The sequence below is a fragment of the Trichosurus vulpecula genome, chromosome 2, assembly GCF_011100635.1.
Source record: "Trichosurus vulpecula isolate mTriVul1 chromosome 2, mTriVul1.pri, whole genome shotgun sequence".
NCBI lineage: Eukaryota > Metazoa > Chordata > Mammalia > Diprotodontia > Phalangeridae > Trichosurus > Trichosurus vulpecula.
Window position 1 is genome coordinate 129,071,545 of NC_050574.1, and position 70,263 is coordinate 129,141,807.

The 70,263-nt window shown below is 43.9% G+C and overlaps 1 long non-coding RNA gene across 2 annotated transcripts; it reads left to right on the top strand.

Moving 5' to 3' along the window:
* Positions 1-20,648: 20,648 nt before the first annotated feature.
* LOC118840420 lies at positions 20,649-56,642 on the top strand. Of its 2 annotated transcripts, none has more exons than XR_005009660.1 (4): positions 20,649-20,810; positions 21,000-21,095; positions 21,373-21,538; positions 56,094-56,642. It is a non-coding gene; the product is annotated as an uncharacterized LOC118840420 (long non-coding RNA). The 2 variants fall into 2 exon arrangements; XR_005009661.1 differs by lacking the exon at positions 56,094-56,642 and adding an exon at positions 34,411-34,599.
* The last annotated feature ends 13,621 nt before the right edge of the window (positions 56,643-70,263 follow it).

Sequence of the window (70,263 nt, forward strand, 5' to 3'; positions counted from 1 at the left end):
GGAGAGAGGCTGCATGGATGCATCTCTCCCTAGCCCAGTGGTTCTCACACTTTTCCCTGCTGTGGCCTCTCCTGTTCTCCCACCCCTCCCCCATCATTCCTCTACTTAAAAAGGACCTCACAGTTCCTTCTGTGGGTGACATCAGAAAACAGTCACTCTCAAATCTTTGCTGTGGTTTTCATCTTATCACTGACAAGGGATTTTAAGAGACTAAGAGGAAAACTAGAAGTCAATGAGTAGGAGGAGAGGTGCTTTGCTAGACCAGTGGAGGATACAAGAGAAGCATAAAACAGGGTCATGGACCTCCAGAAGCATACAATCTATCAGAGTTGATAGAGTTTCTCTCTCTCTCTCTCACTCACACTCTCTCTCTCTCTCTCTCTCTCCCCCTCTCTCCCTCTTCCTCCTTCCCTCTCTCTGCCTCCTTCTCTCTCCCTCCCTCTCTGTCTCCGTCTCTATGTCTCTCTTCCCCCCTACACACACACACACACACACACACACACACACACACATCTCTGTCTGTCTCTCTCTCTTTCTGTCTCTGTCTCTGTGTCTCTCTATTCCCTCCCTACACACACACACACACACACACACACACACACAACACATACACACACATTTACCTTTCCTGTTTAATTCTTACTAAACCTTGAAAACCCAACTTAAAGACCACCATTGTCTCTCTCCATCTCCCTCTCTGTTTCCTTTCCCCTCTCCATCTCCCTCTCTCTCTCCTCTCTGTCTCTCTCTCTCTTCCACTTTTTCTTTTCTCTCTCCTCCTCCCTATCTTTTCCTTTCCCCCTCTCTCTTTCTCTGCTTCTTCTCCCCTTTTTCTTCTCTCTCTTCTCTACCATCTCTCTCTTTCCCTTTCCCTCTCCATCTCTCTCTGCCTCTGTCTCTGTCTCTCTGTCTCTCTCTGTCACACACACACAGACACACACAGACACAGACACACACAGCTGGGTTCAAATACTGACTCTGCTTACTTACCACCTGAAAACTTGGAGAAACTCAATTCATAATTTTCCCCACCAAGGACAGTAAAACTGCCACACCTGGGCTCTAGCATTACAGTCCAAGATAAGCTTATAGAAAAGGTAAAAATGGCACTAAAGAGAATAAAAATGGGAAAAGCAGCCAGGTTGTCCAAGTGAGGACAACACAATTGTGAGGGCACTGAAGGATGGATTTCTCAAGGTATCTGAAAGCAAGGAAAACCTCAAGAAAACATCTCAGACTTTATTAATGCAAATTTTTTAAAAAGTGATTGAGAAAACAGCAGCAACTATTAAACTATATGCCTACTTTCTCATTTTTATAAAAATTCTTATGAGAAACACCTACATATAAAAACCAAGGGTTTCCTCAGGGAGTGTATTCATTCTCTCAATAAAAGAACAGATTTTTGCAAATAGACCACATTTTTACTACCATACAATTGGCTGGATCTTGTAGAGACTAAAAGACCTTGCTATGCTTATTGTTTGTTGATTTTTTTTTAATCATTTGAATTACTAGAGCAAAACATTGCCTTAAAGGCTATCTTCCAACAAGGTGTTTCCCATCCATACATCAATTTCCTTCAAGATTCCTTGAAGGATAAAACAACAGAGAAAACTTTGTTCGATGACCCTCTGACCATAAAAATCAATCCAGGCATAAAAAAGGGAGCCATATGCTCACCTAAATATTTAATTAGCACTTTGATGAAAGAGAGCCAGTGCATAATCCAAGCAGAACAGGGATTCCATAGGCATAGTGAGGTCTTTTAGATACTCTTGTTTATAGGTGAAATTGTACTGGTTGCATCAAACCCCAGAACATTGCAAAGCCATCTGGAAGAAGAGTTTAAGTCAAAGAAGTTTGACATAACTATCCACACAGGAAAAACTAAGTGGAAGAAAAATGTGTATTGGCAAGATTATGGCAAGTGGATAGATGGACTACCTACACAGCTGTATATATTAAAGAAATAATTGGTTAGACTCAAAATGAAATAGGAGGAGAACAGACTGGCTTGTGTTAGGGAGATTGCAAAGCTCCTGTAATGACCTCGATTTTCTGGAAATGAAGGCATATTTTTAAGACCTGCATCCTATGGGTTGTGCAATATGGCTGCAAAACAGTGAACACGACAGTCTCCAAAAACCCAAAGATTATTGTCATACATGTCTAAAACGCATGACATAAACAATCACATAGAATGGACAGGCATGGATGAGTTGTTCAAGGGCACATCCAAATTAATGAGCACATGGGTCCACTGTTGCATTTGAATATTTGAGTACTAATCTGTAGTAAAATGTAAGTTGGGGAACACAGTTATTCAAGGGCCATCAGTTGAAGACTATATGGAGGAGGGGGACCTTGAGAAAGGAGCGCTTATGGGGATAAGGACAGAAGTGAAGGGGATCAGGAAGAATTGAAATAGTTGGCTCTCCTTATCCAGGCTGCCAGTAGTGTCGCACAATCAGTCAACGAATATTTACTTATTTATTAAGAAATATTATATATTAAATATATAAATAATCCATTAAATAAATATAATAAATATTAAGTGCCTGCTGTGTGCCCAGCACTGTACATATGCCATTAGAGAACCGAAGAAGACTAAGAGGTAGTCCCTGTTCTCAGGGAGCTTACCCTCTAAATCCTACAATCCTGCAGTTTAGAAATGGTAGGTCATATACTTCCTCTCACCACTTTGGTTCTTAAAGACACTGTGTCTTCCACGATCCCTGTGTCTCTCTGACCTGCATTGCTCCTGAATAGACATGAAGTCCTAATTAATTAACTGACTTTCATGGACTACAGCAGCAATCTCCAAAGTGGGGGCCATGGCCTGACTCTGAGGAGTGTGTAATCAACCAATCAGAGGGTGAGAAAGTGGGTCACATCCCATCACACTTCCCCTCCCCCATAGCGCCATCTACCCTAAGTCCCCAGGGTCCTTACAGCCTGGTACCTACATTTGTGGAGGAGCCACACAGCTGCAATGATCCTTCATTCTAACACCACTCTGATTTGTACCTTCCCTTCCCTTCCCTATTCAAGTTCCCACCTTTTCTTTTTTTGAGACAGGAGTTAGCCCCTAGGGGCTACTACAACCTAATCACTATTGAGATACTCATAGCATTTGGAAAATTCTCCCTATCCCCTCTTCTAATAAACCCATCCTCCCCCACCTCCCACCCCCAGGTCCCCTCTCCCACATATCTAATCAGTTGCTGAATCATGTCATTTCTTCCTCCATAACGTCTCTCGTGTCTTTCCCTTTCTCTTTCACTCATGCAGCCACCACCCTAGTTCAGTCCCTCATCCCCTCTCATCTGCACTATTGAAATAGCCCCTAATTAGTCTCTCTGCCTCAATTTTCTCCCCACCCCAATCCATCTACCATACGGCTGTCAAAATGATTTTCCTAAAGCACAGGTCTGACCTTGTTACTTCTTTGCTCAATAAAATCCTGTGGCTTCCCATTGACTCTGGGATCAAATATTATTTCATCTTTATATCATCCTTTAAAAATGTCTATTTTTATATAAGTTTTATAATGTATATAATTATTACTACAATAGGACATGTAGATAATTTACAAATAAGTAAATATATGTATGTATTGGGGGCTTGTGCTCAAAAGTTATTTGATGGATAGGGGACATGATCAAAAAAAGTTTGGAGACTACTGGTCCAGATGATCTTTGAGGTCCCTTCTAGTTCAAATGCTCTTTGATCTATAACATTGGTAGAATAATGACTGACTTCTAAAGGCCTCTTTGCCAAGACCAGAACATGTTCCTTTTAACTCGGTGTCTTCCTCCATAATTGGCTTTCTCCCCTAGGCCTGGATTACAAATCCTCATTGAGCAGTGAATCCTGAGATAGGAGAAAATAGAGTGGGATAGAGAGGAAGCAGACAGCCAAAATACCAGGCAACTTTGCCCATACTGAGACCACCAGGGGCCAGAGGGTCCCCAAGAATTTTGAGTTTCTGATATCTGAGACCTGCCAGTTAATCCTAGATTCCTCTTCCTCCTTGTCTTTTTTTTCCTTTTAATCAAATACTTCAAAGTGTCACCCAGAGTTGGGAGCTGTAAATTCCCTGCTCGCTGGTTTTCATGAGAAGAAACTAAAAAACGTTTCTTTTTGAGACTGCATCTACTTATCCTAACCGATTTTCTTAGCTGAGGTGGCTTGAAGCTCAAAGGAGGGCTCAGGGCCTGATGAAATTCAGATGTGAGGCTGCAGACAGACTTCAGCACCAACAGGAGAATGTGAAGAGGGTGGCTTGGCAAGTCTAGGTCCTGGGTAACAGGAGAAGGAAAAAGATCAAGGCCAAATGAGGAAAAGAGAAGAGCGAGGGTAAGAGGAAAATTGAAAAACAAAAGTGAAGAGAGAGAGAGAGAGAGAGAGAGAAGCAGAGAGAAGCAGAGAGGGAATTTTTATTTTTTAAAGTAGAAAAAATAAACAGACTTTTTTAACTGACTGGAAAGTTTCTACCACTGAAGGCAGATGATGAAAGAGACAGTGAGGAATTATTAGGACAGAAGATAAGGAAGCAACAGAGATAGGAAATAATTATTTTGTATCTGTCTTTATAAATGAAAATGAAGGGCATTAACTTAAATAGGATTTAGATTTTCAGGGACTGAAGGGAATGAATTAGGAAATGTTCTGATAACGTAGGAAATGGTTATTAAAAGGTCAGGGGGCTCTTGAAACTGACAAGGCTTCCTGGACCAGATAAAAGGCTTCCAAGCTATATAAGGAGCCCGGGGAGGGATGGGCCCTGGGGGCTCTGATGGGTACCACTTGTGTAGGATAATTCAGTTTAGGATTGAGGGCTCCATGACCAAAACTGATTGACCTCCTGGCCTAACTTGGAAAGCAGTAACAGAACTAGGCGGGTGTGGGCAACACAGCTGAACCCAGCCTAACATTGCAAGGCATATAGAGGCAGTTTTCAGCTCAGTTCCACCCCCTCACCATGATCATACCCCCTCAACTATTTGGTGAGAATGTGGGAGGTGTTAATAAAAGGACACTTTCTTTATTGCTGGTGGAAATTGGATGTTATCACCATGTGTGTGATGCCAGAGCTGGATTGGGGTGGGGGGGGGATTATAAAAATATAAGAAGTTTAGCATTTACAGTTTCTTAGGAAGGCAGCATCACCTGGGTCCATAGAGAAGTGAGGAGAGAGGTCTTGGCACTCAGGAGCACTCTGATGCTGGAACTGGGTGGGAAAAATAAGAAGATGTGTCCACTTTCAAAAGAGAAGGAATATGGGGTTGCAAGCTCTGGTAGGTCAGAATATTCACATGCACATGCGCACGCGCCTACGCCCCTCTTCCTTCTCTATCCTTAGGATGAGCTTTCTCTAAAAGGAGACATAGCTGACCCTGGGATCTAATTGGCCCCAGCTTCCCCTATGTGGTCTCCTGATCACCTCAAATCCCAGCCGAGAGGTTTCTGGGCCCTTCAGACTTGGTGAATTTCTGAATATCATGTGAGTTCTCATCATTTATCCTGCTCCCATGAGCAGACCCATTTCTATGTGGAGACAAAGTGGATGGATCTAAAGAAACCAAGTGTCACCATGTCCATGATGCGTATTCCGGCTGTGTTAGGGTAACGTGAGCCTCTCTTTGTTAACTGTTCGATGACTTTTGAGTGCTTTGCTTTCAGTGTGGAACTTGACCTAAGAAGGCTGGTGTTGGAGCTGCCTCTGCAGAAGGCAGGGACTTTATGAGTGTCTCTGGAGGCAATATGGTGGTTAGCTCCATGATAAGGCTTGGCCTGGTTAAATGGCGATGAAATAATTAATGAATGAACAAATGGAAAAAGCATGTATTAAGTACTTGCTACGTACCAAACACTCTGCTGAGAGCTGGGGATACAGACAGAAAAACCAAGAGCTGCTCCCCATTCTCAAGGAACTCACACTTTATTTGAAAGACAACATATTGAAAAAAAATTTGACTGTAGGATAAATAGAAAAGCCCAGAAGTCATAATATAGCAATGGTGAGATGGAAAGAGAAAGCCCAAAGGTTCTCAAGTGACATAAGTAGTTAAGAAGCAGGGGTGGGGCGGGCGAGGGGAGGTAGTGGTGTCAGAGGGGCAGTGGTGTTAAACTCTAATAGAAATGTCACCATTAAACCATGTAGAAGGATCCCTGAGGGCTGTATGTATGCATATTGACTTGGTTTTAAAATGTGTTATCTATATTTTATTATATTTTCATTTATTTTGTTAAATATTTCACAGTTACATTTTAATCAGATTCTAGCTGCATTCAAGAGTGTTGGGACAGCATGCCTGGGCCACATCTTTGACACCTCTACTGTAGGACCTAGTGGCAGACCTGGAAGACCTTAGGATGCAACAGCAGGGCAGGTGGTAAGGCCTCGTGGTCATTCATCTCAGCAGAAGGAATAGTATTGTTGACTCCCATCTCATCCAAGACATATGAGCAGTCAAGCAGCCAGAGACAAGGGGGAAGAAAAAGGGCTAGTGGGATGGCTGTGACATTTCCTTTTAGGGTAATATTTCCCTCTAGGATAGTATTTCCAGGCTGATGACTTGTCTACTAGCACGGCAAGTTAGCACAGTGCCTGGCACACAGTAGGTACTTAATGTTTGGTTGGTTGTTGTCTTTCATTATCAAAGAGGATCAAAATGACCTCACTGTGTTAGAGTCCGTGGCCAATCAGACCAATGTGAGCTCGGAAGACCGTACCACAGGTTGGGCAGAGAGTCCACACGAATATTTGGATGGGAGATGTCTCTAAATGCGTGCACCTCACATTTCTTTTGAGCTACTGTGATTCTGCTTTGCTCACAGAGCACACATTCTCTAATGTGGGCACGCCATGTTGGGCGGTCTTGTGCCAGTGTCTCCCATGTCACACAATCAATGCCAAAGTTCTTCAGAGAGATGTTGAGAGTGTCTCTGTATCGCTTCTTCTGACCGCCATGTGAACACTCACCTTGTAAAAGAGTATTTTAGGCAAACATGTTTGGCATTCAAATGCTGTGGCCAGCCCATCAGAGTTGTGCTGTCTGAAGCAGAGTTTGAATGCTTGGAAGTTTAGTTCGAGTAAGAACCTCAATGTCCGGTACCTTATCCTGCCAGGTGATCTTTAGAATCTTCCTAAGACAATTCAAATGGAAGTGATTCAGTTTCCTGGCACGGCGCTGGCACACTGTCCAGGTTTCACAGGCATACAACAGTGAGGTCAGCAGACCTTCAGTAAACCTTCAGTTTGGTAGGCAGTCTAATACCTCTTCTCTCCCACACTACTTCAGAGCCTCCCAAACACTGAGCTAGCTCTGGCAATGCGGGTGTCAACCTCATTATTTATGTGTATAGCCCTGGAAAGTATTAATTAATGTTTATTGACTAATTGATCGTGCAATGCCATGCACACAATAGGAGCATAATAGATGCAGAAAACTGAGAATTGTTGTTTCTATAGTCTGTAAATTTATTCTGTCTTATTTTATATTCTTTCTCTCAGTTGCCTTGGTTGCCAATTAAGTCATCAGAGCATCATTCTCTCCTTTGATACTGCTGCCACTCTAGTGCAGGCCCTCATCACCTCAAACATGAATTATTACAATAGCCTGCTGGAGGGTCTGTCTTCCTCAAGTCTCTCCTCATTTCAATTCATCCTCCATTCAGCCACTAAAGCGATTTTACTAAAATGCAGGTCTGATCATGTCCCCCACTCCCACCCCCACCCCACTAAATAAACTCCAGTGGCTCCCTATTGCCTCCAGGAGCAAATACAAAACGCTCAGTTTGGCCTTCAAAGCCCTTCGTAATCTAGCCCCTTCCTACCTTTCTGGTCTTTTTACACCTTACTCTCCAACACAAATTCTTTGATCCAGTAACTTTGGCCTCCTGGCTATTCCACAAACAAGATACTCCATCTCTTGGCTCCAGGCATTTTCTCTGGCTATTCCCCATGCCTGGAATGCTCTCTTTCCCTCGTTACAATTACTGACTTCCCTGGCTTTCTTTAAGTCACAACTAAAATCTCACCTACAGGAAGCCTTCCCTAACCCTTCTTAATTCTAGTGCCTTCCCTCTGTTAATTATTTCCTATTTGTCTTGTATGTAGCTTGCTGTGTATATCTTTGTTTGTATGTGGTCTCCCCCATTAGATTATAGGCTCCTTGAGGGCAGGGACTGTCTTTTGCCTCCTTTTGCATCCCAAGCACTTAGCACAGTACCTGGCACACAAATGTTTACTGATTTATTGACCATAGAATCATAGGCTCTGGAGTTTGAAGGGATTGTAGTGTCCAGTTACCTCTGAAGATGAGTAGTCTGGGCCCCATAGCCATCAAGTAATTTGCCCAAGGTCACCCCAGTACTAAATAACAGAGATATTTTCAAACTCACGTGTTCTGACTCCAAATCCAGTGCTCTTCCCTTCCTTTGGGGAAAAAAATCCAACCTCTATTTTGAGGATGAAACAGGGTGTTTATAGCAAGGCTGGATTCTCAGGGGAAGTGTAGGAGTTTCCAAGAGGTCAAGAAAGGACTAGTAGCAGCTATAAGGAGACAGAAGACACTATCCCGGTACCCAGTGGGGTACAACCCATTCATTAGTCTTGCAAGGCCTCTGAATCTGGAGTCCACAAAGTTAAAAGATATATACATTTTAATCATTGTATTTGAATATAATTGGTTTCCTTTGTAATCCTATATATTTTATTTTCTGCATGTAAAAATATTAATGGTAAAAGGGGTCTATCACACACATGCACACATACACACACATACACACACACACACACACACACACACACACACACACACAGGTTAAGAACCCTTGCAGTAGAAAAAACAATGAAAAAAATCTCCTTCACTCCTCAGTTTCAAGTATTCCTATAAAGCCTGTTCTCTTCTTGCTGGAAGTCATTTCTTTGCAGGAGGGGAGATGGCATTCTGGCCATCTGAGCTGGCGGTTCCCAAGGTGGAATGGACATAACAACCGGATTGTTCTCAAGATGTGTAATGACCATTTACACCTCTACTGGGATAAAGACACACTACCTTTAACAACACTGTCTTCCCAAACACAGCCCAAAGCCCTAAACAGAATCAAAATTATATACTTGACAGGCCCTTCTTTAAGATCATCTTGTCTCCTTTCCTGATTCCCAGCAGGATTGCACCAAATGTAGATCAGAGGGCTAGGAGTCTCTCCTTTTTAAAGTCTCCAGGGAATAGTCTTCTTGACCTTCCTTGGTAATGTACTATGGGATTTCACATCCCTCAAAGTAAGAAGCTCTTAATATCTGGTCTTAATTCTTTCCAGTGAAGATCTGAGTTCAAGCTCTGACCTGACTCTCCCACTGGGCAGCTGTGTGACCTTGGACAAATCACTTTTTATGTCATGACCTCATCTTCCTCATCTATAAAATGCGAAGTATTGATTACATGACCTCTAAGGCTTCTCCCAATGCTAAAGGCCTATAATCCATCTGTTTTAATCCACTCCCTCTCATTTCTCCCCAGGAGAGACTGAGAACAGTAGGTCCCACCCACTAGCACATTTTCCCACAATGGATATAAAGAATGGCACATTTTGTTCTCCTTGACTCCTCTCCAGTCCTGCCCCATCACCTGCACATGCCAGGGTAGCCTATTAGGGTGGAAAGCTTGGCAGCAAATGGAAGCAGCTTCTCCAGGCTGACCATTCTGAAGGTTCAGACAGAAGAGAACAATAGATTCAGTTGAGAAGAGAGGGCAGGCACGGTTTCCCTTTACCTGAGCCTCCCTGTTACCCTATGGCAGTATTGAATTTGGTAGATACTTTGGTACCTCTGTCTCTGCATCCTTCAGGGATACTATAAACATCAGATACACTTCCTGGGAAGAAAGCTCTCACACAAGGTAACCTCTGCAGGTGTTTAAGCTTTGTCTATCCCTGAGGTAATCTTGGGGCTTCTTCTTTGGACTCACTGAAAGCTCTCTGTTGACAGAATCAGATAATCAGCTAATACCCCAAGTCTGTCATAGTCTGGGGCTATACAAGTGATATATAACAATGCCATCAGACAGGTTTCTAAGAGTCTCAGGAAGCTTATTGCCTCTCTGAGTGTGTCTACCTGTGGGTAATTGTAGCAAATGCATGTCCATGAGGGAGGACTAAGTGATGTGTCTGTGTAATCCTCCAGGTAAAATCCCTCCCTGGCTCCATCAAAGGTGGCACACTCATAGCTACCCCTCACCATGGTTAGCTTTTCTCTGGCACTTGGAGAAATCAGCTCATCTGCCACATCTCAGTGAGACGAATCAGGCTTACCAGCTCTAAAGAGAGTGACCTTGAGTGTTCACAGAGACAGCAGTAAGTGCTGCAGGAGTGCCCAACTTCCTCCATTTCAGGGAGCCCAGAATAAGTGCTGGCCCCTCCCCAACCAAGCTAGCACAAAGTTACTGGCTACCTCACCTAAAGCAAGAGATAGCCAGATTCAAATGCAAAGTCATTGTAAAGAAGCCCAGGCCATTTCTCCTGCTGACTGGTCACCCTGGAAAGGAGGAAGGAGAAGGAATAACGGAAGAATAATAAGCAAGGAAAACTACTTGGTGGACTGACAAATTCACATTTGTTTATTTGCAAAAGTAGTATGGCATGTCTGGGCATTGGGGTCAAGATGGCCTGGATTCATATGCAACCTCAGATACTTACTGGGAGTGTTATGCAACCCCTCAGTGCCTGTTTCCACATCAATAAAATGAAGGAGTTGGACTCCATGGCCTCCAAGATCCCTTCCACTTCTAAATCTATGATCCCATTATCCCAGTAGATCAGACTGCCTAAGAATAATACTTGTGATGTTAGGGAACATGCATTGTACTGGAAGTCTGGAAATTTGGGCTCTAGTCCCACTAACTGTTACTTGACTTGAACCAATCACTTTGTTCTTCTGTTCCTTGATTTCCTCACATATAAAATGAGAAGATTGAACTAAGTGGTCCATAAGATCCCTAATTGGCTAAGGTGCTACTGCAGAAAATTTCTCTCTTCAGAAATGGCTACCTGCTTATTTGTAGCTGGCTTTATGTTTACCACTACTCTGGGTTAGCATGTAAGCAATCACCATTTTAAAACTAGGAGGGAGCTCAGAGGTCATCTAGTCCCACCTCTTTGTTACAGATGGGGAAACTGAGGCTGAGATACATGAAGTGCCTTGCCTGACATCATACAGGCAAAAGGGAAGAGGGCTGAGATTTGAATCTAGCTCCTCTAATTCCAGGTCTAGTGTGTGCTTTCTCCACTGTACTATGCTGCATCTTCAAGGACAAATATCCTTTCCATTCTTCCAAGAAGGAAGGAAATAAGCATTTATTAAGCACCAACTATGTGCCAGTCTGTGGTAAGTGCTTTACAAATATTATCTCATTTGGCCCTCACAACAAGGAGGTAGGTACCATTATTATCCCTCATTTTATGGCTGAGGAAAATGAGACAGAGGTTAAATGATGACTTGCCCAGGATCACACAGCTAGGAAGTGTCTGAGGTCAAATTTGAACCCAAGTCACCCTAACTCCAGGCCCAGCACTCACTCCACTGTGCCATCTGGTGGACAAGAGCAGGAGGTGGGATATTTAGGTAGCAAAAGCAAGGAGTAGTAGATGGATAAACCAAATGTTGCACTGGTAGTGGCAAAAATATTGAAAAGAACCAAAGAAAGGACTCTGGGGGCCTTGGGTGGATCCTCTGACAAGTCAGTCAGTGCATCAGACAACAAATATTTATTAAGGACTTTTCAGGCACAATGCTAAGTGTAGAGATACAAAGAAAGGCAACAACAACATGACCCCTGCCCTCAAGGAGCTTTCATTCCAATGGGAGAGATAACATAAATAACTAGATACACACAGAGACTTTCCAGGCATAAGGAAGGTAATCTGAGTAGGGAAGACACCAGTAGCCTGAGACACTGAGGAAGGCCTCTTGTAGAAGGTGGCATTTGAGATGAGTCTTGGAAAAACCCAAGGGAACAAAGAGGTAGAGGTGAGGGAACAAAGCATTCCAGGCTTGGGGAACAACTCAAGCAAATGCACGGAAATCAGGAGACAAAGCTCCATGTTTGAGGAACAGAAAGTAGGCCATTATAGATGGTAGAGTGCATGGAGGGGAGGGAAGAATAAGAAGACTGCAAAGGTCAAAGGGCCTGGGTTATGAAGAGTTGTAAATGTCAAAAGGGGGGTTCATATTTGATCCTGGAGGGAGGTAGTAGGGAGCCACAGGAGCTCTTTGATCAGGGAGCCTGGAGGAGTGGTGATGGGGTCAGACCCATGTTTTAAAAATTACTTTGGCAGCTGAGTGGAGAATCCACTGGAGGAGAGAGAGAACGAAGGCAGAGAGACCACTTAAGGACCGTTACAATAGCTCAGGTAAAAGACAAGGGCCTGAATTCGGTTTTTTGATGTGTGGATGATAGCTATAGGAGAGATGACAAGATGTAGAGATAGATGGGCTATATGGGGTGAGTGAGAATGAGGAATTAAGGGTGATACTGAGCTTGTGAGAATGGTGATGCCCTTACCAGTAACAAGGAAGTTAGAGAGAAGTGATGATTTGGAGAGAAGATAATGAGTTCTGTGTTAGATAAGAAGCCTACAGGACATCTCATTCAAAATGTCCAAAAGGCATTTGGTGAGACTGGAACTTAGATGAGAGGTTGGAGTTTGATATATAGATCTGGGAATCATCTGTGGGGAGATGATAATTTAACCTATGGGAACTGATGAAATCACCAAGTGAGTCATGTACCCCTTTGACAATCTGGCCAAGTCTGTAAACATTTTCTCAGAGCGATATACTTAAATATATAATATAAAGTACCTAGGATTACAAAGGAAACCAATTACATTGAAATCACTATCAAAATGTTTTTCAAACAAGGTCACAGACTAGGTTAAGATCTACAGGTATAGAGGGTAAAGAGAAGAAAACCCAAGAAAGAATCTTAGGAAACACCCATAATTGGTGGACAGGTTGTTGCTCATTTGTTTCAGTCATGACAGACTCTTCACCTTTTGGGGTTTTCTTGGCAAAGATACTGGAGTGGTTTGCCATTTCCTCCTTGAGGAAACTGAGGCAAACTTGCCCAGGCTTACACAGCTAGTAAATGTCTGAGGCTAGATTTGAACTTGAATCTTCTTGACTCCAGGCCAGCCGCTCTATCCACTGTGCCACCTAGATGCCTTAGTGAACACGACCTGAATGTAAAACCAGTGAGGGAAACTGAGAGGAGCAATGAGACAGGTAGGAGAAGACTCAGGAGAGAGTATGATGAAAACTAAGAGAGGAGAGAATATTTGGGAGAAAAGGGTGATCAATGAAGTCAAAGACTGCAGAGAGATCAAGGATGAGGATCAAGAAAAGTCTATTAGATTTGGCAGTTAAGACATAATTGGTGCCTTTAGAAAGTTCAGTATAGGTTGAATGATGATGTCAGAAGCCAGATCTCAGAGGATTAAAAAGTGAGGTGAGAGGAAATAGAGGCATGGAGTGCAGACAGCCTTCTCAAAGGCTGGAGTGGAGGGTTGGCGGGGAGGGGCACATGGGATGATAACCAGCAAGGGTAGTAGGATCAAGTGAAGGATGGGGAGATCTGGGCATGTTTGTAAGCAGCAAAGAAGCAATCAGTAGATAAGGAGAAATTGAAAAGTAGGGAGAGAGTGATGATGATAGATGGGATAATCTTCTGGAGATACAGGCTGGAGGGGGATGGAGAGTGCATGTGGAGGATAACGAGAAGGGCCATCTCTTCATTCAAGATTGGAGTGAAGGGGATAATGAGGAAAGATGTCCGGATGATGGTAAGAGAGGAGAAAAGGTTGCCCTCAGTGAATGACCTCAATTTTTTTGTTGAGTTTTGAGGTGAGGTTCTCAACTAAACCTCTAGGGAAAAGGGGTGCTATGTGAGGCTTGAGGAGAGGTGATGTGGCTAACGGGATAGCAAATCAATTAGGGAGGAACAGAATGTTTGCCTTGCTGCAGCGAGGGTCCAGTTGAGTTTAGAAAACATAAATTTGTAGTGAACCCAATTATCAGGGTTTCATGATTTCCTCCAGTTCTATTCAATGGCACCTTAATAGGAGCAAAGGAAGAAGACAGTAGAGATAATCTACAGTTGAGGTTTGGTGAGATGTGATTAGAGATAGAAAAAGGGGGCAAGAGATTTGAGGGTGGAGGTTAATACCAAGTTGAGTTCAGTAAAGAACAAGAGTATAGCAAGTGCATGAGGTGATGACGTAGGAAAAAACAGAGGACTGGGGGGAATGGAGATCAAGGTGACATGATTTGGAGTCAAGGTCATAAGGAAAGAACTTGATAAAGATTTTAATCAGAGAAAGAAGATTTATTGAAAGTCAAGAACGAGGATCAAAACAAGGACAAGAATGCAGAGCAGCCTTTTAATCTGCACCAGTGGAGAAAGCAGCCAAACTGATGAGTCATGGATCCATTGCTTCGTAATCTTTATTTAGTTGATCCTCATAACCACCCAATGAGTTAGACAAGCCAGGTATCATTGATACCATTTTATAAATACAGAAACTAAAATCCAGTGGGTAAATTGACTTAACCAAGCTAGTACTTGGCAGACAGGATTTGAACCCCGGTCTCTTTAACTGGCACTCTTTCCTTTGGGCCATGATGGCCTTCAAGACGAGCCCATTTAAAAAACACATACATAAACAAAACCCGGATTCCATGAAAATGACATCAAGTGACTGGCTCAGGAGCCAGTCAGAAATCAAGAATGCATTGTAACCCACTCCTTTGCTCATCCTATTATACAGCCAATAAATATTTATTAAGTACCTATTATGTGCCCGGCACTACACTAAGCTCTGGGGATACAAAAAAAAGTCAAAAGATAGACCCTGTCCTTGAGGAGTTTGTAATCTAATGAGGAGAGACCTGAAGAATACAAATACACACAAGCAAGCTATGGACAGGATAAATAGGAAGTAAATAAGAGAGGGAAAACACCAGAATTAAGAGTGATAATAGTTTCGGAACCGTCTCCAGTTGTCTTGATCGATATCCGGCCACTGGACCCAGATGGCTCTGGAAAAGAAAGTGAGGCTGGTGACCTTGCACAGCCCTCCCTCACTTAAATCCAGTTCATTTGCAAGTCATGGCATCATCTTCCTTATTTCCTGGTCCTCATCAAGAAGGAAGGATAGACCACAACTGCACTATAGTTTCACTCCCACCTGCCTGCATCAGCAGTGCCTGAGAATCACTGGGACCAGGGGACTATGCACAAAACCATTTCTAGAGCTGAGGAGAGAGTGGTGTCACAGCACAAAATGTTCAAAGCCAAGAGGATTCAGGACTCCACCAAAAATCAACTGAGGGTATAGGAGGATGCCAGGTTTAGTTTCAGGAAGATCCAAATGTGCATCACGTCTTTGATTTTCCCTTCTATTTCTAGTTGAACCAATCTCTATAGGCACTGATCCCGAGGACTTTGGCAAGCTCTGGGTGGTCTGCTGCTAAATTGGCTGTTCTTGATAGTGAATGAAAAGAGGAGGGGAATTGAGGGGAGGGGGTAGAGAGAGAGAGAGAGATAAGTTGAGGGGAGGGGATTGAGGAAGATGAAAGAGGGAGATGAGAGAAGGAAAATCTTTTGCTGAACTGCTCTTGTACCGTCTGCATGTTCCCAGAGAACTTGGCAAGGTTTTGTTCCAAGAGAACTTTGCTGGTCTTCTCACTGGGTGGCTGTCACAGTCTGAACTCTCTCATCCCAAAGGAAGGCAGAAGTAGAGTTGCAATGGGGAGGGGCTTGCTACTGACATGATGGAAGACAGAAAGTAGGGCCCACGAAAGTGCATGCCTGCCTGCCAAGGGGAAAGAGAACGTGTGGCTCTCAGATGGAGTGGAAGGCAGACTCACATGCCTAGCCCAGCATGACTCAAAAATCCAGAGGCACTGCAAATAGAGAGAAACAGGAAGGTTTTCAAAGTACAGTAACATAGGCAGCTTCTATCCCAGCTGTGTGACTTCAAACATATGGTCATGAACGTTGGAGATTACTTCTTTTGAGGTGAGAGGATGGGCACAGGCATCAGGCACAGGTAGGTATCTTTGTGGTGGTAGAGAAAGGGAAACAAAGTAGATGTCCATTGATTAGGGAATGAATAAACAAATTGTGGTACCTGACTAAAATGGAATTTTACTGTGCTGTAAGCAATGATGAACATGATGAAAACAGAGAAGAATGGGAAGACTTAGATGAACTGATGCAAAGTAAAACAAATAGATCCAGGAAAACAATGTACACAATGAAATGGAAAGATTGAAAATGGATCTTACAAAATCACAAAGAACAAAGCTTAGCCTCACCATTCCTTTGGGGCAGGGGGTACCTTGGATGTAGAACATTTGGAATAACGTCAATTTTTTTCAACATACTAATCCATTTTGCAGCATTTTTCCCTCTTTTTCTTAAAAAAAATCCTTTGTTAGAAGGGATAATTCTCCAGAAGAGGGGCGGCGATATAGGAGGAAGATTGGATGATATAAAAACAAAAGATAGCAAGAAGAAACTACTAGAAAGAAAGAAATGCTACTAGTTTTAAAATTTTTGACATTTTTATTTAAAGCTTTGAGTTCCAAATTCTATCCTTTCCTCACTCTCTCCCCTCCTCCCTCCCTGAGATGATAAGCAATCAGGTATGGATTATACATGTATGGTTATATAAAATATTTCTATATTAGTCATTTTGTACAAGAAGACTCAAATAAAAGGGAAAATGAAAGAAAGTGAAAAATAGTATGCTTTAATCTATATTCAATCAATACCAGTTCTTTCTCTGGAGGTGGATAGTATGTTTCATCATTAGTCCTTTGGGATTGTCTTAGACCATTGCATTGCTAGGAACAGCTAAGTCATTCACAATTCTTCATCGAACAATATTGCTGTTACTGCATACAATTTCTCCTGGTTCTATTCACTTCACTTTGCATCAGTTCATGTGAGTCTTTCCAAGGTTTTCTAAAATCATCTTGCCGGTCATTTCTTACAGCACAATAATATTCCATTATAATCATATACCACAGCTTGTTTAGCCATTCCCAAATTGATGGGCATCCCTTCTGTTTCCAGTTCTTAGCCACCACAAAAAAAAAGCTGTTATAAATAAAGAAATGCCACTATCTCACCAAAGTGGGATATCTGTGCCTGACATTCAAGGTTCCTTAAAATGCCACCCTCTACTCTCTGATCTCTTGTTTCAACAATCCGGCTAGTAGCTTCTGTGGGGGTGTAAGATCCACCCACAGCCAGCACCCAGAAAGCTGCCAACAGCACAGGTTCTTTTGATCTGCTTAACTAAGGAAAGCAAGTTGAAGGGGTTGACAAGTTTACTTTAATCCAGCATACAGACAGCATTCACTTAGTTCAGGGGAAAAAACCAGCATCCTGAACTTCAGAATAAAATACAAACAAATTACAAATATCAACAGATAGACCCAATACAATTCATAGTTACCAACATCTAGGTTCAGCCCTGGAGCTCAGAACAAGGACTGGCCCAGAGTCACGTGCCACCACTGCTGCGGCAAAGAGCTCCAAAGAACAAGACAGCCAACCCCTGGTTTTTATATCTTTTTCATCGTCAGGGGTGAGTCACACATGTGACTCACCCACGTGAGCTAGAATCGTCACAAAGAGGCAGACTTAAACCCATGTGGTCTAAAAGCCTCTGCTCTCCCAGACATGTAAACTAGGCCCTCCCTGGAGTTAGCCCCACCTTGGGCCCCACCTTAGTTGCCAATCCACACCCACTAAGGTTTTACACCTAATAGGGGTTTGGGCCTGGGACTTAGCACCTAGTAAGGCTCAATGAATTACTCAAAGGAAACAAAAGCCAAACTATTCAAGGGCACTTGTTGAACTAAGTGCTAAGAAGCCCATTTTTGCTTACCAGCACATCTCTAAGCTCCAATCAAATTGTATTTTCCCAAAACACAAACAGCATTTTCTAACTCCCCTGCCTTTGTGCATTCTATTTTCTATGGCTAGAATGTTGACTTTCTCCCTGCTTCACCTGCTGAATTCCTACCTATCCCTTAAAACCAAACTCAAATGACACTGCCTCCATGAAGCCTTCCCTCATTTCCATTAGTAAAGGCCATTTTACTTCAGACTTCACACAGCACTTTGGTGCCACTTTAATACACTACCATGTAAAGTTGTGTATGGTCATTACACATCATCTTCCTCTGCTGGACTGTAAGCTCTAAGATGACAGGGACTTTACCTTTTCCAAATTTTTCATCTCCCTCATTGCATAGCACAGGGCTTTATGCCCACCACGTGCTTGATAGGTATTTTTCAAATGCATAAATGATTGGACTATAAAATACAATATTGATATGAACTGTTAATTTTATTTGAAACCATTAAGATGCCCTGAGGGGGTGGGGGTAGGAATGTGAGGATGTCCATTGGTGGGGTCAGGATGTCAGATGAAGGGAAGAAAGGAAATAAGTAGCAGAGAACTTGAAACTTCACCAGCATGACCTTGGGGGTGGGTGGAGGGAGGCTGGTGCTAACAGGGTTGCTCTGAGCTCAGTCCTAGAGAAGACAGGCTTTGACAGTCACCACTGCAAGTATTCCCAGTCGTCTCCTTCTTAAGAATCAGTATCTCGAGTGAGCACAACAGAATAAAGAGCCATGAGCTTTGTTTTTTGGGGGGCATCCAACCGGAGCAGGCAGAGATGATTTTAATGAGACGTAATAATATTCTATCAGTACCATGAGCTATATAGACTGAGCCCACTGAGGGAACCTGCTCAACCTCCGAAATGATCAGACCTGTCAAAATATGATCATTTTGTTCCTTATTATAAATGAAAAGAAGATATGATTGAAGTGTCATCTTTTGGGTGTGTGAGCAGGATTCCCATAAATCAATCATCCAAAATAAACTCTTTGGAGTGATTTGACTACACATACAATAGAAACAATTTCTTTAAACAAAGCATAAAAGTATTACTATATCTCTCCAACATCAAAACAACTTTCAACATGCATTTTTGGGTTCCTGAGGTATTTTTTTTTAAATCATTTTTATGGTTCTGCATCTAACAGAAGTCAGTGCCAAGTACACATCTCCTCCTCATGCCCACACCTGGTTGGTTCCCTGTCCAGCACTCATACCGAAAATGAGGGGCAAGGGGGGGGTGCAGCCCAGGGGAGCTGGGAGTAAAGAGCGGGGAGAGGTCTGAGTGTCAGGCTGCTGCAGGGCCCTCTGTAGGTGTGACTAACAAGCATTTCCACGGCTATTTCCATTGTATAAATAAGGCACGGAGTTTTCTCTCCCTCTGAGGTAGCTAGAGCTGCTGAGCCAAGCCGTCAAAGCATGCCTTTCACCTCCAGACTATGCAATATGGCTTGCCTTTGATGTTCTCAGTTTAATTTATCCCAGGGAACTAGACTGTCTGTTGACAATCTGGGGGGAGATTGTCACCGAGTTTGGGCCTGTCACACAAACTCCCCTGTGACTCCCAACTACCTGCCTCTCTAGAAGAAGACGCTTTCCAAGTGGCGGGGGAGGGGGGATTGGAGTCCTCCACAAAGTGGGAATTGTCTGTCCATCAGCTCTTCGGTCTCCCTCTGTCCTCACTTCCCCCACTTTCCAGCTATTCCAGGGCACTTTCTTACAAAGCTCCGATCTGTCCGCATTTTAACAACCTTGTACCTCAGTCGAGATGGAGTCTGAAAAGTTTAATATCATGTCAAATGAGAGAGCCAATAAAACTTGACATTATTAATATGATGTCAAGGGTTTTTCCAACTGCTTGGGGAAAAAACATTGTGTCCCATTAAGCACAGTTCCTTGCACTGCGAAATATTAAGTGACTTTTCAATGACTACCAGCTGGAACTATTAGTTTTACTTCCTAAATGTTGATGCCGCCGATTCTGAGAGGCCAGTTGAGAACCTTTTATGAAGATGTTAGATGAGCCCATGCAATCAGAAAGGCTTTTAGGTTTCCCAGGGATCCCTCTTTAAGTGGGGCTGTGTATGGAAATGGGGATATGAATTATTAAATGATTTAAATACATTCAGCTGGAGTGAGCCTGAACCTGCTCCCTCCTTTTGTCCACTTATCCCTGAAGGGCTGAAAATGTCCCCCAGGAAATTCCCAGTTGACCACAGAGGGAAAGAAAAATGAGTATGGGCCTTGGAGTGAGGTACAGACTCTTCCCTCTTTCTCCCCTTTGGCAGCTGGGCTAAAGAGGCTAGTGAATGCCAGTGTCTCCAGGGTGACCCCACAAGGGTGTGAGTGCTGGCAGCTGTTATCCACCTTGGGAGGCCCTGGAACTACTGGAAGGAAATTGCCTGGGAGCCATGGGGGAGGAGGGAGGAAGGGGGACTCTCCATCTCTCTTGGCCAGCTCAGCTGTTGCTTTACTGCACGTGGCTTTCCCTGACAAATTCCCTACCCAGGAAGAGGTCAGGACTTAAAATAAGCTGGTGTGACTCATGTCTGAGCTATGAGATGCCTTGCACAAGCTCTGGCTTTTCAGGAATGTGCAGCTGGGGCAGCTGAAAGGAAGGCTTCCAAGTCACCAAACTGAATTTCCAAAGAGTTTAGAAGGGTTGGTAGAGACTTACTAAAATCATTTCATCTCTCACCCTCCTTCAAAGCTGTACCTCAACCAGCATTTTTCCTGTTATTCAGCATTTGCTTGGGCTCAATAATCTAGAGCCAGATGGGAACTTACTGGTCATCTAGTCCAGCCCTCTTATTTTACAGGTAAGGAAACTGAGGCCCCCAAAAAAGGGGTTGGATTGGATCTGCAGGTTCTTAACCTGGGCGGGGGTGGGGGGGGTGGTCCATGAACGTGGATGGTGAAAAATAATCTTTATTTCAATATAATTGGTTTCCTTTGTAATCATTTGCATTTCACTTTATACATTTAAAAATCTTATTCTGGTCCATAAGTTTCATGAGACTGCTGAAGAGGTTCACGACACCAAAAGAAATTAAGAACTCCTGGATTAGATGGTATCTGAGGACCCTTGCAGCTGTAGTCCTAAGGTCAGTATCACAGTTGGATATGGGACTCAGGTCCATGACTCCTAGGGGTCCCTTCAGACTCCTCCAAACACCCCTCCATGTGCACAAACCCCATGGGTCGGGACAATGCAATGTCTAGGCCTGATCACCCCCTCCTCCCTTCGCTTTGAGGGCAGATGCCTGTGTTTTCATTTCTAGGAGCCAAGAAAGTCGGCTGCAGATAAAGAAAGGCAGCTGAAGGCCTTCTGCTTATTTATTTAAGCCTGTGGTATTTATTAGAGGGTCTTGTTCTTTCCAGGAGATCAAAGGAAGAACCTGGGCAGGGAATAGACCTTTCCTTCATTAGCCTCTGTGATGTTCTGTTTTATATCCTGCCCTTTGTCCCTGCCCTTTGGGAGCCATCTGGGATGACCCCACGACCGGCAGATGGAGGCTTGCTTGCTCTTCTTATATTTCGCTGAAAGGTTGGTATGGAGTTTGGGGAGGGAAGAGACACATTCTTTGGGGTGCCAATGAGGTCATTTAATATGAGCTAAGAACTAGCAATGTTTCTGGGGGATTGATGACCCAATGTCCTTTTCTATTGGGATATAGGATCTAGAGCTAGAGGGGTTCTTAGAGATCACCTAGTCCAACCCCCCTCAATTTATAGAGGAGGACACCAAAGCACCAAGAAGTTAGGGGACACATCCAAGGTCACAAAGTTGGCAAGCTGTACCACCATACGGAACTCCAGTCTTCTGACCACAAAGCCGGTGCTCTTCCCACTAGTCCATAGTCTCACCACACATGGTCAAAGCACTGACTCTGGAGTCAGGGGAAGCAGGTTCAGATCCCGACTCTTGTGCTTACTAGATGTAACCCTGGGCAAGTTATGCAAGTTCCTTGGGCCTCAGTTTCCTCATCTGAAAAATGAGGAGGAGTTGTACTAAGCAGCTTCTCAAATCCCTTCCATCTCTAAAACGATGAAGCTGGGATTTTCTCTTGCTAAGTGCCAGAAATTGGAATGATTAAATGTAGAGAAGAAAAGGATAAGTGGCAACTTCACCATCCTCAAGTGGATTCGGAGATATTTTATAAGTCACGGGGAACAGCTTTTCTTTGTCCACAGCAGCACGAGGCGAAAGAAAGCAAACTGACATTACTGAGGGAGGGGTATGGTTCTCTCTCAGAAATTTCTCCTGGCTGAAAAAGGCAGTCAGATCCAAGAAGAGATGACAGCGATTCATCTCGAGAAGCTTCTGCTCTTGGGCTTTGATTTCTGAGGCTGCACACGGCCCCCAGGCTAGCCTCTCCGATCCTCAGTCATTTCCTTTTACCAGCAGGGTGATCCAGGGTGGTTCAAAGGACGGTGGATGTCTTCCAGGGTGATGAAGGCTGTCCTTCCACTAGCCCGAGGAGGTAGGAGAGGGTTAAAGGAACCTTGCACATTAGAACTAAGCATGTCCTCAATGCTGTAAACCTAGATTGGGGTGTAAGCTTACATTTTTGTAATCCTATGTATTTTTTATCTTATACGTTTAAAAACACGATTCTGATAAGGGGTCCATAGGTTTCACCAGACTGCCAAAAGGGGAGTCCATGGCACAAAAAAAGGCTAAGAAGTCCTGGTGTAGACTGAGGAAGGCCCCCAAACCAGGGACCAAGTATTCTAGTCCTTTCTGTGACCTTAAGCCACTCATTGTTTCCCTGAGGGCTACAGGCTCTTCATCTATAAAGTGGTGATAATAGCATCTGCAGTACCCATCTCATCTAAGGCTGCTGAGATGCGCAGATAAGATGACAGATGTGATGCCACCTTGAAGGGTAGAAGGGATTATACAAATGTGGGAGATTATTATTCCTCAGGCGGGGAAGTCACACTAGAAGGTCCCTTCCAATGCTAAGGTGCTACGATTCTATGAACAAACATATTTTTTTTCCCCAACAAATTTGGCATAAACTATTTCTCCCCTGTGAGCAGGGTGTAGGAATAGATCAGGACAGGTAAGGAATTCTTTATTTACTTCAGCTTAAGACTAACATTGTCCCAGCTCCTCCTTTGTGTGCATCAAGAAGTCTCAGAATGATCTGTTTCATTGGGGTCACGTGGAGCTCAGACCTGGGTAAGGAATTATTCATAGGCATCCATCTGGGATCTCAGGGTTGAAGGCTGCATGGAAACTGGGACCCCAGGAGGGCCCTGAGACTGGACTTCCCCCCTCTGGAGTTGCCCAAAGCCAGCTGGCTACAGGTCCAGACATCAGGGCCTTTCTCCAGAGAGGGAGGAAGGGAATTGTTTCTCATTCCTTCTCACTGCCAATCAACCTTCCCTCACCTTTCTGCTTTAATGTCTTAATCAAGTGGCAGATAAGAGGAACTGATCCATGGAAAGGACAGGAGGACCAGCAAGCTTTGCAGTGCCCACTGCTCCTATCATGTCCCTATTGTCACCCAAGCTGCCACTCCACTGGAGGAGGAAGGGGGAGGGAAGGTGGGGGGGGGGGAGAGAGAGAGAGAGAGAGAGAGAGAAAGGAGGAAGAGCAGGGGGGAGGGAGGGACAGAGACAAATGGGGGAAGGGAGGGAGGGAGAGAGAGAAAGAGAGAGAGAAGAGAGAGACAGAGAGAGACAGAGAGAGACAGAGAGAGAGAAGGGGGGAGAGATGGAGAGAGACAGACAGACTGGGGAGACAGAAAAAGAAAGAGAAAAAGGCAAGAGAGATTTTGTACCCTTAAGCCTCCTCTGCTGCAGTTCAAAAGCCCAATCTTTACTGAAAATAAATTTAAAGGAGAATTTTTGATGTATATTATGGTCTCTGGTGGTAGAAGAGAGCGCTGCCGGCGGTATATGGAGTTATGCAAAGCCAAAGTGGGATTACTTAAAAGTGTCTGTAGCGCTTTGATTAACTGGTGTGTATTTTATTTTTTATATGACACAATCACAGGCCTACATTGATAATATCTTTCTATTATTGTTTGACATGTAGAGCTCCCTCCTTCCTGTAGCCTAGAACTGGGCTTTTTTCAAGGTTGGAGAGAGGGGCAGGGGATCAAGGTGATCCCCAAAAATGAAGAAGAAAAGACCTGCTGGAAATATATTTTTAAAAAAGCAATTTTCAAATGAGTCCTGAAGCCCCTCGTTTCAAGCCAAGATCTAGGCAGTCAGAGATGGTTATTGGAGGAGTTAGTGGAAGAAAGGGCTAGGAAGGCCTTCAGAGGCAGGACATCACTTTGGCAAAGAAAGTGAGTAGTGATACCTCTTAGAACAAAGACCTATTTAGGAAAAAAAAATCACCTTTTCCTTGACTATGGAATTAGATTCCAGTTTCTTCAACAGTGATTCAGGGGCATCTATCTATAAGTAAAAGGAGAGGGGCAGTAGAGATGCCACCTTAGAGATAGGCTTCTCTAGGCCCCTGTCATCTGGGCCATATCACTGGCAAAGACCATTCCAATAAAGACAAAGAATCATCCATTCCCATTCCCCCCACCCCAAGTATGCATAAAGCATGAGGCCCAGCATGCCATCACTCCTCATCCAAGCTCTATGCTCACCTTTGCCCCAAACCACAGCCTTTCCCAATGGAAAAGGGAGGGAATGAAAGAATACTTTGATAAGGAATAGCAGGAAGAAAATCTGTTTCTTAGAGTGCATCCCCATATCTTCACCTCTGATAATGAAGTTTCTGCCAATGAAGACTATTGCTGGAATGCACTCTCTTTGGACAACTGGTGCTGCAGTGGAAAGCACACTGGGCTTGAAGTCCAGAAGATCTGAGTTCAACTATGACTCAGACACTTACTATCTGTGTGACCTTGGGCGAATCGTTTAACCTCTGTTTGCTTCAGTTTCCTCAACTGTAAAATGGAGAGATTAATAACACCTACCTCCTAGAATTGTGAGGATCAAATGAAATAATATTTATGAAGTGCTTAGCACATGGCCTGGAACATAGCAGGCACTATAAAAATGTTAGCTATAAATCGTTATTTATTTATTTGTTTATTTATTGGTTTGTTTGTTTATATTTGTAGTTTTCAACATTCACTTCCATAAGATTTTGAGTTCTAAATTTTCTAAATTTTGAGTTCTAAATTCCCCAAGACAGCATGCAATCTGATGTAAATTTATAATTATTATCTTTGATAATAGAGGCAGAACATTCTGCCATTTGTCTATTACTCATGTACCCCACCTGACCAGTCTCCCTACATACATACACACACACATACCTTTTTCTTTTTGCTACAGGCACAATAATTAATAATCAAATGCACTACTGCTTTAAGAGAGGGTATGTCAATTGACCTCTTTATAGCTCAACTTGGGAAACAACATGGAAACACATCAGTCAGTCAGTCTATACAACTATATATAGAGAATATATGCTGTAATTCTGGGGTAAGGGGAAAATATTAATCACTGCAACAATCAGAAAAGACTTCCTGTAGGAATGTAACTAGGGATTCTTCAAGGCAAAGGTAAGAAGATGCAAACAGCATCCCAGGGCTGGAGGACAGCACCCACAAAGATACAGAGGTGGAATGTCGTATATAGGGAACATCAGCAAAGCCAATTTGATCAGAATGTAGAGCTCTTGAAGGAGAATGAAATACATTGTTTGGAAAGATTTATTACGAGGTAGGAAGGTTTTAAGTAGTGACAATTTTAGCAGGTTTGTGTTGGCTAAATACGTTTTGCTGCTGTGTTTTAGGCAAACAAACAAACAACTTATCTGTCTTCCTGAAGAGAGGTTGGAATCAGATTTTGGAGGGAGGAATTTTCATTTTATCTTAGAAGAAATAGGGAGCCATTGAAACTCCTTGAGCCAGGAAAAGATATGGTCAGGTCTATACTTCAAGAAAATTAATCTGGAAGCTCAGTGGAAGATAGATTGGATCCAGTTAGGATGCTATTACAGTAGCTCCTCAGGTAAAAAAGGCCTGGAGTAGGCTGGGAGTGTTAGGAGTGGCAAAAAGGAGATGAATTCGAGATATGAGTAGATACAGAAGCAACAAGACTTGGCAAGTCAATGAATATGGTGGGGTGAGGGACAATGAAAAGTGGGGGATTACAATAAGATGGTGAACTATGGCGGCTGGAAGGATGGTGGTGCCCTCCACAGAAACAAAGATGTTGGGGGAAGGGAATGGTTCCTAAGAGGACACAGCTCTTCCTTTGTCTAACCTATCATGTCTGCTGAGTTTAAACTTTAATTCCTTTTGTTCTCTCCTTGGGTGAGATGGCTACAGATTTCTTCTTGTTAAGCTAGGGAAAGGTTAGGAGTTCAAGTGGCATGTACAGAGCAGATGGGCATCTTTAAGGCAATCTCAAAACCACCTATCCCCTGTCCTTGCTTACCTCCCCACAGCTCTTGCTTTTCTCCAAAGACCATATTTTCAGGCCTCTGGAGTTCTAAATGTGGAGTAATGATGGGCCAGACTGGAAATAGTCCAGCATGCTTCTGCATGAATCATAACTGCCCTGTGGCCCATTATGCAAGGCAGGGTGACTAGAGAGGCCATGGCCTTAAGCCCTAAAGTCCCTCGATTATTTAGTGCCCTTGCCTTCTTCACCTCATTTGGTTCAATGCCCGGCCCCATAGACCAGACTCTTTTCTTTCTCCTCACCCCATGGCAGGGTGAGCAAAGCTCTCTATAGATGCCATTTCCCAGAGAAGAGGCTCCTGGGCTGTTGAAGAGCGGATGGTGAAACCATCAGCCAGTCATTAAGAGCATTTCTTTAAGCTCCCACGCACAGAGTTCTGTAGAAAAGAGATAGAAGACGTAGCCCCTTCTGTGAAGACTTAACTTATGCCACTGGATTTGGAATCAATAAACCTACTCTGAGTCCAGACTATGCCACTCACCAGATTAGGACTTTTAGAAAGTCCTAGATTCTCTAGGTATCAAATTTTTCCTCTATGAAGTTAAAGAATTAGACTAGACCATGAAATCATAGATCTATAGCTGGAAGAAACCATACAGGTCATCAAGGCTAGCCTCTTCATTTTAGGTTAAGAAAACCAGAGCCCAGAAAAGTTAAATGACTTGCCACGGGTCAATCAGCTACTAAATGTCTGTGGTGGGATACAAACCCAGGGCTTCCTTGGAACATTGGACTGTCTGGTGCAATGTTCTGAAACGCTTTCCAATTTTAGTCAGGAGATCTGAGTTCTGGCCATGACTTAGTCATTTTTCACTTACGTGACTCAAGACACATGACTCCCCTCTCTGGATTTTAGTGGACTAACAATCCATCAACCAATAAGCATTTATTAAGTGCTTACTATGTGCCAGAAACTATGTTAAGGTCTGATGATGCAAAAAAAAAAAAAAAGTTTAAAAAAAGTCTTGCTATCAAGAAGTTTAAATTCTAATGTTGGGTAGACAGTATGTAAATAACTACGTACACACAAAATGTATACAGAGCAGATCAGGAAGATGATGCCTTGACTTGCAAGTGAATTGGATTTAAGTGAGACAGGGCTGTGCAAGGTCACCAGCCTCACTCTCTCCCCAAGAGTCATCTGGTTCCAGTGGCAAGATATTAAGCTAAGGTCTTTCTCAGGTCTCAGTATGTCTGAGGCAACGCCCATTCAGTGATAGAGACTAGGTAAGAAATAAGGCAAAAAATGGCCTTTTACCTAGTCAAAAAAAGAAAAAAATCAATCTGTAAGGGGAAAACCCTCAGGGTTTCTGGCCCAAACAGAAACAATTGCTATTTACACTCACCAAGCCATCAAAACCCAAACAATAACCAAGTGAGGCTTGGCTTGGGACCTATTTTTGGTCAGTCAGTGAGAGCCAGAGTGATTTGGGCTTAAGTTTCATTGAATCCCAATGGATTTTATCAAAGCCTGGTTTCCCAATGCTGTATTTCAAGAAATCATAAATGAAACTACATGGGGCAAAAGAGTTAATTGCCCCAGTTTTTTTTTTTAATGATAGAATAAATAAGTAAGGAAGAGGAAAGAAAAAAGAAATCTAGCCTATAAACCCCAAGATATCTTGTGATAAAACCTCACAATCAAAATTTGTATTCCTTTGGGCAGAGCACCCACAGGTAAGGGTATGATCCCCTATGTGATCAGAGGGAGAGGAGGGAGGGGAAGGAGGGAAGGAGGGAGGAAGAGAGAGAGAGAAGAAAGGAAGGAAGGAAGGAAGGAAGAGAGGGAGAGAGAGAGAGAGAGAGAGGAAGGGCTGCTATTTACATTCGCTTTGAGCCATCAAAACCCAAACAATGACCAAGTGAGGCTACCGTTGGCCAATCAGTGAGAACCAGAGTAATTTGGGTCTGAGGCGTGGTCATTTGAATCCCAACAAGCTTTATCAAAGCCTGGGTTTCCAGTGTTGGATCTTAAGAAATCCTGAGTCAATCAGGGCCCAATGACCAACTGGAGTCTGGCCTAGGACCTATTGTTGGCCAATCAGTGAGAGGCTGAGTAATTTCGGTTTAAGTCATGGAACTGTTTCTGTTTTGGCCAGAAACCCTGAGGGTCTTCCCCTCCCAGTTTGATTTTTTTTTTTTGGACTACGTTAAAGATACCATTCTTTGCCTCATTTCTTTACCTAACCTTAATCACTAAATGGGCTTTGCCTCAGTCAAACTGAGATCAGTTAAAGACCTACCTTAGCTTTAAAAGGCAAGGTCTCCCACTGTATCTGGGGTCATCTCCAGTCATCCTGATGTGTATCTGGCTACTGGACCCTGATGGCTCCAAAGGAGAAAGTGAGGCTGGTGACTTTGCACCGTCTTCCCTCACTTAAATCCAATTCATCTGCATGTCATGGCATCGTGTCCCTGATGTCATGGCCTTCTTAGAGAACAAAGGACAAACAACAAAAGAAATCCTAAATGAGGCTACATGGGGTAAAACAGTTCATTCTCCCAGTATTTTTTTTAAATGATATGATAAATAAGGAAGGAAGAGAAAAAAAATCTATCCTGTAAACCCCAAGATATCTTGCAAGGTTTTAGCAATCATAACTTACATTCCTTTGGGAGGAGCACCCAGAGGTAAGGGTATGATTCTCTTCCTCCCTTCCTCCTCTCCCTCAGTCCACATAAATGGAAGGTAATCTTGGAGGGAAGGCACTAACAGCTGTGTGACTGTGAACAGCCTCTTGCAGAAGCCAGCCAAATTAATGGGGAGGTGAAGAGGGAGAGTATTCCAAGCATGGGAGATAGCAGGTCACAGAGACAGGAGATGGAGTGTCAGATATGAGGAAAAACGAGTCTACTAGTACGTTTGGGTTAAGAACGGTTTGAGGAGAGTAATGTATATAGTAGGATTAGAAAGATAGGAAGGGGCCAGGATATCAGAGGAGTCTATTTGGTCCTAGAGGTAATAGGAAGCTATTGGAGCTTACCAAGTAAGAGAATAACACAGTCAAACCTTGTTGTTTGTTGGAGTCATTTCAGTTGTGTCTGACTCAAAGATACTATAGAGGTTTGCCATTTCCTTCTCCAGCTCATTTGATGAATGAGAAAACTGAGGCAAACAGGGTTAAGTGACTTGCCCAGGATCACACAGCTAGTAATTATCTGAGGCCAAATTTGAACTTAGGTCCTCCAGACTCCAAACCTAGCATTCTATCCACTGTGCCACCTAGCAGCCGGTCAAACCTACATTTTAGCAAAAATTACTTTGGCAACAATACAGAGGATGAATGTGAGTAGAAAGAGACCTGGGGCAGGAAAACCTATTATTAGAGTACTATAATAACTCAGATGATGGCCTGAATTGGGGTGGTAGCTGTGTGAGTGGGGAGAAGGAGATATATGTGAGAGAGATTATGGAAAAAAAGAAATTGCGAGATTTGACAACTGACTAGATTTGTATGACCAGAGAAAACGAGGAGTCAAAGGTGACACCGAGTGGCAAACCTGGGTGACTGGAAGGATTGTGGTATCCTTGACGATAATAAGGAAGTTCAGAGAAAGGGTAGATTTGGGGGTAAAGATCATGATTCTGCTTTGGATCTGCTGAGTTTGTTAACTGTTGGATATTCCATGGGATATCCAGTTCAAACTGTCCAACAGGCAGTTGGTGATGCAGGACTGGATTCCAAGTTCTCTTTCAGCTCTTCTATTCTGCGTCTGTTACCTCATTTTATCTTTACATCTGTGAAGTGAGGATGGATCATTCCATTTTATTCAATCCATTTTATAAATAGGGAAAAGTAAGACTCATACAGGTTCAGCTACTTATCTATGGTTGTGTAGCAAGAGAGCAGCAGGACCCACACTAAAACCCAGATATTTTGTTTCTCTGTCCAATTCTCAGCAATCTGCTTCAATTCTTAATTTTCCTGAGAATGGTAGTTATGTTTACACATTTATTTGAGGGCTTTCCCCACTTTTTCAGGGGCAGGGAAAGTGGAAGGTAGAAGGGGTTGCCAATTCAGCTCTTTGTAGAATGAAGCCCAATATCTGCTCTGACGATTTTGAGGCTGACTCTGAGCCCAGTTAGGTACATGGAAATCTTCCTCAGTGTTCCAGCTGAGCCATGAGTCATCCCTGGTGATTCAAAGGTGGAAAGTCTGTCAAAGGAGTCTCAAGACAGGACTGATGTATCTAAGTGTCTCTCTCTGAGCTCTTTATTGGAAGTGGCACCGAGGGAATTGGGGGCCAGTCAATGGACAAAAAGGACTACTACAGGTTTGCAAAGACTCAGGTGACTCTTGAGTCATGAGTCACACACTCCTGGGACACCTCAAGGAGATCTTCTATAGGCTTCTCTGGATTAGAGCTGAAAAGGGGGAATCTGGAATTCATGTCAGCATTAACACTTTCTTTTCCTTTCTTTCCCTTTGGTCTTGTTACTCCTTAAAGAGATACCCATGCTCTAATCCAAGTTAGTAGAGGAGGTCCACCTAAAGGATCCTCGAGCTGCAGGTATAGAGCCAATTGGACAAATGCCATCTTTCCCTGAGGGCTGATTTCGTTTTGTTTTATCACACCTGCAGCTTCAATGGTTTAGGGAACTACCAGTGAGAAACTTCCTGTGCTAGAGCAAATCAGCACCTTCTCTACAACTAATGGTCTTAAAGCATTACCTGGGGAACTGAAAGATTAAGTAATTTGCCCAATATCACTTAGTCCTTCCAGGTCAGAAGTGATACAAAGCCAAATCTTCTCGATTTCTGAGGTCGGCTCTCTGTCCATTCCACATTTTGGTTCCCATGAGGGCCAGCTGGTAGAATGAATGCATTGAATTCTTAAAGTCAAAATACCTTGAATCCCCAAGGGTGTCAGGAAGCATGAATTCCAGTCCTAGCTCTTCCATTAACTAGCTCAATAATCTTGGCTACGTCCACCAATTTCTCTGAGCTTTCCCTGTAAACATGACTACCTCTAAAATTTCTTCTAGCTCTTATGTTCCACAGATCTATGATTCACATTTCAATGAATCTGTAATCTCACTGATGTACGTACTCTTTCCAATGATATCAATTGCAACCCAGCCATGCCCCCTCCTTCTGGGTAACTTGTGTCCATTTTCTCCCATAAATCCTCTACAGGGGATCCACCCAACCTGTTTGGAACTTCCCTTTTGTTCTATTGTCTTTTCATGGATGCCGATGCAAGCACAATGACTATCTATTGGTTATCCCTTGCTCTTACCACCTGTATAGGACACCTCCTTTTTCTGGTCAGTCCAGAATTGTTTTTAATTATAATATGCTTTATCGGATGGATGGATGATTATATGAGGTGTCCCAAAGGTCCCAGTGCAGTTTTAAGCTTTAAGAGCTAATAGTTTTCTAAGGTAAGACTATCAGTCCTGATTATTCCACCCAGAATAGCTGGGAGGTGAGAAGTATTTGCCACTGCCCATAATGCTCTAGTTTTTTTTTTTGCACATAGAAAGTTCAGCACTTAGCCATGATGTAGCCAGAGTATGGCTTTGGTCAGCAGAAAGAAGAGCCTCTAAACTCCCCAGCTTAAGTTCTCATAATTACAGAATAGCACTATTACTCACATTTATATAGAGACAACAAGGTGTTATGTCCCATCTCCAACTGCTTTTCAAACATCTCATGTTGGATGTAGAGCAGACCTCTTAAATTCAATAAGTCCAAAACTGAACACATTATCTTTCCCCCTAAAGCCTCCTTCTTTTCAAACTTCCTAAGGGACTACCACCCTCCCAGTCCCTCAAGATCTCACCCTGGGCTTCATCCTCAACACCTTACTATCTCTCACCACCCCCCCCCCATATCCAAACCATTGCCAAGGCCTATTGATTTCACCTTTGCAACATCTTTCAAATATGATGCCTTCTCTTCTCTGATACTGCCACCATCTTGGGGCAGACCCTCATCACCTCACACTTGAACTATTGCATTAGCTTCCTGTTGGTTTACCTGTCACAAGTCTTTCCCCATTTTGGTCTATCCTTCACTTAGCTGTCAAAGTGAACTTTCTTAAAGTACAGGTTTGACTCTATCACCCCCACACTCAATGAACTCCAGTGGCTCCCTATCACCTCCAGGATCAAATACAAAATCCTCTGTTTGGCATCCAAAGCCCTTCATAACCTAACCCTCTCCCTGTCTTTTCAGTCTTCATACACCTTATACCCTCTCACCCCCATGTACCTTTGTGCATGTATCCAGTGACATCGGCTTCCTTCCACGAACAAGGCATTCCATCTCTCAGTTCCAGGCATTTTTTCTGCCTTCTGGGGGCTCTGTCTTTGAGTCTGGGGATCTGGAAGAACCTGGCCATTGTCTAATGTTGTCTTCCACCAGAAAGGGATCACAGAATCATAGATTTAGAGCTTAAAGGGATCTTAGCGGTCAATCCAATTTAGAGGGCTAGTCTAACCCTCTCATCTTATAGATAAGTAAACTGAGGCCCAGTAAGGTTAAGTGCACTTTCTCTGACTGTCTCCCATTCCTGGAATGGTGTCCCTCCTCGTCTACACCTCTTGGCTTCCCCGGCTTCCTTCAAATCGCAACTAAAATCCCATCTTCTACAGCAAGTCTTCCCTAAGCCCTCTTAATTCCAGTGCCTTCCCTCTATTAGTTATTTCCAATTTATCCTGCATATAGCTTGGTTTATTGTTTCTTTCATTAGTTTTTAACTTCTCCGAGGGTAGGAACTGTCTTTGTTTTGGTCTGGTTTTTTTGTATACCCAGTGCTTAAGACGGTGCCTGGCACACAGTAGGCACTTAACGAATGTTTATTGACTAACTGAATGACTGGGACTTTGATGGCAGAGTCAGAAGCTCTAGGCTCACATCTTGGCTTCAGCACACCCTAGGGCTAGAACCACAAGGAATTCCATGAATCTCCATTTCCTCAACAATGTCTGCAATCTAACTTAGAGGATTGTTACAAGGAAAACCCTTTACACACTTCTCAACTTCAGTAGAGAAATGTGGATAGTCATTACAGGTGCATTTTTACAGTTTATTTTTATTATTTATTAAATCTACAGTTTACAATTAACAGTTTACAAAAAAGGATTTCTTCATGATGGCTTATGAAGGTCGGTAGGGCGAATATTATTCTTGTGTTAAAAGATGAAGGAAACTGAAATGGATCAAAGTTAAGTGACTTGCCTACGGTCACACAGCTATTAAAAAGGATCTTAATGGGGCAGCTAGGTGGTGCAGTGAATACAGCACCAGCCCTGAAGTCAGGAGGACCTGAATTCAAATCTGGCCTCAGACACTTGACACTTACTGGCTGTGTGACCTAAGGCAAGTCACTTAACCCCAATTGCTTTGCCTTCCCCACTCCAAAAAAAGAAAAAAAAAGCAAAGGGTCTTAAGCTGAGGCCTTCTGATCTGGTCCCAAGGAAGGTGCCTGTCCACTCCACCAAGTAGATAACAATGGCTTTTCTTCCCACCAATGCTAAGGAGCTGATATTTCTGATTTCAAAAGGAGGATTGAGTCTGTGATTCATTGACACTTAGCAGCTCTGAAAATAAAAAACAAGTATGGGAATCAAATTGATAAATAACCTGTAGGCAATATGGGCCAGTGGAAAGATTTATAGGCAGTATGACCTTAGAATCAGGGAATTGGGTTCAAATTTCCAGTGTCATTTACTGCCTCATAACTGTAGTAAAAGCACTTAACCCTTCCAGTCCTCAGTTTACTCATCTATAACATGAGAGGGTTGGACTAACCTCTAAGTTGGACTGACTGCTAAGATCCCTTTCAGCTCTACATCTCTGACTCTGTGATCCTTTCTGTACTTCCCCTGTCCTGTGCCAGGGTGGAAGACATGGTAGAAGAGAACATTCAATATTGGCCAGGTTCTTCCAACTCCCCAGACGCAAAGACAGAGCCCCCACAAGTCAGTCTCATTTCTGGTTTCCCCACTTCTCTTTTAAGGCTGTCCAATGCTGGCTGACAGGCAAGAGGCTTGGAGCAGGCTCTGAGGGGACTGGAGATTCAGTGGATGGTTTGGCCATCTTTGAAGAATCATGTGGACCTGGATAAAGTCACCGGTGTTTATTTGGGTGGCGGGCTGCTATTTAAAATCGTGCTTTGTTTCTGAAAATGAGACAGCTGGGGCTGCATTTGGTGGATAAAGACATTTTGTTGAACTTTCAAAATGGGGTATTATTTTCCATTTACACTTATTTCACGGAGAATTGTAAGAAGATGAGATTGTAGATGTGTCTGTGATATGCAGTAATGAGTGATGGATCTTTGAAGGTAAAAATATCTCTAGGATATTTCTTTTTTTCTCTCTCTCTCCTCCTGGCCTCAGGTTGGGTAGTGGAGTTTTTTTTTTTTATGAGTTGTTGTGTTTGTTTTTGTTTTTAATATCAGAATGGAGAGTGTCTCTGGTGGGAACACAAAATATTCTCTTCTCTTTGTCTTAATAAACGTTCGAAGAAATGAAATAATATTAAAAATTCTCCCAAGGGGCAAGAACATCAAATGCTACAGGGGGGAAAGCACTCCCAAACTCCCTGAACTGTTAGGTGACAGAAGGAAGGTGAGCACACAGAGATGGGATACTTACAGGAGCAGACAAAGAAACTGTTCCTGCTGGGTCACTCACCCTAAGGCAAAAGGAAATTGAGCGCGGAAAGGGAGCAAAGAGGAAACATTTACTTGCCAATGGGGGAAAGAGGAGAGCAGAACAAAAAAGGAGACCAGAAACCAAGTTGCTCTCCAAGCCTTTTTATTCCAGATGGCACACTTGCTGTTCTGGAAACTGGCATCGCTTTGGGGTGTACATCTCTGAGAAGTCTCACTTGCCATCTTCTCACCCCATTGTTCTCTTCCTCTGAAAATTACTTTGGACAGAAATCAGAAAAGGAGAGAGGGGAGGAGGGGGAAATGTTCAGTCTGATTCTCCACTTTCAGGAGAAAAGCACAAAGATCAAGGGTCTGGAAACAGCATAATCATAACTGACTTTGATAAAGCTGGGTGGTTATGAAGCTCTTCATAGCCATCCTCTGAAAAAGACATTGCAAGTATTACTGTATCCATTTTACAGATTAGGAAACTGAGGTTCCTAGAAGTGACAGGACTAATCCAAGATCATCTATTTGGTAAGTGGTAGACCTGGGATTTAAACCCAAACATACTATGGCACCGGCTCTCCTCTGAGTCTTCCAACCTCTTCATTCTCACAGGCCAAGGAGAACATTCCTAAATATCCATCTGTGTGTAAGGCATAGAGAGCATCAGGAGAAACATAGGCCTTGGCAGGGCCTATAGAGGATGCTTAGAATATCATTTCACCAGGTTGCTGACACATCTGAAAAGCAGCCATCATGGGTAAGCGAATGAAGTAGATACCATACAGCAGGGGCACCATTTTGAAAGAGGATGGACTATTTCCCTCTTTGTTGGGTCTACTTGAGTAGGACCCTCAGCCTACCATCCTTGCTAGTGCATTGTTAATGTATTTTTGCTTAATTTGAAGATCTTCCCATCCATTGATAGGCCCATGTGACCTGCTTAAATCACATAGAAGCCTAAGTCACATGTAGTGGGAGGAGCTTGCTGAACAGGTGAAGTAGGAAGGGTGAAGCAGAACTGAGAGGAAGTGAGGTCAGAGCAGTTGGAGCAATGGGAGAGAGGAAGCAGGCAAGGAGGCAGCTAGGATTGTGTGTGTTTATTTGTGGGAAGACTTTGAGTTGATCTCTGCAGTGATAGTGTATATTAACTTCCTTGTTGCTTTGTCGGTTTACTGGTGTTGGGATTTGGCTTTCTGCGTCTGAACAAATGTTCTGGTTCTGTCTTCTATGCGGAGGGTCTGTTATATTTCGTGATTCAGAACCACACAGGCATATTCATAGCAATAGCAGCTGCTGTGAATATTGCCTTAGCGATACAGCTGGTCAGTCACAATGCCATGCTCAAAGACCACCAGCCACCTTTAAGTGAGACGGGTATATCTATCTACTAGCTAATGAAATCAAATTTTAAGGAAAACCCTAGAACTTAGACATTCATAGGATCATAGTTTTGGAGATGGAAGGAAACTTACAGGTCATATAGTATAACCACCTCACTTTACAGCGGAGGAAACCGAGGGCAACAGAGATTAAGTCATTTGCTCCAGGTGACATGGGCCATGAGTAGCAGAGTAACATAACCCTAAGTTCAGCACTCTTTCCACTGTAACGTGATGTCTCTGAATTGCTGTTCTCTCCCAAACAGCCATCTTGGGAGACTATGCACTTATTCCAATGGTGCTGCCATTTTGGGAGACTATACTTTGGGAACTGCCTTCAGAGTATAGGACATGTTCTTCTGAACATCCTTGGTAAAGGCAAATCTTCTTCTGCAAAGGGTAGATTCGATTTCTTGAAAATAGCCCAGAGTCCTCTGGAGCCAAGCCTGGACAAGAGGTGCGGAACTAAGCTGTGTCACGGAGGTGAGCAATAAAGTTAATAATATTAGGCTTATTTTCTTGGGTAGGCTCCTCAGCCCTCTCTGCAGATAGTTCACAAAAGGGGAGCACCAAGGGTGTCTGGAGTAATTCAATGGCAGTATCACTGAGACAAGAGGGCAGCCTCCATAAGGGAACATTTTGAAGGATGGCATTCACCTAGAGATATATGATCTGGAATTCTTTGGCACTTTATTTCTTTCATTAGCATGGGCTCTATCTCAACTAATGCAGTTCACCCACCTTCTTACTTAGTGTTCTTCATACCCATGCAGTTCTGTGAACCTTCTGTAAAAGTCCCGCTTGTCTACCCTGGCACGGTTATTGAATGCTGGCTGCCTTACTTTATGGTCTCACTTTGTACGTATCTTCAGGCTGAGAATACAAGACCAGAGTCTCTGGAGCTTCTTAGAAAGATGGGCAGCAGACATTACAACGTGTCTGTGAACCCTGATGCCACCATTGTCAGAGCCCCAGGATCACCAGCATTGGCACCTGCATTAGCACGAGTTTCCAACTTTTTACTCATCAAAATTTGGAGGAACTGCCAAGCTGTGGGAGGCAATGATTTTGGGGTCTCCCCTGCATCATTGCTACTGATCACATCAGATAACTGAAAAAAATGTCACTTCGTTTCCACAAACACTTATTAAACACCTACTGTGTGCAAGGCACCACTCAGGGCTGGAAATGTGAAGATGAAAGAAGAAATAAGGCCAGTTCTCTAAGAGCTTACAATCTAGTAAGAAGGATAAAATGGTGATCCATAGAACTATGGTTCGAGTTAGAATGTGATGACCAAAGTGGGCATGTGTGTAGAAAGAATCCCTGTCCTATGGAGGACAAGATTCAGATTACAAAAGACCCAAAGCTCACTTCTGACTTTGGGAAGTAGCCCTCCCCAGGGTGAGACAGAAAAGGTCTCATGGAGGAGGTGACATCTGGGTTGGACCCTGATGGAAAGGCCAGTGACCTTGAAATGGCTGTGACAGAAGACTCATCATGGAACCCCTGAAGATCTAAGGCTATCTACTTAAACTCTACATGGCTTAGAGTGAGGAAGACCTGAGTTCAAATTCTGCCTCAAACACTTACGTACTTGTCTGATCCTGGGCCAGTCATTTAAACTCAGTTTCCTCATTTATAAAGTGAGAGGATTGAACTGAATGGCCTCTAAAATTCTTTCCAGCTCTAAATCTATGATCATATCTTTTCACAGTAGCAGGAAGGGATAAAGGATCTCTTCATCTAACAGAAGCATGCTTTATAGTCTCCACCCAAATTTGCAAAAGGGCTACCTGGCCACCAAGGCTGGCAGAGGTTTGAGTGTCCTTTGCCCATATCTCTTAGAAGAAGTAGTCTACCTTCCCCAACACTTGGGCCAAACAGAGGAAGACAAGCACACAGCTTGAAAACTGGAGAACAGAGGCCTTTTGATTCCATGAGGTGAAACTCCAGCCTGCCCCAGACTCTTTCTGCCAAAATATTTCTATATAAGTTCCTAATCCCCTTAGGGGTATATGTGGGAAATCATATATTTGGAGGGGAATGGGGGAAGGAGAATTAATAACCCTACATAGCTGGGATACACACCTTCCCAACTGTCTGTATATACTAAAAATGTTTGTGACCCCAGTCCAGAGAATTGAACTGAATAAAAAAGGATTTGGGTCAGTTAGATAGTGCAGCAGACAGAGTACCAGGCCTGAAGACAGGAAGACTCATCTTCTTGACTTCAAATCTGGCCTCAGACACTAACTGGTTTACCCTGGGAAAGTCACTTAACCCTGTTCGCCTCAGTTTCCTCATCTGTAAAATGAGTCAGAGAAGGAAATGGCAAACCACTCCAATATCTTTGCCAAGAAAACCCCAAATGGGGTCATGAAAAATTGGACACGACTGAAATGACTCAACAACCAAAAGAAAGATTTGTACTACGGTTCGATTTAGCGATTTCTATCTGGAGCCTGTCACATTAACCCTAAGCTTTGGGAGACATTCTCCAACGCTGTCAAATTCTAAAAGCTGGAGGAAGATTTGGGAAAGGGGGGAGAATCAATTATTGCACGGAGATGTGAAGGGTTGGACCTTTCCTGCTCAGGAAACTAAAAAGTCTGGAGAAGCAGCTGGGACCAGCTTGACCTTTCATTTGTTTGATGCCCTTGTAGGGGTTACTTGACTCCTCTGGGCCTCAGTTTTCTCACCTTTAAAATGGGGTTAATAATCCTGTTTTCATAAGGAAGATGTTGAAAGGACAAGCAGGATCATAGATGGGAAAGGACTTTGAGCTCCTCTGAACACATCTGATGTGTTATTAATTCTTTCTATAATTATCATCATTACCATTATTATTCAGTTCTCCAGGGGAGAAGTAGGGATGAGCTGAGATGAGTTTCAGTACACTATCTCTGAAGCATCATAGGATCACAGATTTAGGGCTGGAAGAAACCTTAAAAGTGTCTGATCTAGTCCAAGTCCCTCATGTTACCGAAGAGGAAACTGAGGCCTGCACCAGCGGAATCATTCGCTCAAGGTCACACAGGTAGGTCAGAATGCAGGGGATATTTGAACCCAGCTCCTCTGACTCCTGCTAGTCTCCTCCTTCCTCTACCTCCCCCCATTTTCCACCCATTTGTCAGAACCTAGCAGCCCACCCCCAACACCTGATCAAGCAGCTCCTCCTTCCTCCTCCATCCCACAATCTGCTTTTTTGCCAGGCCACCCGAGAAGTGTACCTCGGCAGCTCACCCCCACTCTGGAGTCGCCCTTGATTTAAGGCCACGGGGGGAAGTAATTAAACGTAATTGAGGCTGCGGCTTCTAAATGAAGACATACAGCAGCCTGGGCGGTAATTAATCACTGCTTTTCCCCGTGTACCGGAAACCAGCATTCGGTTCAGAACAAACTGGGCTTTTTATCTCCATGCACACAAGCCGCCTTCCAATTCCCCAAAAACCCTCACTGGGGCGCCTTCTCGACATTGCGCAATTACCTCCACCAATCCTCATTTTTCAGCCTCCTCACTACTTACTGTAGTTGTTTGGGGGAGCTCAGAGAGAGGCAGTGGAGGTACAGTGTTTCCTGCCCATCCCCCTCCTCAAATCTGCCCTCTGGAATATTAAAATAATAATAATAATTAAAGATAAGGAGTAAATTACCCCATTGGCAAATGTCAACCATCTCTGTTTCTCTCAACAGCTCTGTCTCTGGATTTTATGTGCTCCATGCTATTCTAAGCTGATAACATAGATAGTGCCTGGTTATGGCCTGCCTTCTCTCCCGGGGTGGGAAGGGATTACAGCTGTTTTAACGCTGGGAGTCATAGAGCTTGTAAAGAGCTTTATGCTCTGAAGAGGGAGAGAGTTACATAAGTCCATGGAGCTCCCGCTCCGCAGGACACTGAGCTCCAAGTGGCATTTAATTAAAGAGAGGATGATGGCACCTGTTGAAGATACTGTCACCGGACCCTGTCCTTGCCGGCTGATGTCCTACCAGCCTTTGCGCTAAAACGGAAATTAAGTGTGGTGTCATAGCCATTTAGGGCATTAGGAATGGAAGGAACCAGGGAGCTGGCTCTGAGTGCCAGCTCCTGGCCCCTTGCCCACCTTATTAACAAGGTGCAAACGAGGACCTGGGATGGGAGAGGGAAAGCAGCTGGAGGAAAAGAGTCTGTCTCAGCAGGCACAGATAGAAGGAGTGCAAGGAAGCACGGGGAAGCCACGTCCCAAATCACTGCCTTGGCAAGGAAGGAAATTGGCCAAAATATCGAGAGAGCATCTCCTTCACCTGTTAGGCCTTGTACAGAACACTTTCTCTCTCCAGAATCTCTGCCTGCCCCACAGGAGAGTTGCAGGGGGTAAAACGTAAGAGGCATTAGCATCTTTAGATACTCACCCACCATCAGCTGTTACTTGCCCAGGGCCAAGAGGCTGGTGGCTCTCTGCAAGTCTGCATTAAGACTGCCAAGGTCAGGGAATCCTGGACCCAGCTGGAATCTGACACTGTGGTTCCAGAGCTATTTGCTAAATAAAGAGCACAAGTCCCAGTCACGACGAATGGACTGAGCGCACTCTGGTGTTTTTTTCTTTCTTTTTTTCTTCTTTCCTCCACAGTCACCCTGACCTTTATTTCTGGCAGCTGTACTGGGTAGAGTGACTGACAAGGCTCTTCTCGGAAAATTTAAAAGTCAGACTTCGTGCAATTTAGCGAAGGCAAGAAATGTGGGGACTTGGTTCTGCTTCTCCTCCTCCCCTTCACCCTCCCCGCCCCCAGGCCTCATCCCCGCAGCGCAAAGGCAAGAACAATGGATGTGAATTTAGAGAGCTTGGACTCAAATCCCTCCGCTGCCTCTATGACCTTGGGCAAATCCCTTCCCCTCTCTGGGACTCAGTTTCCTTCTATGTAAAATGAGTATGTTGGCCTAGATGGCCTCAAAGGTCCTTTCCAGCTCTAAATTCTCACATTTCTCCCTCCTTGCTCATCCCGCGGACCCCCGCCGCCCATATACGTGCAAACTAGCCATCCTGCCCTTCCAAGCATCGGGGCTAAAAAGCCAGAGCTGTGACCGGGAGCCGGGGAATCTCCCCGCGGCGGTGGCGGCGGCGGCAGCAGCAGCAGCCGGCCGCACCTCCTCTTGCCTTGCCCTTCCTCTCCTTTCTTTGCCGGCGGCTGCTGCAGAGGTGAATTGGGACGCGGGGAAACGCCAGCTCCCTTTGGAAAGCGAAAAAAAAAAATAAAAAAGGCCCCGTTTTTCTGTCCTGTCAGGTCTATTTAAGTATTTAATGAGGTGAGATAGTACCAATAAATTTAACATGGCACAATAACTCTGATGATGTGGACCACAGACTAATAAGGCTCCATCCCAGGGACAGAAGAGTGATCTCGCCTTCACTAGATCTTATCGGGTTTGATTGCTTTGTTCAGATATTAAAAAGGTTGAGCAAGGACTTTCGGGCACTGCCACAAATCTGTACGTATCCTCCCGGCCGAGATAGATTGGAGCCTGGCGCTGGAATACAAGGCTGTTTATTTTAATTGACAATTGAGACCGAGGAGTGGGGATGCGGGGCTGGGAGTGGAAGGGGAGAGGGGACCGAGCGGCAAGGGTCGGGCTGGTCTCATTAGGGATGTGTGTGTCAGGCCCCGTTCTTTTTTCCCTTCTCCTCCATAGTCTTCAGGGCAGGACCCCTCACCCAGGCTGTCCAGGAGCCTGGCCAAAAGTCACTTGCTGTATTTAGCTCAGGGAAAGAGACTGAGCTCGGTGCCGACCCCTTGGCCTGAATGGTGCTCTTAGCCTTGCCCTCCGTGGGGTAGCTGCAGATGCTCCCATTTTTGCCATCTGGTTCTGTACAGCCCAATCTCCCACTTTCCTTTTATCTCCGGTCTGGTCTGTACTTACTAGGCGTGTCGGCTGGCAGATCTTACTAAGCTACCTGAGGGCAGGAACCCCATCTTCTACTTGTTCCACGTCCCAACCTCCATACCCTACAGGGATGGGCACGTAGGGGACAGGATCAGAATTTTGGACCTCAAGGGCACGAGATTGATCATCTAGTCTGGAGGTATCAAACTCAAATAGAAATAGATCCATTAAACCATATATAAGGATTCCTGTGGGTTGCATATTGACTTAGAAAACCACCCATTAATAGTGCCTATGTTCTTTGGTATTTTTGTTGTTGTTGTTGTTAAATATTTCCTGCTTACATTTTAATCTGGTTCAGGCTGAACTCAGGAGTTCAGTGTGTTTGACACCTCCCATCTAGTCCAACTTTCTCATTTTACAGATGAGGCAATGAGGACCAGAGAAGTGAATTGTCCAAGTGGCAGAACTCATATGTGAACCCAGGTCCTTTACAACCAAATCTAGTGCCTGAGTCAGAAAGGTTGTGTTCTAGTCCCAGCTTTGTAATGGGGAGGGGAGAGGGCCATTCCTGACTCTGGGCAGTTTTTCCTCTCCCTCTGCCTCAGTTTCCCTACTTGTGAAAGGGGGGTGATAATGCTCCCATTACCTAGTTTCACAGAACTGTTGTGAAAAGTGCTATGTAATCATAAAGGTGCACAAAAATGTGAGTCATCATTTTACAATGACCAGCATACATAAATTGGTACACCAATGAAAAATTCTTAGATGGTGATGCTGCTACTGTAGATGCAACTTATTTTCTCCTTCTTGATGGGGAAGTAGGTGAGAAGTCTGGTAAAAATTTCTATGGACTGTTATTCAATTGATTAACCATTTATTAATCAAGTATCATAGGTTGGGTCAGTGTGGCACGTTGAAAAGAGTCTAGGACTTGAAGCCAGGAAGCCAGGGTTCTGAGTGCCAGATTGCCAGCCTCTTGACTCTCACTCATCTCCCACCTCAAGGCAAAGAGCAAAAGTACTCTTTTCCTCTCTCTCTCTCTCTCTCTCTCCCTCTCCCTCTCCCTCTCCCTCTCCCTCTCCCTCTCCCTCTCCCTCTCCCTCTCTCTCTCTTTCTCTTTCTCTCTCATACACACGCACATACCAGCCTTTACCCTTCAAGTAGCCCTTGATGGTCATCTGGATCAAATTTCATCTTGATCTAAATGTCAAGGGCAAGACTATACATTGGAATCTGTCCTAGGCCAGCCTAGGGATGGCCCTTATCTTCCAACCCCTGAAAGGAAGAATTAAAGGAGTGGATGGAGTAGAGGAAAGCGAGCTAGATCTGAAGTCAAGTTTGGACCAAGCTTCAATCCCGGCTCTGTTACTGGTTATTTGTGGGTATGTAGTACAGGTTTCTAATTCCTTTGAGCCTCAGTATCCTCACTTGCACAATGAAAGGGGAGGACTAAACATCATTAGGGTTCCTGCCTCCTCTCAATTCTATAATCTCTTGGAAGGAGTGGTGAAAAGTGTCTTATCTCCTTTCTTGTTGGGTGATGCCATCCAGAATTGATGGAGCTTTGACCATCAATCTGTTGGAAGGAAACCTGGGTTCTAGTGCCATGGCTAGCACCAGTCACCTGTGTGAGCTTAGGTAATTTCTCCAATTTCTCTGGGTCAAAGTTGCCTATCTGCAAAATGATAGGAATGGGCTAGATGAGCTAAGCCATGATGTTGCGGAAACAATTATGCATATGGAATCTGAGGAACGGAGGATGAATCCTAGCTGTGTGACCTTGGACAAGTAATTTTTCTCATTTCACTGAGCCTCAGTTTCCCCATCTGTAAATGTGACTTGTTAGGATGGTAATTATTACCACAGTGGACTTGGGTAAGAGTTTTCCCCTAAGAATTTTCATTTAAAGGGCATCTAGGTGGTGCAGCGAGTAGAGCACCAGCCCTGGAGTAAGGAGAACCTGATTTCAAATCCAGCCTCAGACACGTGACACACATACTAGCTGTGTGACCTTGGGCAAGTCACTTAACCCCAGTTGTCCTGCCTTCCCCCCTCCAAAAAAAATTTAAAAAAAAAAAGAATTTTCATTTGAGAGTAGATCAGGGGAGTTCTTTAACAGTTCCTAAACATACTTAATTATCACATTTATGTAGAAACTTAAGGTTTGCAAAGTGAGTTTCTTACAACAACCCTATGAGGCAGGTAGTGCCATTATCCTCATTTTCCACATAAGGAAACTGAACCTTCAGGAGATTGTGTTTTGCCAGTGATAAAACAGCTACAATCCAAGACAAGATTCAAACCCAGGTCTCTTGACTTTAATTCCAATGTTCTACCTACTATCCCATCCTTCTTATTTGAAGAAATGGGACATTACAGGACATTTCCCACAGAAGACCCATACCTACAGACTTCTCTATTTCTGGATTTGGGGGCGGGGGCCCAAGAGGAAAAATGAGCATCTAAGCTGACCCACCTTGAGCAGGTAGAAAAGAAAGCTGAAAGGAATGAGTAAGGACATCAGGATTACACGGCTAACAGAAGACTAATACAGGACGTACTGTTTCAGAATCTGGTGACCAGTTGTTTGCAAAATCCACTAAGGATAAGAGAGCAAGCATTTAAATGCCAGCATGGGGAATTTGGATTAGACACCAAGAATCTCTTAATAGAAAGGAGTATTAAGCACCTCCAACGAAGGCTGTGGAATCTCCTTCTTTGGGGACATCCTCAGAATAAGAGAGATTCATTTGCCTGTGATTCCAAGATGATATTGCAGAATGGTCAATGTTGTCTGCAGCAACCCTACTTCCCTTTTCCCCTTAGAGGCCTTGCCACAACCTCTCCCTGAAGCCTTCACAGATGTTCAGTGTTGTAAGGCTTTTCCATATCTGTGATGTTTATTTATGGGAAAGCAACAGGACGATGGCGTGTGGGGAGTCATTAATAGAATAACTACAATAATAGCTAATGTTTACATAGTACTATGTGCCAGGCACCGTGCTAAGTGCTTTACAACTATCTCATTTGATCCTCACAACAACCCTGGGACGGAGGTGGTAGTATTATCCCCATTTTTTTTTCTTTTTTTTTAAAATGTTTATTTTATCTTTCAGGTATTCAGTATGTCAGCAATCCCTAGACATCACAATAAGACTTAACTTCCATTGATCTTTCATTTACAGGTTTTTTATGTATTTTTTCTTTTTTTATAATTCAGATTTTTTACTTTTAGTTTACAATGCTCAGTTCCACATAATTTTGAGTTCCAGATTTTCTTCCTCTCCCCAGCCCCCCTCCCTCCCCAACAAGGCATGGAATCCAATATATCTTCTCCATATAACTTCCCACTGGACTTATTTACATAATAGGCAAGTTATAAAGAAGAATTATGACCATCCCCATTTTACAGATGAGGAAACTGATAGCAGTTAAGTGACTTGCCCAGGGTCCCACAGCTAAGACGTATCTGAGGCTGGATTTGAATTCAGGTCTTCCTGACTCCAGCTCCAGTGCTCTATCCACTTTGTGGAGGAATTTTCATTCAACTCCAGAAAAATCATGTGGCCAGCCACTCAGCTGGAGGTCCGGAAACTCAGCACAGGCAGAAGTGGGACAGTTGTCAAGATGGATTGAACAGTGGTATAAAACAGCACCACCTCTCCTCCTCCCTTCTGGGTAGGGCTCCTGCATGCCTCTTCCAGCTCTCTCCCTCATGGTTTTGTTGGGAGACCAAGGAAGACAGCTGAGAGAGTGCTTCTGAGGACCTGACCACATGTGCTGGAGAAAGGCTGAGCATCCATTCCAAGTCACTAGAAGGGTAGTAAGTACAGTGGAAAGAGTGCTGAAGTTACAGAGGAGCTGGGCCTGAATCCAGGCTCTGCCTATTACCATGCATGGTGCTGGATGACTTAGCCTCTCTAGGCCTCAGTTTCCCCATCTGTAAAATGAGGGGGTTGGACTAGATCGGGGTGGGGAACCTCTGGACTAGATGATATCTAAGGTTCCTTCTGTCTTTAAATCTACAATCCAATGGTATAGATATAGTCCTGGCTCACATGAGAACCGACAAAATGAGCATTCCAGCCTGATGGTTCTAGAATTCTGTACCTTGCCAAGGACTTGGCAAGCCACAGCTGGCTTAACTGCACAGAGTACATGCATTTCCTCTGCACACCTGGAACAAACAGGATGCAAACAAGGGATATTTTCTCAGACATTTCCATGCAAGGGAGTTTCTACTTTAGGAAATCCTCCCTCCCTCCTGTAAGGCTCAGCTCAGAATCAACATCTGGCAAAGTCTGGAATTGTTTCTTCCTTCCAGCTTTATTTATTTTAGCCAAGATTTGGAGGAGGAAATCCTCATAGACATGTGACCTGTCCAAACTCTGATCTGGCTGGGGTTAGCATTGATCTTGGGGCCTTTCCTTCCCACCCCAGAGCCCCCCATCCTCCAACACATATAGCCAGGTCCTCAGAAGCACTCCCTGAACTGTCTTCCTTGATCCCCCAAGAAAAACACAAGGGATGGAGCTAGGATAGGTGTAAAGTGGTCAGATTCAGAAGAGAGGAGGGAAGTTGATTCTGTCTTATGCCACTGTTCAATCCATCTTGACAACTTCCCCATTTCTGCTTGTGCTGTTTCCTGAGCTCTCCCCTGGAGGGCTGGGAGCAGGACAAAATGGAAGGAGTTGAAGGAAAGAGGGGAAGGGCTAGAGAAGTGACAATCCAAAAACCCCTCAGGATGAGCTACCTCCCCATCTGTCACCCACCAACCAATCAAAATATGGAGACCTCTTCACTGCACACACCCTCAAAATACACACACACACACACACACACACACACACACACACACACATACCCCACAGCACTTTGGAAAAGCCAAAATCAAATTATCTTGATGGAAATCTTACTAGGCGAGTCAGAGCCCCAGAAATGTACAACTTCTACTCATTGGCAGACTCACTTTCATTCTCTCCCTCTCTCCCTTATCTCTCCCTCCCCCTTACCCCTCTTCCTTTCCCTCCTTTCTGCTCCTCTTCATCTCTTTCCTTTTCTTTCTTTGTCCCCTCCATCATCCTCTCTCCAAACCTTTCTTTTTCTTCCCTTCTCTCCCTCTGTCTTCTCCCTTCTTCCCTCCTTTCTTTCTTTTTATCTAATCCTTCTCTCCACTCCTTTTTTCTCTCTCTTCCTTCTCTCTCCTCTTTTCCTTCCCTCTTTTTTCTCTTTCCCCTCTCCTTTTCTCTCCCTTTCTTTTCTCTTCCTTCCCTCTTTTCCTTGCCCTTTTTTCTTCTCTCTTTCCTTTAAAAATGGGGCCAGCTACAGCTCTTTTTGTTTATCTGTTTGTGCTCCTCCATGTGCAGTGCCCAGGGACCTCCCCAGAATGGTTTATTATGGCTTTTCTATTTAGCTCCACTGCAGTATAACAGAGGTAATACAATCATGTCTCAGCTCCATATGGTCCAGGAGGCTGACAAGCAGAACAACCTTTGCTTTGTTTGTGTTTTACTTACGGTATTATGTAATACTGTGCAGGCTGCTTGTACTCACCTCCTCCCACAGGACCCTGGAGACCCAAGGGGACCCAGGGTTCCCTGGCAAACAGGTGAAAATGCTTTAGGACAAAGGGCAGGGCTCAGAGAGAGATCAACCCCAAGGACATTCAGGAAACCATAACCTGACTGCCAGCAACATCCTAGCCTAAAATTTTGGTGATGAGATATATATGTGTGTAATATGTGTGTGTGCATATGTGATATATATGTGCATATGCATATAAATATACATGTATGTATATGAGTGTGTATGTGCACCTATGTGTGTATACTTAAAAAGATTGTACCAAAAATTTTAGTGCAGTTTTGAGCTATTGAAGCTTATATATTTATATGCATAGATGGATGTATATGTATATATGCATGTACACACATGTATTTATATTAATCAATACTGCCCCCAAGAAACACTAAAGGAAGGGCCATCTATATTGTACAAATTACATCTCCCCACCCCCACCCCCACCCCCGCCCCCCAGACACCAGCCCCAGGAACAAGTATTTAAATGCAAGGTTGCTAGGAGACTTTAAGTCCATCACCAGAGACACACCCAGAAGTTGGCATAGATTCCTTAGACGTTGGAAACCATGGGCAAAACCTCCCCTTTAAAGATGGACCCCTCCAGCAACAGGAACCTTTCCCATACCTTTGTGGCTCTGAGAGCAGCAGAGGGGCAGCTCATTTGCTCTACGAGAAGGGAGTCATAGAATCCTAGGCTTCAGGGGTCAAAGAGTCCTTAGCAGTCATCCAGTCCATCCAGACTACTATTACACCCATTTTACGGATGAGGGAGCTGAGGCTCAGAGAAGCTAAAGGATTTTCCCACGGCCACACAGCTAGCAATCACAGAGCGTTAACTACACCAGGACCATCCCTAAGTGGATTCAGTAAAGAACCCACTAAGGGAAGTTACAATGTATGTTGTATCTCTCCCTTACTTCCACAAAATATTTTTATCCTAATGCAATGGAGTTTCTCCACTAAGGTCCTACTTTAATGCTAGGGGGATTAGGGTAGAAGTGATGCTGTGTTATGGGGAGCCGGATCACAAAGTCTAACAAGACCTAGGAAGAGGAAGGTGACTATGTGCTTATCCTCAAAGAGTTAGAAATGCTAAGAGCAGGAGAGGCTCATCAACAGATAGCTGGCCACTACAACTCACCACCATCTACTGAGGTATGAAGCATTGATGATCTGCAAATTCCCAAGGGAGGGCCCACACACAGTGGTGAGTCTTCGGAAGTACTGATGTAAGAGATCAGGTTAACATTCTGGAGAACAATTTGGAACTATGCCCAAAGTGCTGTAAAACTGCATACCCTTTGATCCAGCAATACCACTGGTAGGTCTATATCCCAAAGACATCCAAAAAAAAGGGGAAAGGACCTATTTGTACAAAAATATTTATAGCAGCTCTTCTTGTGATGGCTAAGAATTGGAAATTGAAGGGATGCCCTTCAATTGGAGAATGACTGAAAAAGCTGTGGTATATGATTGTGATGGAATATTATTGTGCTATAAGAATTGACAAGTAGGATGATCTCAGAAAAACCTGGAAAGGCTTTAATGAACTGATGCATAGTGAAGTAAACAGAACCAGGAGAACATTGTACACAGTAACAACAATGTTGTTCAATGAAGAATTGTGAATGACTTAGCTACTCTCAGCAATACAGTGATCCAAGACAATCCCAAAAGACTAATGATGAAGCATACCATCCACCTCTAGAGAAAGAACTGATATTGACTGAATACAAATAGAAGCATGCTATTTTTCACTTTCTTTTTTTTCTTTTAGTTGAATCTTCTTATGCAAAATGACTAATATGGAAATGTTTTACATGATTGCACATGTATAACCTATAATTATTGCTTGCCATATCAGGGAGGGGAGATGGAAGGGAGACAGGACAGGAGGGACGGAGGGAGGAATCAAATTTGGAACTCAAAACTTTAAATAGAAATGTTAAAAAAAAAAAGGAGATCAGGTTAAAACGAACATCAATGGCAGTCTTGAAGGGGAGGAAAAAGAAGGCCTAGGATCATAGATTTAGATGTAAATAGGAAAGTAGAAATCATCAAATGCAACCCTCTCATTTTACTAATGAGGAAGCTGAGGCTCAGACAGGTCAAGTAATCTGTCCAGAGTCACACAGCTACTTGAGGGGGGCATTCAGACCCAGACTTTTTGACTCCAATCCTGCGTTTTAAACATTGTACCATCCTGACTCTCAAAGTTGCCCAAGAACCGCTTGAGACAGAAAGCATAGAAAGAGAGCAGAAGGAGATAATCTTATCCTGTTGCTTCCCTCTTCCTCTCCCAAGTAATAGATAGACATACAGATATATGATATTATATACTTATATATATACACATATATATAATGTTTATATATACATATACACAAAATCCAATTGGTGTTAATTGGTAAATTGACATTGGGAAGATATCAACTTCCAACCAATAGTGGAAACTTGTGAAATCATATTGGGGAAAACAACTGATGGGGACCCATGAGTGACATTATTAGAAACCCCAAACCCTCGGAGTTGCCTCTAAAACTCCAAAGGAGCACTAGTCATTGCTTTGGGGACTCAACCTGACTGTACTGGGGTGGGGAACTTGGGGCCTTGAGGCCACATGTGGTTTTCTAGGTCCTTGGGTGCGGCCTTTTGACTGAGTCCAAGTTTTACAGTACAAATCCTTTTATTAAGGCGATTTGTTCTGTGAAGTTTGGACTTGGTCAGATGGCCACACTTGAGGACCTAGAGGGCCACACTGGGGGGCCTAGTGGCCCCAGGTTCCCTACTCCTAGACTATACAATGCAAGTTAGGGGCATGAGCCCACAGGTACTGCTACAATAGAATAGGTATGTTTGCACAAATGTGTGTATGTATGTATGTATGTATATATTTACAGCAGTTGTTTTCCCCCATATCACTTAACACATTTCCAATATAAGTTGGAAGTCGACATCTTCCCAATATCAATTAGCCTTTTAACCTCAATTGCTTTTGCAAAGAGATATCTATTTAGAAGGAATACCCCTAAAGCAGGGTCCCACTCTCCCCTCTACTACCCATTCAGGCACTGAAGATATGGACTCTGTCTCAAAGTAGTTGCTATGAAACACTCCCCTCCACCTGTACTCTGGGGATGGATGCTCCTGGCAATCCCGTTCTCAGTCTCCATCAAGGGGGTGTGGCATCCCTGAAGACTGAGTCATTTTCTTAGTCATCTGAGCTGATGTGAAGGGTCAGAGCTGAGATCTGAACCTGATTCTCCGACCCCAAAGCCAATGCTCTTTCCCCTATGCTACACTGAGAGTACAAGCTTTGGGCCATCTCCTACCCAACTAGATGCATCTTTGGTCATTCTCCATTCATACAGTCATTGAACCAAGGTATTTTGTGATGGAAGGGCACAGCAATTTGTGATACCCTCAGCACAGCACTGAGCACTGATCATTGCAGGGTAGTGAAGGAAAGGAATCCCCAATATGACAGCTGGGCATAGCATTCAGAGCAATCAGTCCACCTGCCACAAAGAAAAGTAAACACCATCCAACAACCCAGAGGGAGGGGGATGACAATGGACCCCTCTCTGAGACTCACAGGTCTCATTGTCACCCCCTCCATGGTGGCCTTTTTTCCCACCTCAGCTTCAGCCTGTGGTCCCAGAGCTATCTGCTAATCGGGGGTTAGGTGTTCTAGTCCTCCTGCTTCCCCTGAGTCAAGCACCATCCCTCCAGTCAGTCCCTCTGACTCAGCTCCCTCTCCTAACCCTGGACTCCCTGCATAACCATCCTCCTTCATTGGTTTGCATCATAAATGTGTAATGCCAGCCTAAGAAAAGCACCCAGCCCAGCCTGCTCTGCCTTGCATCCATAACAACCTTATCAAAGGGTTTTTTTCTGAGCACGAAGAACAGAGAGCCCTCCAGGTTTTGATTCATAGCAGGTGAAGGCTGGATGTGCTGAAAGCTGATTGAAATCAGCCAGGTCAACAAAATACAGCTGAGAGTGCACAATAATTGGGAGAGAAGCAGTGCTTCCTTGTTTTTCTTTTTGTTTTGTGATCCCCTGCACCTTCTAGCTCCCGCTTCTGAAGGGAAGTCTTTGTCTTACACACTTTATTGCATTGCTGGGTGGCTTCCTTTTACAAACTTGGGGCTTGGCTGACCTGCACTTTTCTCTCTCTTGGTCCAGAAGCCAAGAGTTCCTTTGATGCAGGAGGGTGGGGTAGAGCAGCAGAGATCCAGGAACAGCCCCTCACCCCACCCCAGCAGCCCCAGGCTCTCATTTCTAAAATAGCCCTCCTCTTCTTCCACTTCTTTCCAGTAGAATGGAGCTGCTGGTGCCTGCCCCCAACCGATTAATGCTGATGGGAGAGTTCTTTAGACTGAGGAAAATTGTAAGAGCTTCAAGGGTAGTGATTTCATCCAACCGGAATTTTACAGAACAACTAGCACCCTCTTCCCCCTCTTTCACCCCTGGTTTTCCTGATGGCTCTGAGGTGGGGGAGGAGCTATCAATGAGAATAGCCACTTGATTATCCAGAAATCTCCCACACCACTGGCATTGGGGGAAGAGACTTGATCCATCAAGATTCAGTACCCTATAGGAGGAAAGATCTTGAGCCCATTTCACAGATGCTATGTGGTAGAAAGAACAGTCCAGCAACTAGCATTTATTAAGAGCTTGATGTGTGCCCTGTGGATATAAAGAAAGGCTAGGACTTCACATTCTAATGTGAATTCTAATTCTAATGCAGGAAACAATATGTAAATAACTATGTACATAAAAGAGATATACATGGAAATGGAAAGAAATCCCTGAGGACAAGGGGGGAAGAGGGGAGGAATGATCTGTAAAAGTCTCTCCTGGATTTGGAAATCAGAAGACTTGGATTTGAATCCTAGCTGTGATATCTAGTAGCTGTGTGATTTTCGACTGGTCACTTCTCCCAGATCATCGTTCTACGCATTCTTCAAGTGTAAAGTAATGGGGTTATCCTACGTGACCTCCACAATTCCTTCTCCTTAGAAATCCTGTGGCCCAATTCCTCTAGAGCAGCGAGGCAGTGACTGCTCTGTATGTGATTCCAGAGCCTAAGAGAAAATGGTTCGTGTCCAGCAAAAATTTGAATTAAAAGTAAAATTAACAACCCCTCCCCACCAAAGCAGACTTAGTAGCTGTTTTAACTCCAACTGCTCTCTGGCATCTGATGACTTTTCATTCTCAATTGGGTAAAAAGCAGGTGAAAGGGTTACACTATCAATCACCAAAAATGGGTCAAGCACCAAGAGTATACCAGGCCTAGAGATACAAAGACAAAACAATGCCTGCCCTCAGGGAGCTTATGTTTTAGAGGCTAGAAAGTGTGTTCAGGACGTATTTATTAACTACCTTGGATTTTTGGTTTGGTCTGGGTTATGGATTCTCTGCTAAGCTGTATAAGAACCTTGGCCCCAGTATCCACAACTGTAAAAGCAAGGGCCACTCTCAGCTCTAACTTCAGGGGGTTTTGACCCATAAGGTCTGAGCCAATTGTAGACTCTCTAATACTGTGCCTCTTCCACCCTCTACAAAAAAAAAATCCACTGGAGTCCTCATCCCGTCTCTGAAATACTGCCCTAGTGACTCCAAAGGGGCTCCAATTTTTCTCTTGAGAGGAAAGCAGAGACAACTTCAATAATATAATGAGACTGCTCCATTACTGGGAACTTTCACCTCCTCCACAGCAGGTTGATAAGTGATTAGGCCAAGATGCCCATATAGTCAATAATAACCATTAGCCAAGTTCACTGCTCTTCCCTCCCCCCTCCTCCTACCTTGGAGAGCAGAGTGAAAGTATGTTTTGGAGCCAAGGTGAAGCAGGAGAATGTAAGGCTGTTGACAGGAATGCCTAGGCTTGGTTTTGGAAAGCAAAAATCTAGGTTCCACAAAACTTTCTATTCCAGGGCAACCTACAAGTACCTCTTAAGCTGAATGATTTAATTTGGGATTTCTGTTCTTTCTCAAATTCTAATCAGGGGAGGGAGGGGAGGCTTGACACCAGAAGCAAAGGACCAACAGCTCCAGCTCAGGGGACACAGCAGCCAGGCGAGACAAAGATGATCCCTATAGGCCCTTTGGGCAGCTCACTGGCACTGAGCTTGGCATCAAGAAGATTCATCTTCACCAGTTAAAATCCAACATCAGACACCAGCTGTGTGAACCTGAGCAAGTCGCTTAACCTTGTTTGCCTCAGTTTCTTTATGTGTACAATAAGCTGGAGAAGAAAATGGCAAACCATTCCAGTATTTTTGCCAAGAAAACCCCAAATGGGGTCACAAAGAGTCAGACATGACTGAAAAACAACACAACAGGTCCTTTGCCTCCTGCTATCAAGAAGCAGGCTGAGGAGGAGCCAGCAAAATCCAAAGTATAATGAGGGACTGCTGTGTAGTGTGTAGTGACCATCCATTCATCTGTACATCCCAGCAGTGTCAGAAATGACAGATGTGCCATTAATGTGGCATTCAGAGAAAAAAGTTTTATGCAGGGTTGAGCCAGAAAGGAGAAGGACTGAATGAGAGGGAACAAACAGGAAGTGAATATTTGAGTACTGGGGTGGAGCAGAAACTATCTGTTAAATCAGCTATAGGCACCATATGGAACTAGGACCCAAGTGCTAATGCTGTAGGATCCCAACTCAATATGTCTAAATCAGAATTCATCATCTTCCCCCCCAAAGCCTGCTCCCCTCGTTGGTTTCTATGCTGCTGTTCACTGTACTCCCCATTCTATGAGTCACTCCTGCTCATCCTCTCAGTCATTATTCATTCATCCCTCTTCCTCACCCACCACATCCACAGGATTATAGGATTTTAGTGCCAGAAGAGAACTTCAAAGCCATAGTCCCAACCCTTCATTTTTTAGATGAGAAAACACCCAGAGAAATGAAGGGACTTGGCCAAAATAAGTTCACAAGAAGCAGAGGTGAGATTTGAACCTGAGTCTGACTCCAAAGCCAGGGCTCTTTCCACACCACCATGCTCTCTGTAATCCCTTGCCAAGTCCTGCTCATTCTGCCATGGCAAAATTTCTTAAATTAGTACTGCCCTCTGCCCCTGCATTTTTCAGCTCCCAGTGCTATCACCCCAAGCATTCATTACTTCTTTCCTGGGCTTTATAGTAACCTTCTAATCAGTCTCCCCAGTTCCAGTTTCTCCTTACTCCAACTTGTATTATACTTCACTACTAAATTAATTTTCCCATTGCACAGTATTGATTATATCACTCCTCTGCTCAAAACACTTCCATGACTCCCCATTGCCTGCCTAATAAAGTCTAGACTACTTAATGTGGTATTCAAAACTCATCATAATCTAGTACCAATATATTTTTAGCCTAATATCACACTATACCTCCTCATATATTATATATTCTAGCCAAACTGCTCATATCCCATGTTTTCCTGCCTCTATACTTTGGTGCACACCATTCCTTACACCTGGAACGCCCTTCCCTCAACACAATCCTATTTATCCTCCAAGGTCCAGCACAAATAATAGCTCCTCTGTGATGCTTTCTTTGCTCATTCTAGCAGAATTGATCTCTCCCTCCTCCGAGTTCTTATAGCAATTTGTACCTCTCCTATACACTTGTCTTATGTTACGGCATTTTGTATTATAGGTATGTTTGTAAGTGTCTTCTCTCTCAAAAAAAAAAAAAACAACAACCAGGTCTTCTGTTTCTAAACACAGTATTCTTTCTACTGTGCCAAGCAGTCAGGCCAAGTAGTGTCCCATTAATCCCAAACCAGGAAAGGGGTCAGATGCCCAAGATTCAGATAAAATGTACTGGGAAGAAATTAATTATAACCATTTTTCATTGTTTCTCACTATGTTCCAGTAAGTACTGTTCGGGGAAGAGGAAAGGAGGCATCATTCGAAATCAAGTCACATCCAGTACTTGCATGCTCAAAGAGATACAAGGTGTCCCAAAAGTCTTACCTCAGTTGTAAGCCTTTCTAGACACCCTCTATATTTTCACTTTCTCGTTCAAGCCACTCCAGAACATTCGCTTACTATATATACCCACTCTTACTCTACGTACCTCTTCTGCTCAATCCCTAATCTCGTAGGAATGCCCATCCACTGCCCATTCTTACCACAAATGCTGCCTCTTATTCTAGCTCATAGTCACAGAAGTTGTCATTCATTCAATAATATTTATTAATATTCTAGGTACCGTGCTAAGGGGCCAAATGAGATCCTGGAGAGTCAACACCCACCACTGAAACAACTTAACAACAACAACCGTGCTAAGACAGTATACACCACCGTGAAGCTGCTTCCTGGTACTCCTAAATACTCGGCATGGAATTGCAATTACTTAAGGTGCCCAACTATTGCAATTAAAGTGACAACGTGACGACCAAGAAGGGAAGGAAATGTTCCTGAGCAAAGCAACGTCTCTGTCTCCCTCCCGGCTCAGTCCCGCAGCATCCCAAGCTCCTGACGCAGGCTGCCTCTTCTCTTTTCTCTTCATATTCTCTCAGATGACTCATTTGCCCTTAGTTTCAATAATCGCTTCCCTTTGGATGAGTCCCAAACCTGTATCTCCCCAGCCCTGACCTCTTTCCTTAACTCCAGTCCTGTATTTTCAGCTACAGGCTTGGAGGTTCTGCCCGGCCTCAGACTCAAATCACCTAAGTGCAAATTGACTATGAATCCCACCCACCCCTTCAAACCACAGCAGCAGCAGCAGCAGCAGCAGCAGCAGCAACAATAAAGCACGGCTCCCTGTACTGACTTCTCAGTGTTTGCCAATGGTCGAGTTATTCATTCTTCTACAGTTTGAAGCTGCTATGTTCTAGTCTCTATCAGCAGCCTTTTGAGAAATGGAATTTCCTCGGAGAAGGAACTAGCCACACAGGAATCCCCTAAGGCTCCATCATAGGCCCTCTTCTCTTTTCTCTTTTCTTCTCTTCTCTCAGTCAGTCAATAAATAAATGTGGAGGTGATTCCTATGTGGCTATTTCAGTCTCTGACACCTCAAGCTTTTCTCCTCTCCCATCCCCCTACTCCCTAACATATACATAGCTGCACACACCTGCACACACATACACACATTCATGTACATGCATGTGCACAGACTTACACACATGTATACTTGTATGCTACGAGTGCATGTGATACATATGTACATGTGTACCTATAGGAACGTACACACATGCATGCATGTACATGCATACAACACAGAAGCACGTGCATGTATACACACAGTACATACATACACAAGCACACCCATACACACACCACTCTGCTGATTCCATGGTGATTTCTTGACCTTGCATCCCCCAGATGTCCCTCTAGCTTTTTGCTACTGGTCTTGGTTCACAATTTCCTGCTTAGCCCTCCAGGGAGGTACCATTTCAATTGTATTTTAAAGGATGAGTAGAAATTAAACTGGTAAGGGATGGAGAGACATTTCAGAAATGCAGTGTGTATGAGCAAAGACTCTGAAGGAGGAAGCCTCAGGACATGGGGGAAGAGAAAGCAATCCTGTTTTTATCTAGAGCACATAGAGATGAGTAGTCTGACATAAACTGTAAGGGCAGAATAGTGCTAGACTGTGGAGGACCTTGAATGCCAAGCAAGGAAGTTTGAGTAGTGGCAGCTTTCCTACTCAGTAGGAAATATGGAACTATTTGGGAAGTTTGAGCAAAGGAATACTATGATTCATTCTTAAATCTACCCACCATGCCCCAACCTCTATGCTGACCTCCAATCTTGCATCTCCAACTGCCTTTCAGACATCTCAAACTAATGTCCAGTAAACACCTTAAACTCAATATGTCCAAAATGGAATTCATTATCTTCCTCCTTAAATCCTCACCCCCTCCTACCTTCCCTATTAACATAGAGGCAACATGATCCTCCCAGCCCCTCAGGCTCACAGCCTAGGAGTCATCCTGGATTCCCAACTATCTCTCACCCATCACCCCCCACATCCAAGCTGTTGCCAAGGCCTTTTGATTGCACCTTTGCAACCTTTCTCATATACACCCCCTTCTCTCTCCTCTGACACTGCCGCCACTCTGGTACAGGCTCTCATCACCTCACACCTGCACTATTGCAGTAACCTGATTGTGGGTCTGCCTGTATCGGGTCTCTCCCCACTCCAGTCCATCCTCCTTTCAGTCACCAAAGTGATTTTTCTAAAGTACAGGTCTGACCATATCACTCGCCTACTCAATAAACTCCAGTGGCTTCTATTGCCTCAAGGATCAAATACAAAATGCTCTATTCGGTATTCAAAGGCCTTCACAACCTAGCCCCCTCCTACCTTTCCAGTCAGTCTTCTTACCCCTTACTCCCAGACAGGTACTCTTTGATCCAGTGACACTGTCCCCCTGGCATTTCCACAAACAAGACACTCCATCTCAGCTCCAGGCATTCTCTCTAGCTGTGCCCCATGGCTGGAACATTCTCCCTCCTCCACTCTGTCTACTAACCTCCCTGTCTTCCTTTAAGTCCCAGCTAAAACCCACCTCCTACATGAAGCCTTCCCCAATCCCACTTAATTCTAGTGCCTTCCCTCTGTTAATTATTTTCTATTTATCCTGTATATAGCTTGCTGTGTATATATTTGTTTGTGTGTTGTCTCCCCAGTTAGGTTGTAATATCCTTGAGGGCAGGAATTATCTTTTGCTTCCTTTTGTATCCCCAGTGCTTAACACAGTCTCTGGCGCATAGTAGGCATCCAATAAATGTTTATTGATTGATTTGTTCCATGTGTAAAGAAATCCAGCAACATATGAAAAGACTAGTTGGAGGACAGTGAGGGGAGGCCTGTGAGGGTGTAGGACTAGGAAGATTTGTTTTAGGAGCTTATTGCAATTGTCTGGGCAGGTGATACTCAATATTAGTACTGGAGTGGGAGCGGGATGGAGAAGAGGGGGCAGATATAGGAGGTATTTCAGAAGTCAAATGGATAGGAAGGATAACTTCCTGCAGGTAAATGACTGGACTTAAGTGAGCGAGATAGCAACATCAAACCTGGGATACAGGGTGCATTGTAGTACCACTGATAGAAAAAAAGGAAATTCAAAGGAGGAGCAGGTTTGTTGGGGGAAAACAACAAGCTCATTTGGGGACACAATGAGTTTGAGGTGCTGATGGGATTTCTCCAGGTGGCAGGGTCCTACAGGTAACTGAACATATGAGTCTTTCCAGCTCTGTCACTTGCTTCATGAAGAAAAGCAAAATCTCAGAACTAGCAAGAGTTCAGCAGCCATCTAATACAACCCATAACTAAATAAGAATCCCCTTTAATTTATCTGAGAAGTGGTCAGCCAGATGTCTTTCTTTGAAGACCTCCAGTTATGGGAAATCAGCTTCCTCCCAAGACAGCTTACTTTTGGATAGTTCTCATTGTTAGGAAGATTTTCCTTATACTTACCCTAATTTTAACCTCTTTTCAAATTTCAGCTGTTGCTCCTAGTTCCATCCTTTGGGGTCAAGCAGAATAAGGCTACTTATTTTTTTCTTTAAAAAAGTTGTTAAATTAAACTTTTTCAATCAACAAAAATCCACCATCTTTCCCTCCCAATTCTCCCCCATCCCTAATTGATTTAAAAAAAAAATTATCTTACAGACATTTGTAATTGAGCCAAACAAATTTCCAAATTGGCCATGTCCAAAAAAAAAGCCTCATTCCGCATTCTGATTCCTTCACTTCTCTATAGGGAGGTGGACAGGCATGTTTCATCATGAGTCATCTAGAATCATGGTTGTTATGCTGATTGGTGTTCCTAAGTCTTTCAAAGTTGTTTGTCTTTATAATGTTGTTATTGTATAAATTGCTCTCCTGGTTCTGCTCACTTCACTCTGTATCAATTTGTACAAGGCTTCCCAGGTTTCTATGAAATCATCCTCTTGGTCATTTCTTAGAGCCCAACAGTTTTCCATCACATTTGTATAACTTGTTCAGTCATTCCTCTCCATTTCCAATTCTTTCCCACTGCAAATATTTTTGTATGTCCCTAGAGTTTGTTTTGCATAGAACAAATCTCTCCATTAATCTACTCTCCCTCTTATTCTCCCCTCTTCCTTCTCTCTCTGCCCTCGTTTCCCTTTATTGTAAAATGTATTTAGGTAGCCAGCTGTGTCTGTGTATTCTTCCCTCCTTCAACCAATTCAGATGACAAAGATGTCCAAGTGTCTCCTTCCTCCTGGTTTGTATACACTTCTATTTAGATACTCCAATTGAATGAGATAATTTTCCTTAACATTCCTCTCCCTTCACCCCTCTGCCCCCACCCAGTTTATTCCTCTTTCCTTCCCTTTCCATTCTTCTTTTAAAATCATCATAACAGAACCACTCTAAGGCCTTCTACTTAAATTCTATGATTCCTGATGACAGGGTTTAGAGAAAAAAAAAGTAGTCATCTCCCATGTTAGACTATAAAGTTTATCCTTGTTTAGTTCCTTATCATTGTTTACCCATATTTAGCTTTTTATTTTAAGGTTGGAATTTAGCTTCAGAATTAGGGATGAAACCAGGGCATCAGGAAGATCCTAGGTCTAGCCACCAGGAAGGTCCAGCTTCTAGTCATGTTTCAGGCTGAGCCTTTTTAACATGTAATCTCCCAGCCCAGCCTGTAGACCCACTTGGAACTTAGATTCAGAGTGAGCATGTGGTTGCCCCGATTCTTCAATATTCTTCGGTACCTTTTCCCCCACCTAATGGCTCTCCAAGGAGTCTAAGAGATGTGAGTTCCCTTGGTCAGAGCCCAGGGCATGCAGTTCCAGCAGGGCCTGGCTCAGGCCCTTCTACAGGGTCAAGCAGCCTCCACGGCATCCAGGCTGCTGCCCCTCTCATCTTGGGTAAGTAGTACTGCACAGCCTGAAGAAAAATGAGGGCCCCATACTGGTTTTAGAACTAAAGAAGGAGCTCACAATTTTCCTTCACTAGGTCATGGGAAAAGGGTCACATTCAAGGGAGGGCTACTTTATCCCCAGTAGAATGAAATCCCAAGTAGGAATAGGAGGACCATAAGGTAAAGAAGTTGACTAGGCAGTTGACAGATGCCTTAGCCTCTGGCTAAGGGTTTAGGAGGTGGAACTCATGGCACCAGAGGCAGAGGGCTGGTGATAAAGGAGGTGGCTGGTCCAGGAAGGAGACAGCAGAAAAGCAGCTTGGGGTGGTTGTTGCCCAGGGGATTGGCTGGCAGAAGAGCTAGTAGGTTAGAGAGGGGCTTCTGGGAAGGACCTCAGATCTGTTCTATCCAAACACTGTTGAGGCAAGAACCAAAGCCTTAGTGAACTGGTCTGAAGTCTCCTTCTTCCCTGTAATTGTCCCTGCAGATATTTGAAGATAGCTATCATGTCCACCAACGTCATCTCATCCTCCATTCCTTCAACCAATCATTATTCATTACTTCAACCTGCTCCATATTGATTGCCCTTCTCTGGACACTCTGTAGGTTTTCAGTGTATTTTACAAAATGCAACAGCCAGAACTGAACACAATTGTCCAGGTGTAAGACCGCACCTGCAACTATCAACCCTTAGTCCTGAACACTGTGTGCCTTAATGTAGCCAAAAAATGAAAATAAAAAGATGGCATTTGCTCTTTAGGCTACCATTTCATATTGTCGTTTTAAGTTTACTAAACCCTTTGATCTTTTTCTTCCAGATAACTGCTGTCTAATTGTACTTCTTTTATCTTGCCCTTATGGAGCTGATTTTTTTAAACTAAAGTCTGTCTATACTGTAAAACTTTTTATTTTATTTTTAGATTTGAATTCTCTCTCCCACCTCTTCCTCATCTCCCCTCCCCCACAATGGAGAAAGTAAAAACAAAACAAAATAAAACACAGATAAAATCAAGTAAAATAAATCCTTGTTTTGGCTGTGTTCCAAGTAATAATGATAAGCCTCAATCTGCATTTTCTATCAGGGGGTGGGCAGCATGTTTCATCATGAATCCTCTGGAATCCTGACTAGTCATTGTATTGGTCAGAGTCATTACAATATTGTTATTGTATCAATTGTTCTCCTAGTACTTACTTCCTTTTGCATCACTTCATGAAAGTCTTCCCAGGTCTCTCTGAAACCATCCCCTACATCATTTTTTACCAACATAATAGTACTCCATCACGTTCTTCCACTGTGTCTTATTCAGTCATTTCCAGATTGATGGTTACCCCCTCACTTTCCAGTATTTTGCCACCACAAAAAGAGGTACTATAAATATTTTTGTGCGTAAGGGTTCTTTTTTCTTTCTTTCTTTGATCTCCTTGAGGTATAAACCTAGTGGCAGTATTGCTAGGTCAACAGATATACACACTTCAATACCTTTTTGGACATTGTTCCAAATTACCTTCCAGAATGCTTGGACCAGTTCACAGCTCAACCAACAGTGCATTAATGAACCTGTTTTCCCACAGACCCTCCAATATTTGTCATTTTCCCATTTTTGTCATCTTTGCTAATCTGATGGGTATGAAGTAGTACCTCAGAGTTGTTTTAATTTTCATTTCTCTTATTATTAGTGATTCAGAACATTTTTTCATAGTTTTAGCGTAGCTTGGATTTCTTCCTCTGAAAACTGCCTATTCATATCCCTTTATTATTTGTCAATTGAAAAATAAGCCTGCATTTATATCTGTTAAATGTCATCATACTAGATTCTTCCTAATGTTCTAGCATGTCAAAATCTTTTCAGATTCCAACTCTGCCACCCAATGTGTTAACAACATCCCTCTCGGAGTTTTTTGCAAATTCAATAAGCATGCCATCTATACCTTTGTGCCATCTGTGTGATTAATAAAAATGTTAAACAGCAAAGAGCCAAACACACACCCCTGGGGCACTTAGTCTGAGACTTCTTTCCAACATAACAATGAACCATTAGCAATTATTCTTCGTGTCTGACCATCCAAACCACTTCCAAATCTACCTAACTATACTATTGTCTCCCCTGCATCTCTTTCTCTTTTCCTCCAGGAAAGCATGAGAGACATTGTCAAATAATTTGGTAAAAACATAGATCAACCATAACCATAGCTTTCCTGATCTATCAATCTAGTAACCTAGTCAAAAGAGGAAAGAAGTTAGTCTGGTATGACCTGTTTGTTTTTGCTTCAATGTTTTCCCTATTTGCATTCCTTTTTGTTCTTCTTGTTGTTTCAATTTTAATTGTTTATTTTCAATTTAATGAACACCAAAAAAGAGAGAAAATTTCTATCTATGAAGTAGAACAGAAAAAAGAGAATTATGTTTGAAAACATGAATCCCTGTTGTGTGCATTTTGCTTTTTAAAAGGCACATAATAAATTCAACATATTACTTTCCCAACTGTCCTACTTGTTTGTGTCTCCCTGTGAACTTTCTTCAGTTTACTTCTGTGCATTTTTTACATTAAATTTTTTTTCAATTATCAAGCATTTTTTTCTCCTTTCCACTAAAGCAAAAACAAAGACAAACTTCATTGTACAAATAAACATAGTCAAACAAAACAAATTCCCATATAGACTGTGTCTGGCAATGTGCACATATTAGTCCAAAATTTCTCTGTTAACCAGGAGAACATGGTACACGGCAAAAGCAATATTGTACAATGAACCACTGGTAATGACTTAGCTATACAATACAAAGATCCAAGACAGTTCCAAAGGACTTATGATGAAAAATGCTATCTACCTCCAGAGAAAGAACTGATAGATTCTGAATACAGATCAAAGCATACTCTTTTTCACTTTTTGGGGTTGGTTTCTGGGGTTTTTTTGCTTTTTTGGCTTTTTTGAGTCTATATTTTCTCTCACAAGATGACTAATATGGAAATATGTTTTGCATGACTGCACATGTATAACCTATATCAAATTGTTTACCATCTCAGGGCAAGGGAAGAGGAGGGAGGAGAGAATTTGGAACTCAAAAATTTTTTAAATGAATATTAAAAGTTGCCTTTACATGTAATTTGAAAAAATAAAATATTATTTTTAAAAAGCTTCTCTGTCATGAGGTTGGTGGCATTCTTCATTATCAGCATTCTGGAATTATGGTTGATCATTGTGACTCAATCTTAAGCAGCATTTTGGACTTGGATTTAGGACTGTGCTATATAGGAACTGCAGTAAGCTATGAACCAAATCCCCACCCCTTTTCAGAGACTGGAGTGGTATTGAAGATGAGAAAAGTAGGGGAAGAGGGGAAATTATGCCTCTCGTGTCTTGTGGAGCGTTTTGTACATTTTTTTTGCTTTTGAAGTAAATATTACTTTGTAAGAACTAATCCAACTGTTAGTGGTTAGATAGAACTAGAGTCTATGGGACCCCTTCCTACAATTGAGGGAAAAAATATCAGTGGGATCTGGAGCCCAAACACTTCCAATCCTCCTAAAGATATAACAGAGAACCCTGAGTAAGATGTAACACACATGGCCCTTAGGCAGTGAGGGCCAGCGTAGCTACTGTTACATGAGCATAGTAAAAACAAATAAGTCTGCAGATTTCAAATGTCAAAAAAGTATGTCCAGTTCTGCCCTTTGAGTTCATCACCCTTTGTCAAAAGGTAGGTAGCAGCAGGCTTCCTCATCTGTCCTCTGGAGCCATGGTTGATTTGCATTGATTAGAGTTTTTGAGTCTTTCAAAGCTTTTTTTTTTATTTTATTACTGTCTAAAATGCTCTCCTAGGTTCTGTTCACTTCATTCTTCATCAGTTCATCCAAGTCTTCCCAGGTTTCTCTGAAACTGTCCTTTTCATGATTTCTTATGGAACAATAATATTCCATTACCGTCATGTACCACAATTTGTTCAGCATGACCCTTCTTTGTTTTTGGTTCTTTGCTACTACAAAAAGAGCTACTATAAATGTTTTTGTACTTATAGGTTCTTTCTGTGGTCTCTTTTGGATACAGGTTTAGTAATGGTATTAACAGGCCAAAGGGTACGCAGAATTTAATAATTTTTTAGGCGTAGTTCCAAATATCTTTCCATAATGGCTGGACCAGTTTACAGCTCCACTATCAGTATTCCTGTCATCCTGTAGCCCCTCTAACAAAAACTGTCATTTTCCTTTCTGTCATCTTTACCAATCTGCTATGTGTGAGGTAGAACCTAAAAGCTGCTTTAATTTGCATTTCTCTCATTCTCAGTGATTTGAAGGGCAGGACCTGCTTTTGAAGAAGTCATGTTTCTCTGTCATCACCATTTCCTCTTAATAATCTGTTCTAGAATTTTATCAAGCTCATGAGTCATTTAATTTCTCTTAGCCTCAATTGTTCACCTACCAAATGGAAAGAATGATAGACACGGAGACGTGGGTTTGAATCCTGACATAGGCTATGTGACTGTGGACAAGTCACTTGACCTTTCTGAGCATATCTCCTCACTTTAGAAACAGTGATACTACCTATCTCACCATATTATCTTAGGGGAAAAACTTTAAAGTGCTGGAGACTCTTGTTCCATGAGTCACCCAGGAGGAGGAAATGTGGATATATTTCAGTACATACCCTGGGAAGGAGTATAGCATCAGTATAAATGAGATCTCAGATCCACTGAAATACATGTGTACTTGTTATACATGTGGATACATGCAGTGCTATGTACATATACCCTCCTCCCAGCAGAATGTAAGCTGCTGATGTTTGGAATACCTTTGTTTTTGTATCTCAGCACAGAAAGGAGAGACTTGCACATAGTAGGTGCTTAATAAATGTTGTTGAATAAAAGGGCATCCCACACTGCATCTAGAACAATCCTGGACACATAATAGAACTCACTAAGTATTTGTGGAATGAATTAAATAGCATCTTGTTTTAGGGAGATAGATTTAGGGTTATAAGTTAAGAAGCCACTGAATCCAACCCCCTCATTTCACCAGACACAAGAAAAGAAACTCAGACCTAGAGAGATGAATTTAATAGGCCAAATAAGTGACAGAGGCAGGATTTGAACTCGGGTCCTCTGATTCTGGAGCCAGTGGTCCTTCCTTTCTTTTTACTTAACTGTTTGCTCTTTTATCTTGAGGACAAGAATAATAGGTTTACCCCACATTTCTTTTCCTCAAACATGGCACACCATCTCCTGACTCCACATATTTTCCCTGGCTATCACTCGTGCATGCCACACTCTCCTTCCTCATCACCACCCCCCCCCCTTCTCTGGCTTCCCTCAAGTCTCAGTTAAAGTCTCACTTACTGCCACAAGCCTTTCTCAGTCTTCCTTAATCTTTGTGCTTTCCTAGCTCTTTTTGTGGTGGCTAAGAATCGGAGATCGAAGGGATGCCCTTCAGCTGGGAAATGGCTGAACAAGCTGTGGTATATGATTGTAATGAAATATTACTGTGCTGTAAGAAATGACAAGCAGGCGCCACAAGGCAGCCCATGGCCCTGCCACTGCAGCCCCTGAGGTCCCCAAGGATGGAGCGACCCCAGCCCCACCACCCACCTTTCCTACTGGGCCCTACCTCCTGCCCCCAGAGCCTCCAGGTGATGGTGGAGATAAGGCTGCAGCGCCCAGTCCCACTGCTGGGGGCCCACCCGCTGCTCCTTGGGGGTTCGGGAGGCCTTACAGGAGGCGAGGGCAGTGGGGCTGTGGGGCCAGGGGCCCCAAATCCAGGAAAGACCTTCTGCTGTGGAATCTGCGGGCGGGGCCTTGGGCGTCGTGAGACACTGAAGCGCCACGAGCGGATCCACACGGGAGAGAAGCCCCACCAGTGCCCTGTGTGTGGGAAGCGCTTCCGAGAGTCCTTCCACCTGAGCAAGTACCATGTGGTGCACACACGAGAGCGGCCCTACAAGTGTGAGCTCTGTGGCAAGGTCTTTGGCTACCCGCAGAGCCTCACGCGCCATCGCCAAGTACACAGGCTGCAGCTGCCCTGTGCCCTGGCTGCCCCTGCTGGCCTTGCCCCAGCCTCTAGCCCCGGGGCCAATCAGGCCTCGGCCGCCACTGGGGCTGCCCCTCCTGAAGGCCTCAGCTATGCTTGCTCTGACTGTGGTGAGCACTTCCCCGACCTCTTCCACGTCATGAGCCACAAGGAGGCGCACATGGCCGAGAAGCCTTACGGCTGCGACGCCTGTGGCAAGGCTTTTGGCTTCATTGAGAATCTCATGTGGCACAAGCTGGTCCACCAAGCAGCCCCTGAGCGCCTCCTGCCTCCTCCGGCCCCTGATGGGCTGGGCCCAGACACCCCAGGCACTGGCCTGGACAATGGGCTGGCTGGGGAGGTGGGGGCAGCTGTAGCAGCCCTTGCGGCTGGGGCGGCGGGGGAAGAGGCAGGTGCGGGGGCTGGGGCAGGAGCAGGGCCTGGCTCTGGGGGCCCTGAGCGCTTTAGTTGTGCCACCTACGGCCAGAGCTTCAAGCACTTTCTGGGGCTGGTGACCCACAAATACGTGCACCTGGTGCGGCCAGCGCTGGGCTGCGGCCTGTGCGGCCAGAGCTTCGCTGGCGCCTACGACCTGCTCCTGCACCCCGCAGCCATCGCCAGAAACGCGGCTTCCGTTGCCCTGTGTGTGGCAAGCGCTTCTGCGAGGCAGCACTGCTGATGCACCACCAGCGCTGCCACACGGAGCAGCGGCCCTACCGTTGCGGCGTCTGTGGGCGTGGTTTCTTGCGCTCCTGGTACCTGCGGCAGCACCGTGTGGTGCACACGGGTGAGCGCGCCTTCAAGTGTGCCGTGTGCGCCAAGCGTTTTGCCCAGTCGTCCAGTCTGGCCGAACACCGCCGCTTGCATGCTGTGGCCAGGCCCCAGCGCTGCGGCGCATGTGGCAAGACCTTCCGCTACCGCTCCAACTTGGTGGAGCACCAACGGCTGCACCTGGGAGAGCGTGCCTACCGCTGTGAGCACTGCGGCAAAGCCTTCTTCCACCTGAGCTCAGTGCTGCGGCACCAGCGGGGCACGGCCCGAGCTGCGCTGCCCAGCCTGCCTCAAGGTCTTTAAAGACCCCGGCTACTTCCGCAAGCACCTGGCTGCTCACCAGGGCGGCCGGCCCTTCCGCTGCTCGGCCTGTGGGGAGGGTTTCTCCAACACGTACGGCCTTAAGAAGCACTGCTTGATCCACAAGGCCGAGAGGCCGGGGGTTGCCACTGCTGGGGCCAAGGAGTCCTGATGGGGATAGGCTAGAGGCGGTCAGCACCATGCTTCCTCCTGCTCCCAGGCTTCACCAAGAGTTTGGAAGGGGGCTCTCCATCTGCCAACCCCCCAACCCTTCTCCCAAAGCCTGGTAGGGGGGCTTCACTCCATAGGGATCTGGCCACTCCCATCATGAGGGATGGACTTTATCCTTCACTTCTCTCTCCCCTGCCTCCCCCACATCCTGGGAACTCTAGGACCCCCCTAACACCAGACTCCCTCTCCATCTGCCCCTTTGTTGTAATCCCCCCACTCCACCCCCCCATCCATGCTCAAACCTGTAGGAAATGAGGCTCATTCCCACCCACCCTGATCACCACCACCACCATCTTGGAATCTGGCTGGAATAGGGGAGGGGGAGGTTGGTTGGGAGAGACATGGGGTAGGGAGGCTCATTGCCGTTTGGATGTGTGGGGAGGGCGTGGGGTGGGGGTGGGGGGAAGATGCAGTTTGTACAGACAAAGTCGGGAATAAATATTATCCTTGTGGCATAGAAAAAAAAAAAGAAATGACAAGCAGGATGGTTTTAGAAAAACCTGGAAAGACTTACATGAACTGATGCAAAGTGAAGTGAGCAGAACCAAGAGAATGTCTACACAGAACAGCAACATTACACCATGAAGAATTGTGAATGACATAGCAATTCTCATGAGTACAATGATCCAAGACAATCCCAAAGGACTAATGATGAAGCATACAATCCACCTCCAGAAAAAGAAGGGATATTGATTGAATACAGACCGAAGCATGCTATATTTCACTTTCTTTCATTCTGTTCCTTTTATTCAAGTTTTCTTGTACAAAATGACTAATATAGAAATGTTTTACATGACTGTACATGCATGACCTATATCTGACTGCTTACCATTTCAGGGAAGGGGGAGGGGAGGGAGGGAAAAATAGTATTTGGAACTCAAAACAAAAAAAAATGTTAAAAAAAATTGTTTTAACATGTAATTGGGGAAAAAAATAAAATATTTTCAAAAAATCTTTGTGCCTTTCTTCTAGGACTACCCTCAGTTTATCCTGTATATGTTGTTTGTGTTGTCACCCCTATTAGACTGTGAACTTGAGATCGGGGGTAGTTTTTCACCTTTGTTTGTATCTCCAGCACTTAGCACAGCACCTAGCTTGTAGTAGGTGCTTATTAAATGCTAGTTGACTGATGTCTCTTATAATGCCTAAGCCAGTGCTATGCACAAAGAATGTGTTCAATAAATACTTAGAATCATGGGAATTAGAGCTGAAAGGGCCTTAGAGGCTATTAAGTCCTGCTTACTCATTCTACAAATAAGGAAACTGAGGGCTGAACAGCAATGAGAGATTAAACAAATAAGCACTAAGTAGCTCAGTTGGGATCCTAGATTTAACCCAGTGCCATGATATGCAGTACCCTTTCTCCATGGTTGCTTAATGGAATTGAAGAGCAGAGAGCCCAAAATGCCTATCAGCTAAACAAATTCACACCAACGTAAGTAATTGGAATAAAAAAAAATGGAGACACCCTGGATAACCCTTTCTGGGGACCTGTCTTGCAAGTGACAAGGTGGAATTCCAGTGTTGTCTTTATTGCCTAAGTACTTAAAAAAAATCACTTCCCATACTTTCTCTGAGCTTCTTTCAGAATTCAGATCTTCCTTCCCCAAATTCTGCTCTACCCACCCTCCCCAGTGCCAAGCCAGATCCTGTGCTCCCTAAGATTCTATATCCCTGAAGCACATGGTCAGATAGAGGAAAGAGACAGGAAGCCACTTGTAGAACGAATGCTGTCTCTGTTGTGACAAGAATAGAGACTTCCAATTAGGAAGAAAAAGATGACTTAAAAAAAAATCAGGGAACTATGCCAACCATAGACTAAGCTTCAAACTATCACACGAACACACACACACACACACACACACCGCCACGTCAAGAAGCAAGTTCAAAAATAGACGTAGGTTTTCATTAAAATGACTGAACAATAGTGACCTGATGCTTGTCCCATTAGTTATTGCAGTTGGATCAGCAACACTCTAACCTGACTCCCATATTTTTATTCTCTCCTCCTGGCCCTGCACATATTTGCAATCATGTGTCCTGTGGGGAAGGCTGGGGCCCTGGGAGGCTGCCAGAGCTAGCTCCTTCTCTCAGCAGCCATCAGGGTTTGTGGTGTGACCTCCCATAAATCCTCTGACCCACTAGGGCCCCAGTCAAGCCCAACTTGATAATTAGGTCAAAAAAGCAGGCACTTTGCTGACTACCAGCTGCTATCTCAAGGCTGGGCTTCCC